This window comes from Eptesicus fuscus, chromosome 15 (genome assembly GCF_027574615.1).
Source record: "Eptesicus fuscus isolate TK198812 chromosome 15, DD_ASM_mEF_20220401, whole genome shotgun sequence".
Lineage (NCBI taxonomy): Eukaryota > Metazoa > Chordata > Mammalia > Chiroptera > Vespertilionidae > Eptesicus > Eptesicus fuscus.
This window is the reverse complement of record NC_072487.1, coordinates 24,199,797-24,271,885: the sequence shown is the minus strand read 5'-3', so window position 1 is coordinate 24,271,885 and position 72,089 is coordinate 24,199,797. Positions and strand designations below refer to the sequence as shown.

At 38.5% G+C, this 72,089-nt stretch overlaps 2 protein-coding genes and 1 non-coding gene across 3 annotated transcripts in view; 1 reads left to right on the top strand and 2 right to left on the bottom strand.

The window, feature by feature from the left end:
- The window catches only part of LOC129151740 (uncharacterized), a 12,488-nt gene extending 5,835 nt beyond the window's left edge, over positions 1-6,653 (bottom strand). Inside the window, exon 1 of the mRNA XM_054727637.1 lies at positions 6,603-6,653. Coding sequence (XP_054583612.1) covers positions 6,603-6,636 — 34 coding nt within the window. The 5' untranslated portion in view covers positions 6,637-6,653. The remainder of the gene's footprint in view (positions 1-6,602) is intronic.
- A 19,155-nt stretch (positions 6,654-25,808) lies between these two features.
- On the bottom strand, positions 25,809-25,916 carry LOC114232783 (small nucleolar RNA SNORA16B/SNORA16A family). Its single transcript, XR_003618882.2, has one exon. It is a non-coding gene; the product is annotated as a small nucleolar RNA SNORA16B/SNORA16A family (small nucleolar RNA).
- Positions 25,917-46,136: 20,220 nt separating this feature from the next.
- Positions 46,137-67,288, top strand: TYRP1 (tyrosinase related protein 1). Its single transcript, XM_008145011.3, has 7 exons — positions 46,137-46,521; positions 47,796-48,118; positions 50,796-51,000; positions 57,609-57,776; positions 61,486-61,665; positions 65,034-65,180; positions 66,505-67,288. The coding sequence occupies exons 1-7, from the start codon at positions 46,137-46,139 to the stop codon at positions 66,708-66,710; spliced, it is 1,614 nt and encodes a 537-aa protein (XP_008143233.2). The 3' UTR covers positions 66,711-67,288.
- The last annotated feature ends 4,801 nt before the right edge of the window (positions 67,289-72,089 follow it).

The window sequence follows — 72,089 nt, the reverse complement described above, 5'->3', positions numbered from 1 at the left end:
GCTACCAAAATATTCTATAAGGCCATAGCAATCAAAAGAGCATGGTACTGGCATAAAAACAGACATATAGATCAATGGAACGTAATAGAGAGCCAAGAAGTAAACCCATGCGTTTATAGTCGATTAATATTTGACAAAGGAGGCAAAAACATACAATGGGGTAAAGATAGTGTAGTCATTCAATGGTTTTGAGAAGATTGAAAATGTGCAAAAAATAAATAAGTCTAGATCAGCATCTTACACCATACACAAGAATAAACTCAAAATGGATGAAAGACTTAATTGTTGGACTCAAAACCATAAAAATCCTAGAAGAAAATAGACAGTAACATCTCGAACATTTCTCATACCAATATTTTTTTTTTCTGATAGATTGCCTTGGAATCTATCAAGGGAAACAAACGAAAAAATAAAGAAATGAGACTACATCAAACTAAAAAAGTTTTTGTGCAGCAAAGAAAACTATCAATAAAATGAAAAGACAACCCACTGAATAGGAGAGCATATTCCCTAATGATACATCTGATAAGGTGATAATATCCAAAATTTATAAAAAAAACTTACACAACTGAACACATACACACACACTCCAATAAAAATGTGCAAAGGATCTGAATAGATGCTTTTCCAAAGAGCGCATATAGATGGCCAATAGACAGATGAAAGGATGCTCAACATCATGTCACTAATCATCAGAGAACTGCAAACCATAGAAAGGCTATCATCCACAAATCAACAAACAAGTGTTGGAGAAGATGTAGAGAAAAGGGAACCCTTTTGCACTGCTGGTGGGAATGCAAATTGGTGCAGCCACCGTGGAGTTATCTAAAAAGTTAAAAATGAAACTTCCTTATGACCCAGTGATTCCACTTCTGGAAATGTATCAAAAGAAACCCGAAACACTAATTTCAAAGAATACATACCCCTCTATTTTCATTGCAGTATTATTTACAATAGCCAAGACTTGTAAGCAACCCAAGTGCCCATCAGTAGATGAGAGAATTAAAAAAGCTGTAGTACACAATGGAATACTACTCAGCTGTAAAAAAAAAAAAAAGGAAATCTTACCTTTGCAACAGAATGGATGGACATGGAGAGTATTTTCCTAAATTAAATAAGATAAAGACAAGTACCATATGATCTCACGTATATGTGGAATCTAATGAACAAAAAAAAGAAAGTGAAAAACGACTCAAGGATACAGAGGAAAGAGTGACAGCTATCAGCTATCAGAGGGGGTGGGGGATGGGATTGGGTGAGAAGGGTGAAGGGATTAAGCAAAGAAAAAAAAGAAAGACTCATGGACACAGACAACAGTATGGTAATTGCCAGAGGAAAGGCAGGTAGGGGGGAGGTAGAAGAAGGAAAAGGAGGGATAAATGGTGATAGAAGGAGACTTGACTTGGAATGGTAAACACACGACACAATATACAGATAATGTATTATAGAATTATACACCTGAAACCTATATAATTTTATTAACCAATGTCACCCCCATAATTTTAATAAAAAAATAAAATATAAATACGATTATGTCACTTGCTCAAAATCCTCCAGAGGTTTTCCATCCCAATTGGAAAAAAAAATTCCAAGGTTTGATCATCGCATACCAGACCGTACATAATCATAGCCCCAGGCAAATTCTCAAACACAATTTCCCACAGTCACTTCCTCAAACCTTACTGTTCCAACTTGAACAATACCAAGCATACCCTGACTGTTTCCTCATTTCACAGGGTTAGCTTCCTCTGCTCAACCAAGTCACTGCTTACAATCACCTCCTCAAAGAGTCCTTCCCAAACCACCCCATCAAGAGGACTCACCTGTCCTTAGCTGTTTCCTATTATGCTGTTAACTCCTCTTCATCCCTACCTAATATTACATACCTATGTTTCTTATTATATATCTTCCCTAATGAATAATAACACCCATGATATAGGAACTATATCTTTTGTTTGCTACCCCAAGGCTAATCGTGGTGCCTTACATGTAGTAAGTTGTTTGTAAATGTTTACTTAATATTTAAAACTAGAGGCCCGATGCACGAAATTCGTACAAGGGGCTTGGCCCTTGCAGCACCAGCTTTATCTGGAAGGTCATCTGGAATGTTATCCAGAAGGTAGTTCGGCCATCCAGTCTAATTAGCATATTATGCTTTCATTATTATAGATGTTCTCTCAATTGTTCCTAAATAATCCCTCCAGAGACCCATTTTTGTGTATTCTGGGGTGTAGTGTCCATTGTAACCAGCACATCTTTTTCTCCCTAGCACTTCTGATGCACCTGTTTCCTTTTCTAGATTCATCACCAGCTCATATGCTCTTCATTGTCAGAAGAGCATGTCTGACTTATTCACTATTATATGTCCAGTGTCTATCTCAAGGCTATCTCAAAATCTAGTGAACAACAAATGCTCAATAAATATTGTTGAATAAAATAGTGGTTAATCATAGTGTCCAGGACCTGTTCAGTACTAAATAAATGAAAACCATGATAGTAATAACACCTATTCTTATTTAATACAACTGGAAATTTCTTAAGTACTGCCTGCCTAAGGAAAGGAAGAAGCTGATTAAGAAGGTGTGAAAGACAAGCCATTTGTCATATCTATTTTAATTTTAGAAGACACAATCAACTTAATTTAGATTTATTATCCATAGGGCAGGTAAAAGGAAGATGCCTGCAGTTTATTTTCAGCATGCTAGGAAGCATTTTCCCAGCCTAAGAAAATAACAGGCATTAACAGCATTGTATTCATTTCTCTTCTCTATACCACTGGGCACAAAAAGGAACATACTTTTACTGTAGGGCTATTGTAATATACTTGCAGTCAATAACAGGGCTGAATTTAAGCATATGTTTATAGAAAACTTTCGCCAAATAGAAAAAAAAAGAGGTAAATTACTTTGTGGTTGAAAAGCAGTTGCTAACCTATCAGGAAAATTGTCAAGAGATTACACCATTATTTTCAAGAGTAAAACAGGAGATGATCTTAATCTCTACAAAGAGCTGAGTTAAAAGTGATGGAGTAAAATCCGACCTGTGAGTGCCTCCAACACTGTATCATTTTGAATTCTATTCTGGGTATTTATTGAAAACAATAATGTATTCCTTAAAAAGCTATGTGAGTTTTACATTAGGATATGCAAAATTCAGGGGGGTTAATTTTTGTTCTCTCATAGAAATTTCTAGTAATATAAATTGTTAGAATTATAGACTCTAATATAAGGCTATGCTCTTGGACAATGCAAGTATTATTTGTAACAGTTTGGGGGAAAAATATGGCAATTTGCTATGTCATTAAAGTATATGTCAACAAACCTTTTAAAGGAAAAAATAATTTCGATTGAAACCAAGGTAACAGGCATTACGTTTGGTTATGATAATACACTGAACTGATGGATAATTTCAGATCCAACACTCTCCATTTATAATACATTTTCTTTACTATGTAAACACCATCAGAACATTTCACTCTCTGGCCTCAGACTTTAGTGAATCCTTAGTCGCTATCTTTAATCATTCAAGAAATCTTAAAGAAAAATTGGTTTCAGCTTTGTCAGGAAGGACGTCTGGAATGACGTCCAGAAGACGTCTGGTCTAATTAGCATATTACCCTTTTATTATTATAGATTCACAGACATACTTGCCTATAAAAACAAACCATAAAGCCCAACTTTTTAAAAACTGCAAAAACCCCTCAAATGGCACAATGGTACAGTAATGAAATTATGAAAGTAGGCATACTTGTTTAGTTGTTTTCATTTTTTTATTTCCTGACATTATTAAAAATTTTGTTTTAAAATATTCTTAAAAGACCTAAAGAGGACAAGAAAAATGTAAATCCTACATATAAAATCTAGTTACCCACAGTTACTACTTTAAAAATATATTTCTTAGCCTATTGTTCTGAATAATTGTAAAGCTTTGATTCCTACATTAATTGCTCTCATTCTATCTTCCTCTCTCTTTCATTACCAAAGGTACTTGGAAATAAGTTAAAATTCCCAGTGAATAGGAACCGTTATTTTTAAATAATTTCAGACACCTGACATGACCAAATATGTCTTAAATTTATACTTTCCATGCTCAGATATAAGTTCCGATCCAAGTTCAAATCTCTAAACTAGCAGCTGTAGCATCTTTATAGATTCTAAGGGCACAGCTATGAAATTTTTACATTTAGATGTATTTTTTTACTGTTCGTAAAAGTCGGATCTCATAAATCTGCTAGTTTCTAAAATCTCCAGCCTTTTGAATAGTGGTCCTAGTATTTCTATTTAAATCAAATGGGACCAAACTTATTACTTCTGTTCTGAAAGGTCATTTTTCATCAAGATTGTATTAGAAAATAAATCATTTAAAGCCATCTTTTGGATGGCTTCTTACATGGATGTCTTAAGAAGAACATGTATTAAGAGTGGCTCTACAAGGCAAAGCTGATTTGTTAATACAATGTGGTCTGAAGCTGCCACCTTCTGGTACTCGGGCAATATTTCTCTAAATTTCGTATTCTGCTGAGGTAGCACAACATAATTAGAACAACCTCCATCAATATTAGAGAAGTCTGTTAAACACAACAAAGGCAAAATGCCACATCGTGTATCCGTGTGTGTGTGTGCGTGTGTGTGTGTGTGTGTGTGTGTGTATGTATGTATGTATGTGTGTGAAATATTAAAACACTATTAATAGAAACAGTTTGCATTGGTGGAACCCTAGGAATCAAGGAAGTTACTACTAAAATGAGACAAGCTCTAGTACTGAGACAGGGCAATCATATAAAGCTGAGGAAACAGAAAGCTTATGTGGGACAGAGGTTCTGATTACAGTTTTTTCAGTGTTCTCTCACTCCACCTGAATAATGCATAACTTGGTACTTTCTAAGTATCCTGCTTTAAGGGTAGTTAAATGAATTCCTTAATGAAGAGGGAAATTTTAAACTTGGAAACTACTTAGAAATATGAACCAAAATATATCTCTACTTGCTAAATATTCAAATATGCAAATTCATAATGTTGAAAGGCTTTAAGTGTATTTATTATTTTTTTCTATCAAAGAGAAAATGAGATCCGATTAATTATATTTATAATTCATGGCAAATGATAGATGTTTCTCTTTGAAACCAATTGTTGAGGTCATTCAGGGGCAAAGCCCAGAGCCTGAGTAAGGGGTCAGCTGCGAACACTCACTGAGTTCCATGAATGACCACTTTCTTGTATTTCTGAGAAGGCCGTTTTCTTTTTGCAATAGCCAACAGAATAAAGGAAGACTTTTACTGTGTTGTGTGTTTTTTTTCCCTACTTGCGTGTATTTCATATAATGTTCTCCTTCAAGTGAAGGGCATCAGGGTTAGATATTTAGAATGAATAAAATAGTTCCAAGAAAAGAAGCTGGCAACCTGTTCGGTGGTGCTGAGCAATGAAACAGACCTGCAGAGCCTGCTGGAATTACAGCACATAAGCGAAGATTAATGAGGCCTGAAAATGTAGGGCCCCGCGGTCTCCAAGCCACGTGCGAGGCGTCTCACCTCAGCCCTCTGCACGTTGAACAGCTGCCCATTCTCAAGGCAAGCATAACTGGGTTCATTCCTGCTTTGATTCGGAAACAGTTTAGTAAAATCTAGAACAAAAGATTTCATTTTTAAAAACCACTGTTTTGGTCCCTACCCAATAGCGGTTGGCCTGGTCATCTGTCCTGGACTACAGGGTGCCCCTGGGTGGGGATGGGTGCTCTGAGGCTGTTTCCTTCCAGGTCTGGGTGACTCAGGGCCAAGACCTGACACGGAGCCCCATTTCTTAGGGCACAACAGTCCAAACAGGAAACGTGGCACAGCTTCACCTGTCTCCTGTCACTGCTCCGTCAGGCCGGCGGCAGAGAGCTCCTGGTAGCCAGGGAGCTTTGAAAGCTTGTAATATCTTTGATGAAGGAAACAGTGACCGTAATGAAAAATCACTTTCTCACATTGATTCTAGATCCCTGATTGTTGCTAGTGCCACATAGTTATCCCAAGTAGACATGAAAATAAAAGAGGTTTGTTCTTAAACTTAGATGGTTATAGGGTAAGGTGACCAGATTTTAACATTGGTAAAGCGGGACACCATTGACCGGGAGGGGGGGGGGGTTCTTATTAAAAATTTGGTCTATATTGTAATCGCTTTTGGTATTTTTAATAAAAGGAAATTCACTCCTTAGATCATCATTGAATTTGCATCCTCTTTTCTTACTCATTATGTTAAAAATCTAAAATAAATAATTTAAAATTATATTATAAATTATTATATACATATTGCTTAAAAACACAGTAAGTAGGTACATAATTACATGAACATATTTTATTGTTAGTTTATAAATTAAATTAATTTGATTGTTATAAAGTAACTATATTTTAAAAATTATTTTAATCCTATATTTCTTTCTAAATAATAACAATACTAACTTGTATTATTTTTCCTCTGAATTTGCCGTAATGTAAGTCGTAAGTGTCACTTTCAAGGCCGGCGCTAGACTTTTTGCTGCCACTATAAAATATAAATAATACGAGTACTATCTGCTAAATTCAAGAAAATTTATGTATTTATGAAATAAATAAATAAATTACTTACCTAAATTATCTGAATAGCTGATTTGTAATGACATCACTTGTTTAACTAGCTTACTAGCACGCATTATGATGTGTATCGTCTGAGAGACAGTTACAAAATGTTTTCGTCGTTGCCAATCCCAAAAAATGCCATTGTTCATTAAGTCCAAACAATGGTGGTCGAATTCTAACAATTGATCAACAATGCGAACTTTGATGAGCAGTTCTCAATAATCAGTTCTCAACAATTATTTGTTATTATTAAAGTTTAACATTATAAAATTAACAAAAATAATATAAAACTCATATCCTGGCTAAATAGCCACATGGCCGCCGAAACCCGTATATTCCCTTCCCATTCTCCTGCCCTTCCCTAGCTTGTCGCGCATTCTTCCCTTCCCTTCCCTTCCCCTCCCCTCCCCTCCCCTCTCCTCCCCTCTCCTCTCCTCTTCTCTCTCCCTCCCTCCCTCCCTCCCTCCCTCCCTCTCATATCTACTAAAGATGAAACTAGCCAACAAGATTATTTCATGAAACTTTTAACTCTCACATAGTCTGTTGACTTAGTGCATACTATGTGCTATGTACATTTAATGATACTCATTATAAACATTGTTGATCATTATACTTCTAAAGCGTGTATATATAGGCTTATATAGGGGCAAGAATATTGCTTCAGAAATATGGTAATTTCATCATCAAATGTGAGAGGATGTGTTCATGAAAATAAATATTCTCCAAATAATTCTTAGTAAGAAATGTTGAGAGACTGTTAGGAATTCTAGTACCATTCCTTCTCCTACAATTATAATAATATATTTCCTCTATTTTCAAGAAAAGTCCTTTTCATTATTTGAGTTTGTATAAATATGTGAAAATAAAAAGGCTGACAATTCTACATGGTATTCTAAATCAGTCTCTTTAGGGATATATTTGTTTCATTAGGAGAGACAACAAAAATGTGTGTGTTTATAATTCTATTTAATTTAGATATTTAAAATTTATTTGAATACACACATGATAAACTTACTTAAGATAATTCAAATAAACATAGTCTTAGTCCTTACATTCTTTGTTTTATTTTCCAAATACCATTTAGCACACTATACATTTTCTTCAGCTAATTTGTTAAACACTCTTCTTCAATTTTCACATTTAGGATCTGAGTCTAAGAAAAGTTTATTTGATTCAGGTTTTGACAACCCTCATAGCTAGAAAAGTTATACAAACCCAAATAGAAAAAAAAAGTGATCATTGGTTGCTCTTACTTAAGACATTCATTTTTCAATTTCAGCTACAAACTATTCAAAGAAAGTTGCTGGAATATGGCTAGTAGGTAGGCCTCTTTCTTGATATATTTTATATTTTTTGTGTTGGGTGAACTTAACTGTGCTATATGACCACAGGATATACTGGCAAATGGAAGAAGCAATGCCAATACATGAAGTAATGCTGAATTACTTTCATTTAATAAAAACATATGCAATTTTAAAATCTAATATTTTCTTAAATACCCCAATAGAACATTTTACCTACCCTGTAGAGAAAATCGTACCCCCATAAACAACAAATCTGTATGTTCTAAAAGTTTAAATATTCAACTAATACATTGTTTATGCATGATATCCCTTGGGATAAGTTCTATGCCTTTAGAGATCAATGATTTACTTCCCAGGACAAACAGACTGCCTTTATAGATCCTAAATCTTTCTGACGAACACTGTGACTTGTTTTAAATGCATGGTGTCAGTTCCCTTTCAGGTAGCCTTTTTGGATTTTGTTCATTTAGAAGTCTAAATAAAGTGGGGGTTTTTCTCCTTTACTCGTGGAAATAGTGCCAAAATCTCACACCCCCTGTCCTCCACTGCTAACCACAGGCACATTTTAGAGGGCATCCTAGGTGCAATTGGGAAAACAGCCTGAAATTATAATCCGTTAAGGAACTGTGGAGCGGAGGTTCCAGCTCAGACTGCAGCACAGTTTTATAAACAGCCTAGCCTTGCATCTAAATGATGAGCCTGGGCTATTTTCTCTGGTGGCAACACTATTGTGGGGGGGAGGGGTGGGGAACAGCTGGGAGAGGATTTCCTCCCTTATTTTGGGTTTGATTGTCTAAAAATGGTTAGTTTAAAAGAAAAGTTTAAAAATAGTATGTCCATTTGTTTTTAAAGAATAGCAAAATTATTCATTCTCATTAGCTACGTTACAAGAAAGCTCTTTTAAATAAATAAAATTTAAATGCTAACGCATGGTTCTGAAATCCTAGCCCTGTTTAGTAATTTTGCTGTGTGCCTTTTTCCATCATAAATGGTGAAAAGGTCACATCTGACTGAAAAACCCATCAGGGCAAATATGAGATTCAACAATACAATAACAAGAAGATAAAGATATATAATTCAGCTGACAGCCATGCTTGGTTATTTGATGCTTGTCAGCTCCAAGAAACCTTATCTTTATTTGGAAGCACCTACTAAAAGATTCTTCAATGACTTCCTATCACAATACAAGCATGATTGCACACTTAATGCGATTTCCTGCTGTCCCTGGGAAAAAATGAAAATGAGTTCAAATCAAGATATGAAATGATGTGAAAGGCATATCAAAAGGCAATGGCCACGCTTTAAACACTGTTTTCATTGCACCACTAAAATGATGAGGAATTTTAAAGCACCATCTACAAAATAGACACAACAGACTCTATAAAATAATTACGTATTTCAAAACAGGGCAAATGGAAGTTCCTAGACTTTTTTATATTGATAGAAAAAATGAAAATCTTGGTTGAATGAATTCCATATGCACAGCAGACTTGTTCTCCATCACCCAGAATGTGAATCAAGATTGCACGATAAATCACTGCTTATTCAATCTTTTTCATGCAAGCATAAACAGGAACACAACAAACAGCTAAGAAACTATTGCCAGACTACATCTCCAGGCCTCTTGAAAATTATTTCACACAGTATGCTCCACATATCAAATCCCACAGCGAATAGGAATTGAAGAAATGAGATGATTGTCCAGATAACTTGGTTTCAAATCTCATAGAAATTCAGAAGAGTTAATAGATGATGAGCTTGGGTCTCAGAAGAGCACTATCTATAGGAATATAGTCTGACTAAGTTTTATTTCCTCATACCACAGTATACCTCTCTTGTTGAGGGGTTCCCAGACTGGGCCAGATATAACCTAAAGTAGCCTCAGGTGATTGGCTAGGAACTAATTGGCCCAAGTCCCAAGAACACTATGGATGGGAATGTTTCTTTATATCTAGGCCCTCAAAGATATATTTTTGGAATAACATATAAAATTTAAGTCACAAAGAATAGTTAATAAGGCATGTTTGCTTGTTTTTGTTGTTTTGATTATAAATTCATGTCTTATAGTAACAAATTAATAGATTAATATTCTAAAAATTTTCAAATAAAATCTGTTTTCATATATATATTAAAACACACATATATATACATACATATATATAATCATACAGTAAATTTTTTTAATTTACTGTCCATTGTGGGACCAGGTTTATGTAGATAGTGGAATTACAGTGAGCAACACCTCATCCCTGACCCTGGGAAGTTTTGTTCTATTCAAGCAGGTAGTCCTGGCCAGTGTGACTCAGTGGTTGAGCATTGACCTACGAACTAGGAGATCATGGTTCGATTCCAGGGCACATGCCCAGGTTGCTGGCTCGATCCCTAGTGTGGGGCATACAGGAGGCAGCTGATCAATGATTCTTTTTCGTCACTGATGTTTCTATCCCTCTCTCCCTCTCTCTTCCTCTCTAAAGTCAATAAAAATACCTATATTTTTAAAGTAGGCAGGATATTAAGTACCATAAAATGTATAATAAAGAACAAAAGGAGAAATTTTTTAAAAAATTAAGTTCAGTTTAGTTTGGGAATGAGACTAGTAAGGATAGACTTTCTAGTTTAAGTGATGCTCAGAAAACCTTATTAAAGAGAATAGAAAAGAGGGTGAGAGTAAGAGAAGGTTCCAGATGATGTAAATTGTTTATAATGCATCAAGTGTAGAGCACTGAGCAGATGGGAATGCTGAAAGTATTTCAATATGGCTAGAACAGAGATATTGAGAGGGGAAGTTGGCAATAGATAAAACTGAAGAAGTAAGCACAGACCATGAATTGATGTTGTCAAGTTTGAATTCTACCGTGAGAATAGACATGAGCCATCTCAACAATGCTCAGTGATGGGCATTAGTATGTGCATTGTAAAAGAAAATTTTGAAATTCAAAGATATAATAGGATTTTCCAAGGTAATTTAGTGTAGCGGTCTTAGTTCTGGCAGAAAACAGATGACACACTCGAACTAGATAACCGAAGAGAGTTGGGTAAAGGTAGTATTTATAAAGGTGAATTCAGGGTATAAAGAAATCAACAAGGAGCAGGTCTAAGTAAGAAGTGCTTACTGCCTCTAGGCTTGAAGGACCACACAGAGAGGGTATTGCCAGGATCAAAAGAGTAAAGAGTGTGGAGGGGCCGTCTGACAGTCAGTAAAGACAAGACCCTTACCCGCTGTGACCAGTGGGACGGGAGCAGGGGAAATTAAAACTCTGGCCACTTTGCATTGGTTGCACTCAACTGGAAGCCAAAGACTAAGAGAGCCTTTTGGTGCAGTCATGTTGGAGAAAGGTGGAAAGAGGATATAAAGAGACAAGACAAGAAGGAAGTCAATAACAGAGCTCAAACTTAAGCTCAGTTCTCTGTCTTCAATTTCAAAATCATTCTATATAGTGTAAAAGAAAATCATTAAATTATCAAGAACAAAAACTTCCTTTACAGGCCACTATTTCTCTTCCATTTCTATATAAATAATAAAGTCTGTTAACAAGATATTCAATGAGTGGAATTGTTCTTTAAAAAATACTTGAAACTCCTGATAATACTTGAGACTTTTGTGTCATAGAATTTGGGCAGTAGGATGTGCCTTTATGTTCCCACAAGGAGTGCAGTGGTCTTGGTACTGTAGTAATAATAGAGAAGAATAAATGTATATTTAATTTAAATGGAAATGACTATTAAAATATCTTGAATTTCATGATAGAATTTCCAAAATAATTGGAATTCATGTCATTTCAAATTCATTTACTTTACTGATAAGCTAATTTACTAGTGTAAAGTGCCTTAAGGAATGAAGAAAATTTGCTTTATTATTTCTTTTTTTCTTTAAAATACTAAACTATGATTTTCCATTTTCAATAAATTAGACAAGATTAATTCATCATATTGAATTTTAGATAAATTTAAAGTTATAATTGCATACTTTATTTCCAAAAGACAATACTTAGCCCAATGCCACATACTGACATACTGTAATAAAACCTATGGATATTAATAAATTCTTTTAATAATAAAAAGAATTATACTTCTTGAAGAATACTCTATCATAGCTTCTAGGAGGAATTTCAAAATCCAGGTACAGGATAGAGCACAGCAGCATTTTACTGAGAGACCAGAAATGACCATTATATTTCTACAAAGGCATAAACTGGCTTCTTAACATGCTCAATCCACCCAACTTCCCTGGGTCTCAGACTCTTCCTTTGGAAATTGAGGGAGTTAAATGACCACTGAGGTTCACTTCAGTGATACCTGGATAGTTAAGACAGCCATACCTGCGATGAGATATGCTACACCAGTAATACAGCATCAAAGAGCTGTGGGTTTTGATTCCTCCACTTAAGTGTCATTAACAAAACTTAAAACTCTAAGCCTCAGTCTGTTGGCATGTAAAACAGGCCCCATAATAAAAATCAATTCCTCATTGAATTGTTGGGAGAATTAAATTTTTAAAATGCATATGAAGCGAATCTAAAAGATAGCTAGTGTTTCTATATAAGGAAACTAATAGACATCACTGCCACTCTATGAATATGAAAGATTGAAATAAACACTCCCTACCCTATTTGTATAGCCCCTTGATGATAACAGTTTTTTTTTATCTCACTGAATATTGCTCCCAGCCCCTCAGGGACCACGATTGCTTAACAAGTTACATGTGTTTATTGTTTCCTTATATTTGGTCAGAGCCATCCTGTTCACTAGAACAAGAATGGAAAGTGTAAACATGGAAATGCTCCTGAGGATAAATTGTGACTAACAGGAGCTGGGTTCCTGTTTAATCCCCCAACCCCAACCTCATTCCAATGATGTCTTCAAAATGCGATGAACATTTACAAATTGAAAAAGCTAGAGAAAACCTGTAAGAATTTTCCAGGAGACAAAATGTATGTGGGTCCCATTCTGGGGCAGAGCCCACCCAGAGTGGAAGAGGGGAAGCTAGTGCTGGGAAACTTCCCCTGGAGGAGGTATTTTTGGTTGCACTTTTTTTCTTTTACACACATTTTCCCTGAGAGGATCATCATGTGCCCCTTGCGACAGAAAAGGCTGAAAACAGCTGCTGTAGACATGCTCGGTGGTGGGTCGGGGGATACTAATTCCTGCGGGATGGTGAGTAAATAAGCGGTCAAGGTATTTCTGATGTCCCTCAAGAGCTCCACCCACCAGCTCTACTCCAATACACTAACCCGGGTTCTCAGTAAACTCATGAAAAAGGGGCATTATGTGAGGCCAGGGTCTTTGAAGAGGAAGCACACAGAGAAAGATAATCTTAGATCACACCTGCAGAAACACTGCACTCTGAATTCAACTCTTTCCCACTCTAATGTCTCCAGATTTCCAGCAATGCTAGGGCCTAGCCTTTAGTCCTTTGGGAGGAAATACTATGTAACTGAGACCACAGAGAAATAAGAGCTCTTGGGGGGGTGGGGGGGAAAGAACCTAACAAGACTTCCAACGTCCATCAAGCACAAATATTGCAAAAGAAAAAATATAAATTAGCCAAGCTGGTGTGGCTCAGTGGTTGACCATGAACCAAGGGGTCACTCCTATTTGTGAATTGTTAGAATTGATTTGAGTCTTATTATCCCTAGCAATTCCTTAAAAATAGTCAGATTTCACAGTATAAAGAGTATGCATTTTACTCTTTTAATTTAATGTAAAGAGATTTAGATTTCAAAAATCAGAATTATTAGATATGTCTCAAAAAGAATTCACACTCAGCGGTGATAAGAAAGAATCACTGAAAAAAATCCTAAGCCACTTATCTGAATCAATTGATTTTTCTTTGCCAATCCCACTGAGTTTGAAAATTCACAGGCTAGAAAGAAGAGTAACTTCTACTACTACTGGAGACAAAGCATCATGATATGACATTTTAAATTAAGAGCATAGAAAATATTTTCTCTCAATCACTTATAATATTTAAATTATTTCATGTTCTCTTTTTAAAATTATCCATTTACCACTAGCATTTTTGTTTTTAAAGCATATGGTCATATCTGGGATAGTCAGATGATCTAGATCTGTTCTTAGGACTATAAATCCCATGTGTTCTTATTCAAAGTAAATAAATACAACTTTTAATTCAGAAGTAATTTGAAACTTAGAGGGAAAATTCAAGAACAGTATAAAGAGCCCCCATATACTCTCTCCTGAGTCACCCAGTGTTAACATTTGACCCCATTTACTTTACAATTTGCTCTCCTTCACTCATATCAAGGAGATAAGTCAGACAGGCATCTGGATGCTCACAGGAGTATTGTTTTCTGTTGAATTCTCATTATAAATGGTATGAGTCAAGCACATCCTTTGACTTTGGGCTGGGCTAGATGCTCTGCTCTAATGCCACTCTAGGGTCTATTCCATGTTTGTAAACTGAACTTAATAATCTCCTTTAGAGCAGTTTTTCCGCAATACAGGACAAGGCTTAAAATCAGGTGTCATATGTGTTCAGTTCCCTTAATCAGAATAGTTGCTTAGGTTTTCTTCATCTTACATGACATTGAAAGTTTCTGCTGAATAATCTCTACCCCTTCCTTTTTAAATAGAAGGTTACTCATGTTGTTTGTTGGATATTTCTTCGTGACTAGATTCAGGTTATACCTTTCCAGCTGGAATACAATGTAAGTGATGTGTGCTCTTCTCAAATATCACTTTCCGGGGTACATTCAGTCAATCTGTCCCTATTTTTAAAGTGAATTTTAATTAACTACTCGAGATGCTGTCCTGGTCTCCTACTGTAGTTTTCCCCTTGCTACTAATGGGGATCTGCAGGGAGATTCTTTAAGATCCAACGAATACCCTGCTCTTCATCAAAATGTCCATCTCAGGTTGAGCATTTACTATGATTCTTGCCAGGCCCAATCTTTACTGTGATGGTTACAAAAGGGATTTTCCACCTCCAACACTTTCGCCTTATTTCATAGTCAGCATGTGGCATTTTCCTGTAAACAAACTCCCCATTTTCCCTAACCCCACATTTATTTTTACTCTATTTATTAGTGAAATGAATTCCTAATTTTCCCAATAGTTATAATTCGTTACTCTCCTTAGTTATTGGATGCTCATATTGCTCTTGATTTGGCAGAAGGGAGCCCCTTTAAGCTGACTCCTATGTGTGTGACAGGCCTCATCGTTGTTTTTATGACTTTCTTACTTGTCAGCATAACAAGATGTTCCAGGCTTGTCTCCTCTGCCTCAGCTCTGTGCTCGGCATCTCTTGATGGAGCCCTGACCCCTTTTACTAGAGTGTGGGATTAGGACCTGAGATCTGGGTGCTATGTGTGCTCATTAATACCTGGGGGTGTGTTTCTAGGCCTTTTCTGTGGACAGAGTTAGGAAACATATGCATGTTTTAAAGCCATAAATATACCAACATACACAAATATATAATCACATTCAAATATACAGATACCTAAATATGTAGACATATACCTAAATATACATGTGGACAATTTAGAAATCAAGAGTCCATTCCAATCCCTCAAATGCTATCCATCCTCACCTGGTTCATCATTCTCTTCTCCCATTTTTATATCATTATCTCCCTTTCTCCCAACATTGTTGGCACCCTTACCTATTTGCTCAATCAGGATCACGTCACACGTACTGTTACAAAAACAACCCACGTTTAATTTGTGCTATTTGTTTGCTGCTAAAGACTATGGGTGTATACTTGAATGTTTTGCTCACAGTCTTCTCAGTCCCAGATATCCATATAATTTGCTACTCTCTTCTACTGTTCATAATCACATACCTTACACAAGGATCTGAACTTCTCTGAGCTTCGGCCTCCTCATCTGTGAAGCAGGCATGATGATATTTCTTACTTCATAGGATTGGCGTGAGAGTAAATGGGACAAAGAGCTTCACACAATGCTTGATGCTGGAAGAACACAATAATTGACCTGCAGTCCGATAAGCAAGGAAAGAAGCTGTAGACTCGATTGTCTTAGTGGTAAAAGTAGTGGTGGTGATAATAGAATTAAAGTTTGATTTATAGAAAATGCAGCCTATTCTATGGATTATTATTGAAATATGTATAAACTTAGGCCTGGTTTTAAAGAATGACAATCCATTACAAGTGTGTCAAATAAGTTTATTCAAAAAAATATTGTGGCCGCTATTTTCTAGGTGTTGGGTTTAAAAATATAAATAAGCCCTAGACGGTTTGGCTCAGTGGCTAGAGCATCTGCCTGTGGAATGAAGGGTCCCGGGTTCAATTCTGGTCAAGGGCATATGCCTAGGTTGCAGGCTTGACCCCCTGTAGGGGGTGTGCAGAAGGCAGCTGATCCATGATTCTCTCTCATTATTGATGTTCCTAACTCTCTCTCCCTCTCCCTTCCTCTCTCTGTAATCAATAAAAACATTTAAAAAAAGAAATCCTATATAATAAAGAGGTAATATGCAAATTGACTTTCACTCCAACACACAAGATGGCCACCCCCATGTGGACACAAGATGGCCACCACAAGATGGCCAGCAGGGAAGGGCAGTTAGGGGCAACCAGGACTGCAGGGGAGGGCAGTTGAGGAGGGGGAGGACCAGGCCTGCAGGGGAGGACAGTTGGGGGGGACCAGGACTGCAGGAGAGGGGAGTTGTGGGGGACCAGGCCTGCAGGGGAGGGCAGTTGGGGGGAACCAGGCCTGTAGTGGAGGACAATTGGGGGCAACCAGGCCAGCAGGGGAGAGCAGTTGGGGGGACCAGGACAGTAGGGGAGGGCAGTTAGGGGTGACCAGGCCTGCAGGGGAGAGCAGTTGGGGAGGGGGGACGCAGGTCTGCAGGGTAGGGCAGTTGGGGGAAACCAGGCCTGTAGTGGAGGACAATTGGGGGCACCCAGGCCTGCAGGGAAGGGCAGTTGGGGGGACCAGGACAGTAGGGGAGGGCAGTTAGGGGTGACCAGGCCTGCAGGGGAGAGCAGTTGGGGAGGGAGGACGCAGGTCTGCAGGGTAGGGCAGTTGGGGGCAACCAGGCTGGCAGGGGAGGGCAGTTAGGGGCAATCGGGCCAGCAGGGGAGCAGTTAGGTGTTGATCAGGCTGGCAGGGGAGTGGTTAGGGGGTGATCAGACTTGCAGGCAAAAGCGGTTAGGGGCAATCAGGCAGGCAAGCAGGTGAGTGGTTGGGAGCCAGCAGTCCCAGATTCTGAGAGTGATCGGGCTTAAACGGACAGTCGGACATTCCTCAAGGAGTCCCAGATTGGAGAGGGTGCAGGCTGGGCTGAGGGACACCCCTCCCCCCGTGCATGAATTTCATGCACCGGGCCTCTAGTAACATATAAATAAGACATGTCTTTGAGTTTATAATAGAATATGCAGATGTAGACAGGCAAAATAATTGTGAACACAAAATACTATAAAAGATAGATGCTGCTAAAAGGGGTTGAGATTAGGGAGAAGGTACTAAAACTAGAAATAAAGTATCTGTAATTACATATGGAATCCAGATTGTTTTTACTGGTATAATACTTAGAGTATTTACCCAAATGTTGACATGGGAAATTTTAGGTTTTTTTTTTAATAATAAAATAGTATTTTCCCTTAATTTTTGAATTCTACTGAAATTATTTCTAGTAATTGTTCTATATTAAAAATGAGGTTTCTGCCCTAGCCAGTTTTCCTCAGTGGTTAGAGCACTAGCCCACAGACTGAAGAGTTATGAATTTGATTCTAGTCAACAGTACATACCTTGGTAGCAAGCTCATTCTCAGCCCCAGTTGGGGTTAATTAAAAATTTTAATTCCAGAGAATATGGATGGATTTGACCAATTGATGTGTCTCTCTCACATTGATGTTTCTCTCTCTCTGTCTCTTCCCCTCCCATCCACTCTCTCTAAATATATATATATTTTTAAAAATCCTTGGGTAAGAATTAATCCAAAAACAAACAAACAAAAAAATGTTTCTGAGACAATTTCTACCATATTTAATTAAAATACAATCTCCCATGTTGGGGGGGGGGGGCAATGGTAAGATATGTACAAATATAATACCTCAATAAATATATATATAAATAATAAAATAAAATAAAAATACAATCTTCCACCCCAGTTAGCTATGACTTAAAATTCAATTCATAAAGGATACAACATTTTATGAAATTCTCTACTTACCCATGATTTACATTATCAAGCAAGTCTTGAGAGACTACAATATCTCGATCCAGATGGTTTCTCTCATTGGCTGGCCCAGAGATTCAAGAAACTCAGCAAATCCTAGGTAGAAAAAAACACACATAGGCATATTATAACGGAGAATCAAAGACCTAAAAAAAAAAAAAAAAAAAGACTTAACAATTGCCACAGAAAATAAAAAGGGGGTAGGGGGGAAGGACATAGTACATTCAAAAGTAGAACAATAAACAAACAACTAATTTTTTCATAGAAACCATAGAAGTAAAAGATAATGGAATTACATATGTAAAGTGATGGAAGAAAATAACTGTTAACCTAGAATTTTATGTTATATTCAATAAAATTCTACTCAAAAGTGAAGTTATAATAGGCATAAAAAGAAAATATAAGACAATAAAAGCAAAATATGTGAGAAGGGGAAAAATTTAAATTATTGTTTCTAACATAGTTTGAAAGTGGTTAAAAAAAAGTCAGAAAGAATATAGATTTGAATATTATTTTCCAACTTTACTTAAATCATATTTATCAGACATTCCACTGAAAAACGTGAAATTTACTGAAAGCAAACATATTCTGAGTTACAAATTAGGCCCAAACAAATTTTATAGGAACTGAAATTACCCATAGTATGTCTTATGATCAGAAGGATAGAAAATATTTTAATTTAGGTGAACTGGAAAAAATGAAAAACACAACTTAAAAAAGTGACAAAGAATAAATAGAAATCTGAATGATACTATAACTGTTAAAGAAACTCAGTCTATAACTTAAAATGTTCCCAGGAGAAAAATTCAAACTCTAGTTTGTTTAACCAGTTAATTTTAAATAACATTTAATTAATATATGTTAATTAATTAACATATTCCAGAAACTCCTCCAGACAACAGAAAGAGAAGGGACTCTTTGCAAGCCCATTTTATAATGCCAGTATAGTAACACAAACTTCTGACAAAGATATTAAAAGAAGATAACAGGTAAACATGTCTTATGAACACAGATGAAAAAAAAATTCTGAAACAAAATATTAGCAGGAAAAACCCAACAATACATAATAAGTATAATACATAATGAGTTTATCCCATAAATGCAAAGTTGGTTTAGCATTACAAAATAAATCAATGTAATTCACCACATTAACAGAATGAAGGTGAATATTGATAATTTTAAGAGATTCAAAAAGATTCATTTCCATTTGTGATTGTTAAAAAGTCTCAGTAAATTAGTAATAAAAGAGAAGGCTCTTTTTGTTTTTAAGTCAATTAATTAATTAATTAATTAAAAATTTTAAGTCCCACCTGAGAATATGGAATGTAGATTGATTTGAGAGAGAGAGAGAGAGAGAGAGAGAGAGAGAAAGAAACAAGGCTGTAAGAGAGGAACATATGCACCCCAAACCGGGATCAAACCTGAAACCTAAGTATGTACCCTGCCTGGGAATTGAACCCAAAACCTTCTGGTGTATGGAATAATGCTTTAACCAACTGAACTACAGCAACAAGGGCAAAGATAATACTCTTAATCTGATTTAGGATATCCAGTAAAAAATATATAAGCAATATTATAATCATCAGTGAAATGTTGAATACTTCCTCCTACATTCAAGAATAAGACTAAGATGCCTTATATCACCACTTCTAGTCAACATTGTGTTGGGGGCCTTATTTATGCAGAAAGTCTGGAAAGATAAATAAAAAGTAAGGAGATTGAAAGGAAAAACTAAAGTTGACCTTTTTTTTGCATAGAATATTTGAAAAGGATCTGTGAAAAAACACTATTAGAGAATTAACAAGGGAATTTAGTAAGGTGACTGAATTCAAGGTCAACACATATAAAATAAATTGCATTTCTATATACTACACACACAAAACATAAAAAAGAAAATTTTAAATGCCATTCAAAATCCCATTATTGAATGTAAAATATCAATAAATAAAAGTAATGAAAGATATATAAGGCCATTAAACTAATATTCACATATATAGCTGATAAAATAAAGACCTAATAAATGGAAGGTGTGTAGTAAATGATAAATCCTCTCCATTGAATCCAAATTTGAACAATCTCCTAGGGAAGCAGTTTGGCAATAACTACTAACACTGTATATGAGCATAATTCATGACCAAGCAATTCCACTTTGAAGTATATACCCAAGAGAAATTCATAATTTTGTGCATCAAATGATATATAAAGTGTTCATTCATAGTAGTATATTTGTAATAGCCCCAAGCTAAAAACAATATAAATGCCTATTTAAAGTTGAATAACAAGTTGCAATATGTATATACAATTGTTTATTATATAGAAACTAGAGGCCCAGTGCATGAAATTCATGCATGGGAGGGGGTCCCTCAGCCTGGCCTGCACCCTCTCCAATCCAGGACCCATCAGAGGATGTCTGACTGCCGGTTTAGAACCGATCCCGCAGTCGGACATCCCTCTTGAAATTTGGGACCACTGACTTCTAACCTCTTGCCTGCCTGTCTGCCTGATCACCCCTAACTGCTCTCCCCTGCTGGCCTGATCCCCCAACTGCTCTCCCCTGTCAGTCTGATCCCCCTAACTGCCGGCTTGATCACCCCTAACTGCCTCTGCCTCAGCACCGCCACCATGGTTTTGTCCAGAAGAACGTCTGGAAGGTTGACTGGAAGATGTCTGGTCTAATTAGCATATTACCCTTTTATGAGTATAGATAACAAAGAATACAACATCTCTGACATAAAATAATACAGATGAATCAAAGACATGCTGAGTGAATGAGTTTAGAAGAGTCTATATCTGGAGAGGCATATTAACTGGAAGGAGGCATGTGGGACCCTCAGCATCTGCTGGAAATGTTCTATATATGGCTCTAAGTAGTTGTTACATAGGTGGGATACATATGAAAAATGTATCGCCCGACTGGCATGGCTTGGTGGTTGAGCATCTACCTATGAACCAGGAGGTCACTGGGGTTCAATTTCCTGTCAGGGCACATGCATAAAAGGCTTGAGCTTTCATTTAAAGGTGAGCCAGGACCGCGCCCAGCTAGCTCAGTTGGTAGAGCATGAGACTCTTAAAGGTGAGCCAGGGTGATCTCCTGTATTATTGCAAAGCAATTAGATCTAGGGTTTAAAACATGATTTTTCACTCTGGTTTTAGATAAATGTGGTTAAACAACAACTAAAATATATACAAGAAAATATTTCCAAACAGGAGTGATGAAGGTCTAATTCCACATCTCAATCATTTTAAATAAATTGTAAGACTAATGTTCTCGAGCCATTGCTAACATTCTGTTTCTATTGTAATTACTTTTAGGTTATGTGGCATAAAAAATATTTTCTTTGCATGGAGTTGGGGCAAGGGAAGGTTATACCTAAAAGACATAGGCAATTAGCATTCAAAGTAGCTGAAACTGAGAAAAAGGAGAGGCCTTTATATTTCCTAATCAGAAGTAAGTGGCATGATTCCAATATGAGCCTTAACTTGTAATTCACAGGGACAGACACAAAATTACTAGCATTGATTTGTGATTAAACTGCTGTTCACATGAGCAACTCTATGAAGTATATTTCTCAGGTGAGTAGCATCAGGAATATATTCATTTTATGATGAGAAATTATTTTCCTCTGGAATGACCAGAGAGGTCAACTAATCAAACATAAATTCATATGACTGATACAAGAGTTGAGGGAGGGCTGAAACCGGTTTGGCTCAGTGGATAGAGCATCTGTCTGCGGACTGAAGGGTCCCAGGTTCGATTCCAGTCAAGGGCATGTACATTGGTTGCGGGCACATCCCCAGTAGGTCGATGTTTCTCTCTCATCGATGTTTCTAGCTCTCTGTCCCTCTCCCTTCCTCTCTGTGGAAAATCAATAAAATATATTTAGAAAAAAAAAAAAAGAGTTGAGAGCGTTTGTCATTGTGCTATGAGATAAAGAGCTATTCCCAAGGATGTAGCTATCTAGAACATGATACCTTATTTTTTTTTTTTGGTCACTTTTTCATACTATACAATAACTGTTCTTTTAAAAAAATATTTTCAAAGTTGACTTTTAATAATATCCAGCAGAGAGATCTTATGACAACCACAACTTGCCTGGATTATCCACAAAATTTTACTAATACTCCAGTTCACATTGAGCAATAGCGCATGAGAGACAGATTATAGAGATAGAGATAGAGATAGAGATAGAGATAGAGATAGAGATAGAGAGAGATAGAGATAGAGAGAGAGAGAGAGAGAGAGAGAATCTTCCAGTCAAAGACACTTACTGTATCTATGTCATATGAAAATGCAGAGGTGACTGATCCCTCTGTTTGACACATCGCCACAAACTTTTCTTTTATTGAAACTTTATACAGTATATTTTTTATTTGTTTTAAAAATAAACCAAACATAAATTAGCCAATAAAAAAATCTGGGCAAGTTATTGCTACTGCCCATAGTAGCATATTTCAACTATAGTTGCTTAAAAAAAAAAGAGTTTTCACATTGATATATTTATCTCAGTGTTTTCTCACTTGCAATGGTTAGTACATCCCACCTGTAGAAGAATCTATGGAAGCAGTAAATACCTTAAAAGCATTTTCAAAGGTATATTGCCTCTCTAGCCAGCTACAACGCAAAGGCGGAAGGAGTGGGGACCTTCTCAGCAGATGGGATAGTGTAATGTGTCTGGGGCTGGGGATTTGCATGAATATGAATTACAAATAGCACAGATAACATGGCGTTCAAAAGCTGTTAGGAATCTTGAATGTCAAAGTCATTTAGCTGACATTTGGAGGGACATAATTACCTTAAGAACATGGAAATGGGTTGGTCTAAATTGCATGGGCAGAGAATCACAGAACAAACAATGGCATTGCTTTGGCAATAATTGTGACAAGCGGGCACAGCCAAGGATGCCAAGAATGGCACACATTAATGCAGTGACATTTTTTCAATGTGTGCTGCCCTTTTAGAAATATGCATATGAGGCCTAAATAACCTCTAACCCATTATAAAATAGCAGGAGACAAAAACATAAAACCTACCATAAGTCCTATTATTGACAGTCCAAAGAAAAGAGTTCATTCACATATCATCCACACAGCTTTACATATTTCAAACATTTTAAATGTATTTAACATTACCAGACTTCAAAGTTTCATCATTTGCACTAGGTTTACTTGCAAGTCACTAGTGGTACCTAGAGTATTTGCACTGAAAAGACTGACAGTTCCTGATTGTAGAATATGATGCTGTTAACAGAAGTAATTTCTTACAGTAACATAAATTATCAATCAAAAATTAAAACTGCAGGTATAAAGGTAAAAAATGTTTTCCATCAGGTCCTCATTTACTCAAGTGTATATAAAAAAAGATATTTGAAATATGAGACGTGTGAGATTCTGAGGAAGAATACCAGACATGGTTTACACAATAATAGGTAAGTTCATGGATCCCTGGAGGAGGTAATTTACAAACATGTGGTAGGGCACTGCAAGAGAGCATATTTTGCTACCTCATTTTTGTATGGGTGCTAGACCTTCAGTACAAACGATGGTATGAAAGTAATGCTTCATTAACATTTCATCAGATAATTCACATACAGTTTCTGGAATATTGATTAAAATTCAACACTACTGATGCAATGAACACTTTAATATCTATCCACTAAAAGGAAATTTGTGAACCCTAATTAATATTTAATTTTCAAAAGTGAAATGAGATATTTGATTTTTTCAACTCATCAGTATCCCTAACTGTCATAACTTTTGGAGCCCAGCAAGTAGAAAGCAATTTACACTTATTTCCCCCTCTATTCTGATGCCAGCCCTGTTAGACTCCAAATTCATTGATCACCATTTTCCCTAACTTCAATAGCACTTGGTGTCTTTCCCACACCATTTAACACCTATTCACTCCTGTATTGCTTGCTAATCTTTCGTATGCATCAGTATTTCCTCTGCAGTGGAATTGCATAAATTACTTATGAAATTATTAATATTATATTAAGGCTGTAACATGTACAGAGATGGAATTTGTTGATAGATTAGCAAAACACTGGTTGTGTGGTGATTAAAAAAACACAAATATGATTTTCACTTACATGTGGAATTTAAAAAACAAGAAAATAAAATAGAAAAAGACTCATAGATACAGAGAACAGACTGATGGTTGTCAGAGGGGAGGGGGATTGTGAGATGGTGAAAAAAGGTGAAGGGATTAAGAAATACAAATTTGTAGTTATGGATAGTCACAGAGATATAAATTACAGCATAGGGGATATAGTTAATAATATTGTAATAGCTATGTATGGGGCCAGGTGGGTACTTGAAATATTGGGGGGACCACTTTGTAAAGTATATTATTGTCTAACCACTATGTAGTTCACCTGAAACTAATACAGAATAATAGTGAATGTAAACTGTAATTGAAAAATAAAATTAAACAAACACAAATTGCCTATTGAATGCTCAGAACTGTGTTAAAATGTGGAAGAAGAAGACAAATAACATGTAGTCCCTTCTATAATGGATATTGCAGGCTGTGAAAAAGTCAGAAAGCAGATAGATGTACACACAGAAGTCAATGATTGACAGACAGACATGATAATTATCACAACGGAAAAACATTGTTATATCCAGCAATGGGGAAGACCCAAGGAGTTTCTGTTAATGAAAGGAATAAAACCACTCATTATTGAGAAGCCTATTTCTCAATCATAAAATATTTCAAGGTCAAATTTGAAGAATAATTCAAGATTAGGAAAAATTCAATTGATATAACCTTTGACAGAATGATGGAAATAAAATCAATATTAGATTATCTCTAATTCAATCTGAGTTGAACAAAAAACTGAAGCCAGTATAAGATATTTGTAAAGTATTCTGGTCTAAAGAACTGATTCTGAAATATAGCAATCAGAACCCAAGTGGGTTTATTCATTCAATGTATGACTAGTGATCCAGAACTCTGAGCCAGACAACATGCTAAGGTGTTGAGAAAGAAAAGTGAACAAGACAGTCCTCATAGCGCTAATAGTACAGTCAAACCTTGGTTCTTGAAGGTCTCCCATCTCAGACAATTTGGTTCTCGACCAAATTGTTCATGAAAAAAAATGTCTGTTTTTTAACAAAACCTGACAACCCTTTGACACTGATACATCAGCATGACAAAAAGTGTCTCTCAGGCCATAAAGGAGAGAATGGGAGTCAGTTTGCCTCTAAACTTCGCATTAGCACCTCTGGGAATTGTGCTGAAGCACCAAAACTTATGGTTTTATTTCACATATATAATAGTATTTTCAATTTCATGTCTCATTGCTCTGAAAGAAATTCTAAAACAATATTCATAATAATGCTGATAGTAACTACACTGATTTCATCTTTATTTTAATAAAAATTGCTAAATGTTTTCCTTTTAATTGCAATGTTAGCTATTAACTTATATAGAGCTAGAGGCCCGATGCACAAAGATTCGTTCAAGAATGGGCCTTCCTTCCCCTGGCTGCCGGCACCACCTTCGCTCCAGCCAGAGCCGCCTTTCCCCCTTCCCATGCTGCCCAGAGGCCTAGAGAGGCTGGGGTGGTGTGGAATGCCTGCATTGTCGCCACGGCAATGACGCAAGTGTCCAGCCCCACCCCCAGCCACTCGGCGCCTGCATATGCAAATTAATCCACCATCTTTGTTGGATTAATTTGAATACTCACTCCTGATTAGCTGGTGGGCATCGTGAAGGTATGGTCAATTTGCATCTTACTTTTTTTTTTTTTCATTGTCTTTTCCTGAAATGTTGCAGATCGGTTACAGCAAACAGAATGGCTGACCATCAAGGAAAACTGTCACTCTGGGCTCCGCATCTTACTTTTATTAGTGTAGATGTTTAATGAAGTTAAAAGATATTCTTGTTATTAGGTCACCAAGATTTTATTTTTATCAGAAACAGGCACTAGATTGTCTAAATGTATTTTTAGCATTCACTAAAAATTCCATTATATTACTTCCTTTTATTTATTGATAGACTATAGTATTCAATAAAATTAAGTTTCCATTTGTATATCCTAAATAAATTCTTGATTAAACACATTATATTTTAATTGATACTGGAATTTATTTACTGGTATTTTATTTTACATTTTTGCATGTATATTCCTACATCTTATTGTCTGTGGTTTTGTTTATATGTGCTATCTTTATGAGGTTTGGGGATTAAGGTTTTTAGAGCTTCATGCAATACATTTGAAAAAGTTCAACATTTTTCTATTTTCTTGTACAATTTAAATGCTAATGGTTTTCTCTGGTATTAAATCACTGTCTAAACTTAAGTAAATCTTGCCATTTATAGATGGGACATTTTATCAAAAGTGGGAAAATGTCTGAACATATTTAGTGGATAAGTGAATACCCATTTGTATGACAGATAGAAAACCACTGGGGCTAGGAGTATCCTAACTTTTCTTACAAGTTTCTAAAGATCATAAAGATTAAGTTTTTTAGGGTATCCAAATTTCTCATCAAACATTGAGGTATATACACATGGACTCCAAAGATATCCTCTATGCTTAGTAAACCAAGAATTGTTGTTACTTAAAAATATGTAAAATATTATTATGTATGGCCCAAACTTTAGTTTCAGGAAATTAACAACCATAAATACAATCATATATTAACATAAAAAATTTTGTTTGCATTGACTCAGGTTTCTCTTTAATGCAGACCCAGACATCAAATAAGGCACAGCACAGATTTTACAGCTGCCTTTCCATACTAACATAATATTTTGTTTTGTTTCTTATGTGTTGTGTGTGTTTTTTAATCACTATACTCAAAAGTGTAACACTTCCAGTCTGAAGTTACATGGAATGGGTTTGTTTTTCAGTTTAAAAATTAATAGTTTTTCCATATTCGTTTTAAATAATTAATGTGATTTGTACATCTTATAGTTGTTTCTTGGCATTAATTATTCTTCAGAAGGTAATTTCTGTTCATGTATAATTAATGAACAAATATATAGGTGAGGTGTCAGTTGAGTGGTTGACAGATTATCTTTAAAACAAATAATGTTTCTCCCAACTACTGCACTTTCTTTTTAATGCTTTAAACCTCAGATGACTGTATAGGATAGGCTCCGACTGGGCGCCTAACTGCGGCATGACAAACTTAATTAGAAAATAAAATATAGGGTGCTGCTGAACTTATGAGAAAGCATTTTCAAAGTTTAAACCGATGACTTTCAAGCTTGTGAAGGAAACAATATTGCATTCTTTGTTTTGCAGATCATGGGTTATGCTTGCACATATGCGTGCGTAGATAACTGACGTCACTTGGCTCAAAGAACAATGCCAAGTTATCAAGACACCCATGAGAACTGCACTTATGGAATTCATTCAGTTATTTCCTTTTGTAAATATCCCCTTAAAATTTCCTTCTATTTTAAAAAAGTAGATGGGTTTAATTTTCTTACTTTGGAATCTCTCCAATTTGACTTGGTCAATTTAATTAACTCCATTGTGTTCTTTGAGTTTTACTTCCTTCATATAAAATAGGTTCCATTGTATTTGATGATTTCCAAGATCTGATACCCGTGTAACACAATATAATTTGTAGTTGATACAAGATATTGGCAATTCAAATCACATTAAACACCTAAAGGTGAATTCAGGTGTTGTTTTTTTTTTGTTTGTTTGTTTACTTGCATTTATTCATAGCTAATTTATATAAATCCTCTAGCTCTGAATATCTGCATATGGAAAACAATGCTAACAATAAACCCTACCTTATATGATTGTGGGAAAATTTAAAAAGATACGTCTATAAATGCTTTTATAGTACCTAGCATAATGGGTGCTCAATAACTGTTATTATTATAACCATATTATTTTTCATTCATCCTTATGGGGATGATTTTAATCAAGTACTAATATCAATGAAGGCATGGTATCCCATAAAATATATTTTTTAAAAAGAAGGTACAATCATCTGTATCATTTTAGTTAAATTTTATTGAACTCTCATAAAATTTCTCATGTGATATTTATCTTTCTCTGACTGGCTTATTTCACTTAGTATAATATTCTCCAGGTACCTCCATGCTGTATCAAAGGGTAAGAGATCCTTCTTTTTCACAGCTGCATAGTATTCCATTGTGTAATTATACCACAGCTTTTTAATCCACTCATCTACTGATGGGTACTTGGGCTGTTTCCAGATCTAGCTATTATAAATAATGCTGCTATGAACATAGCAGTGCATTTATTCTTTCTGGTTGGTGTTTCTGGCTTCTTAGAATATATTCCTAGAAGTGGGATCACAGGTCAAATGGCAGTTTCATTTTTAAGATTTTGAGGAAACTCCACACTGTTTTCCAGAGTGGCTGCACTAGTCTGCATTCCCACTAGCAGTGTATTAAGGTTCCTTTTTCAAAACAACAACAAACTATTTCTCTCTGAAAGTATGGTCTTATTCTAAAGGTCATACGGAAATTCTGGCAGCAAGTCACTGACAAATCACAACTATTGCTTTCTGAGTTTTTTTAAATTTCAAATTCATCTCATGATAAATGTCATTTAGTTAAGAAAAAGCATAGTGAATCCTGATGTTCGTGAACTTTAGAGAAAATTTGCTGCAGCTCTGTAAATTCTGCCTTCAGTATATAATTATATTTATTTTTTATTTTCAAATCTTTATTATTGAAAGTCTTACATAGCCTTGACTGGTTTGGCTCAGTGGATAGTGTCGGCCTGTGGACTGAAGGGTCCCGGGTTCAGTTCCAGTCAAGGGCACATGCCTGGGTTGCAGGCTCGATCCCCAGTAGGGGGCATGTAGGAGGCAGCTGATCAATGATTCTCTCTCATCACTGATGTTTCTATCTCTCTCTCTCTCCCTTCCTCTCTGAAATCAATAAAAAAATATATAAAAACAAAAGAACAACAACTCACTTATAAAAAAAAAAAAAAAAAGGAAAGTATGCCCCCTTCTTCTCCCCATTGACTCCTTCTAGCTGTCCCCTCCCCTCAGCCCAGGCCTTCATCACCATATTGTCTGTGTCCATGGGTTATGCATATATGCATACAAGTTCTTTGGTTTATCTCTTCCCACATAATTATATTTATTTTATGATTATATAACCAATATCTGCGGCTCTTTGAATATTCCTCATTTTAGAACCTTCCAGGGGCCTTTTAGATATGGGTCAACCATAGTAGCCCATTACAGATTGATTATTTTTTATAACCATTAGATGAAACCAATAATAATGTTCAGAATATTTAACAGCAGTAAGAAAGAGGATTACTTGGACAGACGTAAGAGCTGAGTCCTGAAAGTCCCTGGTAACACTTGGCTTGAACCTTGTAGTTGCTGGTCCATGAGAATGTACAAAGAGTCCTAATAAAGAAGTTTTGATAGAAATGGGCTATAGGAAGCTATTTTCCTACTGATGGCAAAGTATTTCAATAATAGGACTCTACTCCTATGTAGCAGCTCTGTATGTATGTAACCCCTAAGTATCATTCTGTGAACTAATAGAGTTGGGTTAAGTCAAGTATTTCTTCTCTATATAGTAGAAATGAAAAGATATTAATTACCTATATTAAAGATAATAATTCAATATAAGTGTGCATATTAAGCAGTATTTTTAAATATATATCTTTATGATTTCAGAGAGGAAGGAAGAGGAAGGGAGAGGGAGAGTGGGAGATAGAAACATCAATGATGAGAGAAACATTGATCGGCTGCCTCCTGCTGCCTCCTGCACGCTCCCCATGGGAAATTGAGCCCGCAACCCAGGCATATGCCCCTGACCTGAATCAACCCTGGGACCCCCTTCAGTCCACAGGTTGACACTCTATCCACTGAGCCAAATCAGCTAGGGCTTAAGCAGTATTTTAACTGCCCTCCTCCTTGCCAACCCTCCCTTGCTAGCCTCTTTCCCACTCGGTGTCTATTTCCATCACATATGACAATTTTACTTACAATGTTGTTTATTTAAATATGTATTTAACTATTAGTGTGTGTGTGTGTGTGTGTGTGTGTGTGTGTGTGTGTGTGTGTGTTTACTCAGGTTCTTCAACTACAATTCAAGCTTTTTGAGACCGGGACCACTTTTTCATTGTACATATCTGTATTCTCTTTGTACTCACAGTGCCTGGTACATAGATGATCCATCATTATTTGTTGAATAAAATAATGATCCTATGTCATTAACCAAAATGGATCACTTCATGTTCTATAGTCCCACATCTTTGCTTGTTTACCACCATTTTATAAATTAATACTGTGGGTCTTTTTTTAATGACTTAAGCTCTGTGAGAGTAGGGGGCACATCTGATTTGTCTTGGTGTGCTATTCAATTATCCAGTGCCAAGCCCATCGATAGTTATTAGGCGGTGGCTGAAATGAGGATGGAGGACAGAGAAAGCTGCTCTATTACCTTCTTGCAACAAAGACATGCTTATTTGGCTGGAGATTTTAAGATGCTGAATCACTCAAAGGCTGGATCTCAATCTCAAAACACTGGGTTTCTTCCAGGATCATATGAGTTACAATAAAAAAAAAGAAAAATGCCAACTATTTCTGCCTGCAAGCCTATAATTACACAAAAAGTCATATGACAAACCCAGCAGCAAGTCACTGTCAAATCACCAACATTGCTGTAGAAGTTTCCCTAATTCTATATTTCAGATAGGTTGTGTTAGGAAACTAAGAAATAATATCATGACCTAATTCTGCGGTCTCTTCCCACTTCTGGGAAACTGTGTAATGGATTCATCTGAGGATATTGCAAATAGCTTACATCTTTCTCCCCCTCAGAGACACAAAAGGGAGACTGGACTTTCTCCTTTAAGGCTTTACATGTAAGACACATCGGAGGGTTGTGCTTATTTTTTTAAACAGTTGGACACAATGCAGCATCCACAGAATGAACGTGATGAATTGGTGCAAGTCCTACCTGAGGAGAATGCTGGCAGGGAAAGGGCCCTGCGGTTTGCCGACTGCTGTCACCACCTGCTGGCTTAGACCAAGCGGTGGCAGCTGGTTCTTCGCACTTCAGTTGAGGAGCAAAGATTATATCAGTTTTATTCATATCAAATTATGCACATTCTTTGAGAATTATCTAGGAGATAATAAGCAACGCCTTTTTCACCTTTTGGTTTAAAAAAATTACATTACTCTTTAGAATATAGGATATGCTGTGATTATGGAATCATAGACACACTGTATGCCTTAATGACTCTAAATTAAGGTTGCCAGATTTAGCAAATAAAAGTATAAGGTTTCCAGCAAATTTGTGTATCAATAAACAATGGTTTATTTTTTGTTAGGGAAATTATGTTCCAAGCAACATACTTACACTAAAAAAATTACTTGTTCATCTGAAATTCAAATTTATCTGGGAGTCCTATATTTTATCTGGCAACCCTACCCCAAGTTCGAATTCCAATTTTTCTACCAGTTGCTTCTTGCTAGCTATTTAACTCTCTGAGCCTTACATATTTGGAAAATTAAAGTGAACATATCTATCTTGAATGACTTTTGAGATAACCAAATAAGACATTTTTGTCTTTCCTGACATGAATGCCAAGTCAGAAGTAAGCTGAGCACACCTTTAAGTCTAAAGGCATATTAATAGTCAAGATAGGATTAAACATAATAAACATATATTGTACTAACAATGTCCAAATCTCAGTCTCCTAACATGAGAAGTTTATTTCTCATGCGTGCAGGATTCCATGTGGCCTCTCAGTAACCCAGACGGCCTGGATCTGGTAGCCCCCCCTTTGTCCGGCACAAGTAACAAACACATAAAACCTGGGCCAGCAATTACATGCTTCAGCCTAGAAGTGTTATACTTCCCTTTTGCACACAGTTCATAAACAAAACTCATCACATAGGCCTGCCTAGCTATAAAGGGGCAGCAACATGTAACCCACATATGCCTGGAAGGAGAAGGGAACCAGTGTGGGTGAGTACTACAAGCATTTACCACAATCCTACATAATAAAAAGGTAATATGCAAATTGCATCACTCCGCTACGCCCACGATTGGGCCGGCTGGAGGCGCGGGGGGCGGGACTCAGGGTGGCCGATTGGCTGGTGGTAGGAGTGCGGGGGGGGGGGGGGGGGGGGGGGGCATGCTGCGGGAGGACCCATGGGGCTGGTGGAAGACCCAGTGGCGGAACTCGGGGTGGCCGATTGCGTGGCTGCTGGCACCAGTTTTCCACCAGCACCAGTTTTCCTCTGGCCACCCCCAATCGGAGCGCCTCCCGAGTCCCGCCCTCAGCCTTCGGGAGGCGCTCCGATCAGCGGGTGGCCAGATGAAAACTGGTGCTGGCGGAAAACTGGTGCTGGCAGTCAGGTGAAGGAAAGTCTATTGCACGAAACTTTGTGCAACGGGCTTCTAGTACTTATCATATCAGAAGCAGTAACAGAATCTGAGAGTTAGATAAGTACTCAGTGGTCCAAACTTGTTCCTACTGGGGAAATCTCTTCCAGGATGTCACCAGTGCCTCAGTTCTTGAATGTCTCCAATGATATGGGGCTCATGGCTCATTATTAAAAATCTTCTTCGTCGTTGAACTTATTAAAATAACGTCTACTTCCTTATAATTCCTAAAATAATTTGCTCCACTCTGTGGCTGTCACTGCCAATGTTTGCACTTTATTAAAATAAAGAAAAGAAAAGGAAAGGAAAGGAAAGGAAAGGAAAGGAAAGGAAAGGAAAGGAAAGGAAAGGAAAGAAAAGAAAAGAAAAGAAAAGAAAAGAAAAGGAAAGAAAAGAAAAGGAAAGGAAAGGAAAGACAACAGCTATAGACATAAGATAAAAATTAAGAAGGTATGATTATTTTAAGAATGAAGAATAAACAGGCACTTAAAAAATAGAAAAGAATAGATCACTTTTGAAGGCTAAGAATGCTTAGTGAACATTAAAATATATAATCAGTCAATTAGAGTTTCCTTTTCTTAGACATTCCTCTTCAGAAGGTGGAGATAGAGTGTATGCAGGGGGTAGTTTTCCCCTTCCTTTTTGCTTTGTGTTCTGGTTGTGTGTTTGTACTACTTTTATTCTGAAAGAATAATTAATATGGAGAATTTGTAACTGCAAACAAAGAAACCTTACTTGTTTTGGTCAATTTTAGGCTAAACTTTTAAATCTATTAGCCAGGTAAAAGTCCTTAATGTGCCACATATGATAAAATAAATAAACAACAACAACAACAAATACTACATTGATGGCATTGCCTACTGTTTAAGGACCTGACTTTTTTTATTCATGAATGAAAATAAAGATAGGAATACATATTTAATATATACATTCTATAAATAGAGAACATAAAGTATTTTGTAACTAGATCACTATACTTTCTCTATTCAAAAGAAAGTTTTATTCGCTTCCCATCTGATTTTTCCTACCGATTAGTATCTGGGCTTAATTTTCTTTCTCATCAGTTTCCTGTTTTGTTTGTTTAGACCTTTCATGCATGTTGGAGGGAAATCATTGAGCACTTCAGGAAAAACTCAGAGCTCTCTTTCTACTGGACCGACTTTTAATTCTGCACGAGAAAGTAACCTACTGCTAGAGTTCATTTCCACTTGTGGGAAAAGACTCAATAATGACCGCTGACTAAAAGGGGACTCAACAGTTCAATATTGAAAGGTTATAGTCGGTAATTGTTAAGACATGACATTAACACAGCTCGTAAATGAAACATTCTGATTCTATCAACCGATTTCTCAGTCCCTTAGACATCAGTTGACCACTTATTTATACTTCCCTCTGTGTCCCCTCCATCTCTATACCCTGCTTACCATTGTCCTGTTTATTTCAAACTGTCTGATAACAGAACCACAGTTAGTTGTAGTGTTGTGAAAATATTGCTAGAAATGGGACTGAGAAAACAATTATTTACTGGTTTACAAACTAGAGTAAATCATTTTAGTTTTATAAACCTCTATGAGTAAGGATCTCTACCCTATAGAGTTAGTGTGATGATTAAATAAAAAATGCATTGCAAATTTATAACTTAAGTTATTGCCCCCAGGACTATAAGTACTCCTTACACTTTTTAATGTACACAAAGACAAAAAGTTTCATAATAATTGATTAGCTATCAATAGACTAGACAAAAAGTTAAATTATGAAACAAGCAAAAACCAAATATAGAAATTAAAACATAGAAATTAATGTTTCCTTGAATGATATAAAACATAAAATAAGCAGTGTTAAAGTTAATTCCATAACAAAAGCAAAAGACTTTCTCAATAGAGTCTAAATAAGCACTATTTCTAGAATCATGCTTAAGAATTTCATAAATATTGCACAAAGGTAAGAAGTCACTGTTGACATTAACAAAGCCTTTTTTTTTTTGTAGATCTCAAGAATTTCTAGATGCCCAGAGAAAAGACATGAATAAATAAATAGGCACAACATTTGTAATGAGCAGCATTACAGATTATACTAAGACCCATAAGGAAGCCTACACATTTTTCCTGCTACTCTTCTCTGCGGATATGCATTTCTGCCTGAGGACTACCACTCCCTACCTCCCCCTCATACTGAACATTCCAGGAAAACAATCGAGAGCAGAAATCCTTCTCTGTCACTGCTAGTGCCTGTGACCCTCGGCTGTGACTCCCATGTGAAAGGGCAGGGTGGTAGTGACTACCCAATAAAAGCCTTAACTGATAAGACGACTCAAAGACAGAACTTACGTTAATCATCTGCTTACTTTATATTTACAGTGTTTCTCAACCATGCAGAGCTCACGGAGGACCAGCGATTGAGAGCTTGAGGGTGCCTTCTCTAGTCTATCACATGTGCTGGGTGAGCACCACTGCTGGAGTGGGCACACCCTCCCGACTACCTTCTCCACAGTCACTTTTCAGCAACCCCTCTACACCCTTCCCCTGCTGCATGCCTCTCTCTCCTCCAGCACTGCAATGCTGCCAACTTTTTCATCCCCTCCCCCTGTGGCATCACTTCTGATGCCCAGTCCCCATGGTGCATTACTAAATGGAGAAGGGAGAAAGAAGGTAAATTTGGTTCTGGTGAAGAGGTGGAAAAGGCATGGGGTCTCTATCATTGTCTGCTTTCTGAAAGGTTATTTCCAAAATAACAAGACACCATTAATGGGAGTATTAGCAAATGTTGGTTGTCTCTCCAAACTTCTTATGGAAGAAAGGAAGAGAAGGAAGAGAAGGAAGAGAAGGAAGGAAGGAAGGAAGGAAGGAAGGAAGGAAGGAAGGAAGGAAGGAAGGAAGGAAGGAAGGAAGGAAGGAAGGAAGGAGAAAAGAAAATAAACAACAAAAAGCTGTCTTTTTACCTAAATTTGATTTATATTACCAAAGTCCCCTCAGGCGTGTGTGTGTGTGTGTGTGTGTGTGTGTGTGTGTGTGTGTGTAAAAAGGGAGAAAAGGGAGGAATGATGACACTTCTAAACATGTCAAAACTAGTTGTAAAGAACAATAGCAATAATTATACATGCACACAAAGTCTCTCAATATTGATCATGCTTTTTCATTTATCATTTTGGATTCCCTATTTTTTGTTGTTGCTGTTAATCCTCACCCGAGGATATTTTTTTTCCATTGTTTTCAGAGAGAATAGAATGGGGGGGGGGGGAGAGGGAGAGAGAAAAAGGGAGAGAGAGAGAGAGAGAGAGAGAGAGAGAGAGAGAGAGAGAGAGGAGAGAGAGAGTGAGAGAGAGAGGTGAGAGAGAGACACATTGACAGATTGCCTCATGCATGAGTGGAGGAGAGCGAACAAGTGACCCTTGACTGGGAATAGAACTCATGACCCTTTAGTGTTCTGGTGCATGCTCTGATCACTGAGAAACACCGGCCAGGGCTTCCTAATTTTAATTTCTTAAATGTCTCACTTTACCCCTCTATAAATTGACAATATATTATAAGTTAATTCAGTGAAAAAAATATTAGAAATGTAGACAAATAATTAGTTTGATCAAACTAAATCAAAACTAATATTCCTCAATTCATCTAACCTAATAATACCCAAACATGCAAATTGACCGCACCTTCGCTACGCCCACAGCCAATCAGAACGAACAAGATGGCGGTTAATTTGCATATGCGGGTGCTGAGCAGCCTGAGTCCTGTAACCGTCCTCCGGACCCAGGCCGCTCAGAGCCTGTAGGCCTGCGCTTAGGTCCTGAGCAGCCTGGGTCCCATAAACATCCTCCGGACCCAGGCGGGATCGCTTAGGTCCTGAGCCGCGGGGACCCCAGAACTCCCCCTGGCCACTGGGAGCCTTGGTGGGGTGGGAACATTCCCGTGTCGCCATAGCGACGCGGGAATGTTTCCGCCCCCAAACACGTGCAGCAGTCTGGGGTCTGGGACCTAAAGCTGCTCAGAGCCTGTAGGCGCTTAGGTCCTGAGTGGCAGGGGCCCCAGAACGCCCCCTGGCCACTGGGAGCCTTGGCGGGCCGGAACATTCCTGTGTCGCCATAGCCATAGCAACACGGGAATGTTTCCGCCCCCAAACACGTGCAGCAGTCTGGGGTCTGGGACCTAAAGCTGCTCAGAGCCTGTAGGCGCTTAGGTCCTGAGTGGCAGGGTTCCCAGAACACCCCCTGGCCACTTTGAGCCTATAGGTGCAGGAGCCAAGGGGCTGGGGGCGGGGTGGGGTGGAAACATCCCCTGTCACCATTGTGCCCCCAGCCGCTTGGGAATGCTCCAGCACCAAGAGGCAGTTTGGGTCCACGCCCCCAGCCTGGCGCATATGATGGGGGGCTGGCTGCTGGCCTCTGGGGTGTGTGGAGACCCTTGGGGGCCACCACTGCGTGCGGCCCAGGGGTCCCTGCATGCCCCCCAGCCTGGTGCCCATGGTCAGGGCTCATACAGGAGGCAACCAATCAAAGTGTCCCTCTCACATTGATGTTTCTCTCTGTCTCTCCCTCTCTCTTCCACACTCTAAAAATCAATGGGAACATACCCTCAGGTGAGGATTAAAAAAAAAAAAAAAAAGCATATCCTATGAAAGACACATCTTGAAAATGCCTAAAGAAAGTTGTCATTTTTTCTTGGTGAAGGGACTGGAGTCCGTGTTGATGAAAACACCTTCGTGGCTGTGGTGACTGGTAGTGGCTGCAGCAGTAGGGTGATGGGGCCGGTGCCTTCCCCTGATCAGCCCAGTTGCCTCCCACAAAGGAGAGTGGGGAGCGGGCCTAAGCCATCAGTAGGACATCCCCTGAGGGCACCCAGTATGTGAGAGGGGGCAGGTTGGGCTGAGGGACCCCCAACCCCAGTGCACGAATTTCGTGCACTGGGCCTCTAGTTATACATATAGATTTCATTCTATTTTAATAATAAATTTGACACTGATTATGATAAATCTTTCTAGAGTCTCACTTTATCTGCATATTTCAAGATTTAATTTTAATTTTAACAAGATTTTCAAGCTCTTAAAGGACTTTAAAGACCTTTTTTCAAAATGTTTAATGTGATCATTCTTATACGTAACATTTTCATACTTTTAAACTAGATATAACGTAATTTAAATGTAACCTGACTTACAAAAAGATTTCGGTTATTTAGGCTTTGCATTCTCTTTTATACAGGAAGCTACTTTTGCAACCAAAATGCTGGGTCAGGGAGTTCCTAACGAGGAGGAGTTGAACCCAAAACTTAGGTGGTCTCCTTTGGTTAGCAGTATTTCATTTCTGGGAGCACCCGTTTTATTTATTTTAGTGAAGACACGTCTAAACATCAATGGAGGATTCTGGTTAATGGTCCCAATGGGACAGTCATGACCCTTTGTAAATCTTCTAATGTTTTTCACTGCATCACATGTTCCTAAATAGAAACTGTTATTTTTGCCAACGTTTAGAAGTCTCATCAATCTCTGGGCTTCCTGTTTAGTAATGAGTTACTAAGACATAAGCACTGATTTCTCACAATTGGAAATATCCCCGGTTTCTCTAGCCCATGTAACTCCCCAACATTTTATAAACTATGCTGGGGATTTTAATTTTACTTGTGTTTTTCTATTCGTCTGCTGAGCCGCTGAGCTCCTACTTCCTCCTGTGCTACTTTCTCAATGTAGGCAGCTGTCATAGTATCATCAATGCAATGTGCTACCTTGCCCTTAACGATACTACAAACACAAGATATCACTCCAATGCAGTAGCACAAGATAAGCATGGAATATTATCTTGGCACCATAGCAGCACTACAATCCCCAAGCATCAATACTACAGTTCTCCCTGGCCTGGTGTGGCTCAGTTGGTTAGGCATCATCCCATGCACAGAGAGGTTGGCGGTTTTGATTCTTGATGAGGGCACATGCCTGGGTTTTGGGCTCAATGCCCAGTAGGGGTTGTGCAGGAGGCAGCTGATCAATGTTTCCCTCTCATTTGGATGTTTCTCTCCCTTTCCATCTCTCTCTAAAAATCAATAAAAATATTTTTAAATCCTGCATTTTCTTCATACTGTAGTCTAAAAAAGAACCCTGATCATGCATCAATCTATAATGATCTCTTTACCAATTTCAACATCCCCTGTACTATTTATCAGGCATTTCAGCAAATATATTGTGGGGATCATAATTTTGTCTCCCTAGCTAGATGTGAGCTTACTGAGGAAGAAGGTCAGTTCCTATTCTTCTTTTACAGTGGAGGCATTTACCCTTCAGATATATATTTAGGAATTCTGTCAGAACACTTCTCATGAGTGGCATGAGCATAGGTCAGAGAAAAAGAATCAGGTGAGATCACAGAATCACTAATGATATCTACATCTCTAAAATATCATGTATCCTCCACCTGCCACATTAAAAAATACACATATTTATGATTATTATGCTGGCTATTTTGGAGGCTTCAAAAATAGCTAATGGTTGGTCATTGGAATAAGACTATTAAGTGATCACCAAACTGATCTCTTCCTTGGAAAATATGTGGACTACCATTTCCCAGGCCCCTTGTAGTAGGGTGGGGACAGTGGAACTTTGTAGGCAGTGATGAAACTACATTCAGGTTTAGCCTTTAAAAAAAAAAATCTTCCACATAACAGTATGCCATACTACTTCCCGTATATTTCACTGTGATGCAAGTATGCATGGTGACCTTAGAAGTTGTGTGTTGAAGATGCAAGATTTTCAAAATGAAAGCAATATAAATTCTCTCACTTTAAGAAGAACCACTCTGTCTAGGAACATCTATTTTACAATTCACATGAAGAGGAAATGAACAATTATTGTATGACTAGAGGCCCGAAGCACGAAATTCCTGCAAGGGGCTTGGCCCCCACCCACTGCGGCAGCCGCCTCTCCCCTGGTGCTGCAGCTTCATGTGGAAGGTCTGTCTAATTAGCATATTACGCTTTTATTGTTATAGATAAGCTTCTGAGTGTCTGATATTTGCTTACAACTGCAACTAGAGTTACAAAAATATATAGGCAGGCATCCTTCCTTTTTTTACGAGGCATCATGTTGAAAGAAGAAAAGGAAGAAATGTTGCTACACAACCTCCCTTACCTCACCCAAGATGCTAGACCAGTGGTCGGTAAACCTCGGCTCGCGAGCCACATGCGGCTCTTTGGCCCCTTGAGTGTGGCTCTTCTACAAAATACCACGGCCTGGGTGAGTCTATTTTGAAGAAGTGGCATTAGAAGAAGTTTAAGTTTTAAAAAATTTGGCTCTCAAAAGAAATTTCAATCGTTGTACTGTTGATATTTGGCTCTGTTGACTAATGAGTTTGCCGATCACTGTGCTAGACCATTAGTGCATCACAGAACTTATAAGGCTCTCTTATGTATTTAAGTAAGGCAAATCTTAGAAATAAGCCTCAGTGTCTATTTTACATACACATCAAATTAGATACAAGGACAAAGTACTGAAGTCTAATTAAAACAATGAGTAAAGCAGTCACTTCCGCAAATTATATTATTTATATATAGATACATGTTTACACATACAGATACATAGGAGTGTGTGTGTGTGTATATATACACATGTACACTGAGTGGCCAGATTATTATGACCACCCCATCAGTACTTCATTGGGCCACCTTTTGCCTTCAATACTGTGGCGATTCTTTTTGGCATTGACTCCACAAGATGTTGAAAGGTGATGCAAGGAATCCGACACCATGCCTGATGAATAGCACTGTCCAGTTCTGTGAGATTTGATGGTTGTGGAACCAGCTGCCTGATGGCTCTTTTAACTTCGTCCCACAAATGCTCAATTGGATTGAGATCTGGTGATTGAGGGGGCCACCTAAGCAAGGTGAAGTCTCCCTCATGTTGTTGAAACCACTCCTGCACAATATGAGCACCGTGGCATGGCGCATTGTCTTGTTGGAAGAAGCCAACAAGAGCATCAGCCTGAGCAGCAGAGAGTTGCAGGTTTGATTCTAGGTCAAGGGCAACTGCACCTGGGTTGCAGGTTCAATCCCCACCTCAGTCAGGGTGTGTGTGGGAGACAACCAATCCATGTGTCTCTCTCAGATAAATACTTCTCTCTCCTCTCCCCCTTTCTGCTTGCTTCCACTCTAAAAAATCAATGGAAAAAATATCCTCACTCTTCCAGTGAGGATTAAAAACAAAACGAAACAGAAATACTTTAAATGTTTTAATATTACCTTATCAAGAGAAGATTTCAATAAACAGAAATCAAATATTGTTAACTGGCCCTACACCAGTATTTGCAATATATTATAGAGTTTCAAAAATGCAATAAGGAAATTAATGGCACATTTTATTGGAGACCACATTATCTGAGACCTCAACTTCAAATATTACGCCTGGAAATAGCAATGGTATGTTTGACTGCATCTCTGCTCATTGACACAAAAACACAGGCCTGACATTCTTCCCTTTGCTTCTACTGGATTTAAGCTCCTCCATGAAGTATGAACACATGACTGGCCTAACAGATGACTCTGAGTTGCCTTAATGCCTTTGGAATTCTAACCATTAATCTAAGCTGAGAACAACTAAGCATATAATTGAACAACATGCAATGCAAAAAGGCAATGAATATAGTCACTATCATTTGCCACACATATTACTAAAGATATTAATATTCATTAATAATTTTTCTAGAAAAAGAAGGGTATTCCTGAAAATTTTTCTCCTCAACTAAATTCCTGGTCCTTTATCATTAGGTTTTTTCCTAACTTCTTTTATAAATGACAATCATGAGACTTCAAAGGAAAATATAGGGAGAGAGGATCAGTCCCTTTGCCTGAGATATGATCTTCATTCACATCAGCTATAAACGTCTGACACGCACACTAATGGTGTTTACAGTACAATTCTTAGTACTCCTTCTGTGCTTAGTACTCCTTCTTTGAAGACTCCCTATGTCTTCAAAGCTATTTCTTTGGTTTAATAATGCTTTAACACTAAGACACAATTTATGGAATTCAGCAGTATCATTCATCTAAAGGTCATTGAGCATTTGCTATTATTTAACTGTTAATAATAACTATTCATTTTTTACTAATGCATGTATTGTTAGATTCATGTGTAGACAGATACATGTAGGTAAAGTTTCAGACTTAGCCCATTTGTAAGGCAAAATTACTGTATAAAAATTAATTTCCACCAAAGAAATCTTAGAAATAATATTTGCAGTGGACCGAGGAGTGTTACACATGTAGTTTGACATTCATTTCTGACCTATGCTGTGAATAACTCAGAAGGATCCTGACACTGCACATTTCACAATATCCAGGCAAAATAGAAAGACATAAGTGCATTTTCTTCTTTTTACACTTTGCTCCAGCCTCTCGCATAGGAAAACACCAGTAAACTGAGGAATAATGTCAGTGTATGTGTGTGGAATACACTAGTGGGGGGGGGGGGTCTATTTCCAGGTTTTCACAATTAATAGAGAGTGTTGTTTCAGCTTTCCTCTCTCTTCAATGTTTGACACTCTTATTTCACAGGACTATTTGTAACATCGATTTGGCATTTGTCAATAATGAGGGCATTGTATAAAATACATTTGAGTATTGTAAGGTAGTTATAAATATAGTATTAACTTTATTATTTTTCATCTATTTCAAAATTTCTACCTTTGATTCATTTACTTGTTAAATTAGTATTGATTGATTGTCTGCACTCTACTGATTATTTTTATCTGAGCTTATTTGCTTCAACAATATAGACTTGTCACACATAGTTGACAGATCAGAGCTGAGACTTAGGGAAACAAAGGCAGTTGCTCACTCAGTCAAAGCTGGTCTATTTTATGACTTGAAATACCGCATCTGTCCATTTCCCAGCCTTCCTCTTTTAGAATGTGAGCAATACTTGCAAACCACAAACATTGTGGAGCCCAACGAAGTTGGTTTCAAAACCTGAGATTTCTAATTACAAATTGCATAATTTTAAAAAGGTTTAAACTCCATAAACTTCTGTTTGCCCATTTGCAACACAAGAATAAAAGTAATATTTTAATAACATTTTGAAAGAATGAGAGGTAATGTATGTACAGTACTTAGGGAAATAATAGATGCTCATTCATAGTAGCTAATGAAAATACATTCCTTTCAGCAAGAGCACTGTTTACCAATAGACTGGGAGTAAATACAGCAAATGTCTGCTTCTCGCTCATTTTTAAACATGGCTATATGGCTCTCTAAGAGTGCTTAGGTCAATACTGAAAAAGGACAAAAGGTTATCTTCTGCTAAGTGAAAAACTACAAGAAAACTGAGTAAGTAATAAATATTTCAGGTAGTGCTTAGTATTATGAAAAAGACTAAATCCTAAGAAGCAAGTGATGAATGATGGTATTGGGCATGGAGAGGTCTACCTCAAGTGGGGCGCTTAGGCAAGGCCTCTCTGAAGAGGTAACAGTGGAACAGAGACCTGAATGAAGTGACAGAGTAAGTCATAAAAGACCTGGGGGATGGCTGAGGGAGAAGTAGACATAAGGCACAGAAGCTGTAATAAGCTTGCTCTTAAGCAAAGAACAAGAGGGAGGGCAGTGAGAGGATGGTAGGAGGTCATCAGACATACGAGGGTCCCGATCATATAGGCTTCTATAAGCACTTGGATTTATTCTAAGTGAGTTCAGATGCCATTGAAGGGATTTGTTGAGAGCAGTGGCAATCAGGGATCGGCAATAAAAAGCTCTCTCAGACTGCCGAATGGAGAATAAAACCTTATGTGGAGAATAAATTCCTATGTGCTGGTTAAGCATGGAAAGTGAGGAGATAAACTAGGTTATTGTCATAGGCCAGGTGAGTGATAATGATGGCTCAAAGTTAGGCTGTTAGAACAAGTGATGAACGCAGTTTGCATGAAACGAAGAGAAAGAAACAGTGGCTTTTGCAGGTATGCCCCCCTGTCCCCTGCCCGCCCCCGCCCCCGCCAAGCAACGGGATAAACAATAATTTCATTCACTGAGATGGGAAAGACTGAGGAACATGTTTTAAAAATGTGTGACCAATTAGACATCTAAGTGGACTTAGTAAATAAGAAGTTAGAATATAAGTTAGATCTTCTGGAGAAAGATTGTTACTAGTTATCAACAGGATTCACCTGCTCATGGATGAATTCCATGTGGCCAAATAAGATCGCTCTTGGTAGTGATACCTACGGTGGTGTTCCCACAATCTCCTAGAAGTGCACAAATCCATTAGGGTCCAGAAAGAAAATATCAGAGCATAATTTTATATTTATTCTTACACTTAATTAAATGCTGTGATTCGATACTGATGCCCTTGCCTGCCCCATATCAGTCATTTATGTAACACACTGCACTCGGGGTGTCCTGGGGTAACTGTGAGAATTGTATAACAAAGAGGTGTGATGGACAAAGCTTCATTTTTGTTTTTGTTTCTGTTTTGCTTTCAACATAATACAGCACCTTGTAGTTTACTTATATCTGCACACATAAGCATATAGGAATAGGTTACCTAATTTTTAAAATAGCTTTTTACTATGAACATTTTATTTTGGGATAACTTTAGATATACAGAGAAGTTACACAGTTTCCATACACTCTTCACCCATACATGATTTTAGTATCTTTGTCAGAAGTAAGAAACCCACCTTGGTACATTGCTACTAGATTCAATCAAGAGAGAAAAATGATAATCTACTTCAATCCAGCAACGAGTTGAATTCAAAAAAAATCAAAACAAGCAAAAAAGACTATACACATATTATTTTATATGCATTATGTTTTACAATTAATTTTGCCCTGAATGGATATGAAACCTTAAGATATTGGTTACTGATGGTATAAGGCCATTAAAATTAGCAAGGCATTTAATTAATTTAAAATTAGTACCATTGGCTTAATCCTTGAACAGAAAGTAGGAAAGAAGCGGTTAGTGATCAACTTCTAAACCACAGAAACAGCAGTGAACCTGTGATACTTTGATGAAGAGATGGACACCCCCCAATGCAGGTGAAAGGTACCCAAGGTCAACACCAGCAGGCACCAGGAGGACCAATGGCATGTGACTTGGTGTAATTGTATTTGATGCTTTTCTTTTATATATATTTTTTCTTTTATATTTCTAATAGGAAGGGAGAGGGAGAGAAAGAGATTAGAAACATCAGTGATGAGAGAGAATCATTGATAGGCTGCCTCCTTCACTCCCCACAGTGGGGATCGAGCCTGCATGTGCCCTGACCAGGAATCGAACTGTAACCTCCTGGTTCATAGATCGATGCTCCATCACTGAGCCACACCAGCCAGGCAATTTCATGTCTTTTCTAAAACAATTATTCTCTCTAGAAATGGTAAGAATGGCAGCATTGGTTTTCAAGACCAAACACAATCAAAAGCTACCATCAGGGCCAAGCATTGGCCTAACCTGGTATCACCAGGAAAGAGCCAGTATTCTGATTTCATCCTCTAAAGCAGTGGTTCTCAACCTTCCTAATGCCTCGACCCTTTAATACAGTTTCTCCTGTTGTGGTGACCCCCAACCATAAAACTATTTTCGTTGCTACCTCATAACTGTAATTTTGCTACTGTTAATGAATTATAATGTAAATATCTGTGTTTTCCGATGGTCTTAGGCTCTACAGCATCAGTTCTCAATCTGTGGGTCGCAACTCACAGGTTGAGAACCACTAGCAGGGTCGCCTAAGACCATCAGAAAACACAGATATTTACATTATGATTCATAACAGTAGCAAAATTACAGTTATGAAGTAGCAACAAAAATAATTTTATGGTTGGGGGTCACCACAACATGAGGGACTGTATTAAAGGGTCGCGGCATTAGGAAGGTGGAGAACCACTGCTCTAAAGGTATACATGTCAAAAACAAAAACTCTACACTGGAGACAGACGTTCCCTAGTCTCTCCGATTTGTTGTATTCCAAATGAGTGCCGCTGGCCTTTCAAGCATCACAAGGAAATCAGTGGGGAGGGAATCATGTGCTCACCAAGTACTAAAGGGCAGAAAAACTCACTGATGTGAAAGAGGATTAGTAAAGGGTGCAGAAGAGCACCGGCCCCTCCCAGTTTGGGTGAGCAGATTTGTGATTAGTTATGAGGCAGAAACCCACATGCAATTAACAGCTCTGACATCAGGGGACTGGCCAATATAAAACACTCAGCTCTAAGAGAGCTTCAGCAGAGAATCCCCTCAGGAGTCGAAGGTACTGGAGAGAAGCTCCATGGGAAGTGGGTGGACTCCAGCCAGGCCTCCATTAGGCTGGGGGGATTTTAAATCATGAAAATTAACTTGCTGGAAACCTGCTCCCAATTCCTCTTGCAGCCCCATGGTTAAGTGTAATTAGTGGTGGTGACCTGCTAATGACTGCTTTTGATAAATGGCATCCAGGATGAGTATTTTTTTATAAATAGAAATTAAGACGGAAGAAAACTAAATGACTAGGTTTGGGGATTTAATTACGTGGGTATTATACATGTCAAAATTTTTAAGGTAAATAACTGTTTTTCTGACTTGAATTGTCATGGGACAGATGTGAAAAGCATTTTTAAGGTGGGTTGGAAAGGGCTCATGCCATTTATAACATGCCAAAGGGGGAGGGGAGGGGAAGCCTTGTATAATTCCATTTTGCTTTCTCCTTTTCAGCTTGATTTTTACCTGTGTGCCTCAGTCTCTGCACAAAGGACTGCAGAACCAGAGCCTGGCTTCCATCGGAATGGAAGTTCACAAACTCCTCCCTCTAGGATACATCTTCTTGCCCCTGCTTTTCCCTCAGCAGGCCGGGGCTCAGTTCCCAAGGGAGTGTGCCACCACTGAGGCTTTGAGGAATGGTGTGTGCTGCCCAGACCTGTCCCCCGTGTCCGGGCCTGGGACTGACCCCTGCGGCTCCTCATCAGGGAGGGGCAGGTGTGAGGCAGTGACTGCAGACTCCCGACCCCACAGCCCCCAGTACCCGCACGATGGCCGAGATGACCGGGAGGGCTGGCCCACACGGTTCTTCAATAGGACGTGTCACTGCAATGGCAACTTCTCGGGACACAACTGCGGGACTTGCCGTCCTGGATGGAGAGGAACCGCCTGTGACCAGAGGGTTCTCACAGGTAAGCGGGGGGATGGAATGGCTAGACAGTCCTCCACGAGACCCAAATCATTTGAGCTGGAAGAACATCTGGAAAAATCATACAGCTCAATCCTCTCTGCACAGTTGAGGAAAGAGGCTTACAGAGATTAAGAAATGTATTTAATTTAAAGGAATGAGCTTGGAGCTCAGGTCATCTGAGTAATATTTCCTTCCAGAACATGTGTTGAGCCACCACTGCTGGGAACTGTGCTAGAGGTTTATGACTATACTTTCAGTAACTCCTCAAGGTAGTTATGTAAATTAGCATAGGTGTGGTCCCGAAAGGACACATCCACACCGCTGGTACTCGGAAAACCTGGAATTCATGCTGAGGTCTGTCTACCTCTAATACATGGGCCTCTTCTACTCCCCTTCCTCACCCCACAGTAAATTTTCCCCTGTGATGAGCAAGTTTAGCCATTTTCGATGATGAGCCCAGCCAGCAGCCTAAATAGCAATTAATAACAAGGCATGAAATAGTAGCAGCCAGCAAAACGCGATTGTTTTCTGTGTGCCAGACCAAGGGCTGAACAGAATGTTTATTGAGTCTTTATTATGAGCCAGGCTCCGGTCTAACTGCTTTTTATGTGTAAACCCTTTAAAATGTACAACTCTGCAAAGATATATTATCCTATATAATAAAAGCCTAATATGCAAATTGTCCCCTCAACCGGGAGTTCAAAGCGGAGTTTGACCAGGGGGCAGGGCAGGCCAACCGCCTGCGGGCCCTCCCCACCCCCACCCCCCGCTGGACCCCACCCGTGCACGAATTCATGCACTGGGCTTCTAGTGTTTTATATACACTTTGCAGATGAAAATTGGGGCTTAGAGAAATGTGTGGTCATTGAAAGAGTCTCTGGTCTTCACCACCATGCTACACCACATCTCTTGTTTTTGCAAGATTTATGACATTAAAAACGTAGAAAAGTTTAAGAAAAATGTCAATAGAGAGCAGAAATAAACAGAACACAATCATAAAGTCCACAAGTAAGATGACAGAAAGCTCACAGAATTCTATATTAAATTGGAGAGGGAGGGAGAGAGCAACTGAGGGAGAGACAGAAGGAGGGAGCCAGAGAGATGGGGAGGGAGGGATATATAGTAAGAGGTATTTTTTAAAGTATAAATTTTTTAAACATGCATGCAAATTATCATTACCGGTAAACAGAACATGGTGTGTTAGATTATTATGCTCATTCTCTACCCGTCCCCACAAGGCAGAAGTTTTCATGTTTGCATTTTGTATCCCTAAAGTCAGGAGAAACCTTCTGGATTTAAGTACAGAAGAAAAGAACTACTTTGTCCGGGCCCTGGATATGGCGAAGCGCACAACTCACCCCCGGTTTGTCATTGCCACCAGGAGGTCAGAAGAAATACTGGGGCCAGATGGCAACACCCCACAATTCGAGAACATTTCCATTTACAACTACTTTGTGTGGACACACTATTATTCAGTCAAAAAGACTTTCCTTGGGGCAGGCCAGGAAAGCTTCGGCGAAGTGGACTTCTCCCATGAAGGGCCAGCTTTCCTCACGTGGCACAGGTACCACCTGCTGCAGCTGGAGAGAGACATGCAGGTACGCAGGCAACGTTTCCATGTTCAGAGCCTTTACACACAGGGCGCCTTGTTTGCAAGTCGTTTGAGCCACTGTGTTCCAAAGCGTGGCATAACAAAGCAATCAAAGTTATTGCTCTGCCTTAGGCATTCTAAGTTCCTCCCTGTGCTAATTGCTTATTAACTGATCTTGACCGTTTGTGAAGTGAAAAGAAAGTAATCTCAATGATGAGGAAGGCAAGTGAGACATTTGTAGGTGCGAATGAAAGCACTGGACATGGTCCACGGCTCTGTAATTAAAACAATGACTCATAGTTTGCAATGGAAGAATCTCATTTGATAGGCCCTTCTTCTCAAATGTAAGCCCCTTACTGGTTTGGGTGAAGCAAGTGTGTATGAACTTGCCAGTCTTCCAAGTCCCAAATACATAACTCTTCATACCAGTGGACAATACTAATGTGGTATAGGGTTTAAATGACGTAAAAAGCCCCTTTCCATTTATATTGTCATATTTTCATTGAGCACCATTGTTTTCTGTGCCTCTTATCACTTTGAGGCTTACAGAAGAAATCTATTAAAAATATCCCATTAGTTAGATATCAGTTTTATTTAAGAGGCATTGGCATAAAGTGAACTTCAACCCAAACAGTTATTTCCTGCTTATTTTTAAATGTTTTATTGATTTTCAAGAGAGAGAGTAAAGGAGAAGGGGAGGGAGATAGAAACATCAATGATGAGAATCATCAATTGGCTGCTTCCTGCATGCCCCCTACTGGGGTCAAGCCCACAACCCAGGCCTGTGCCCTGACCAGGAATCAAACCCTTACCTCCTGGTTCATGGATCGATGCTCAGCCACTGAGCCACAGTGACCAGGCTTCCTCTCCATTTTTAAGCACATAAGTGCAAATCACATTAAATTATCTGTTAACAAAGATACTTTATTATTGTGTCTTTTACTAATTGCTCCTTCTCAAGAAAAGTATTGTAATTTTAAAATAAAATTTTAAATTACTAGATCTAGGAAATCAACAAATTAAACCAGTTTTCTATGTGAAACAACTGTAATAAATCCCTCTCCCTAAGTTAAAATCTAAAAATTAACCTAAAAATATATGAAGGCAGAAAAGGTGTTTATTTATCAATGTGTAGTATCCCTGTGCCCAGCATTATTCCAAGAACATAAATGGTTAGAAGAGTGAAAAAAATAATGCATGGCAATACAGAATAAGATATTTGTATGAATGTAGTCTATCCATATGCAGTTCGAGGGTGATTAAATGAATTCATCTGGTATTCTGCACTTCATATTTTATAGCTCTGAATACAAGACATTTAGTAGATTACGAGTAGATAAATCTGTCATTTGTAATCGACTCTAGAGCTTCATGCCTTCAAGTTATTTTCCCATGAGCACACCAAAATGAAAGGGCAGATGGAAAGTATCTAAAAGCTTCAAATTTCGCCTGTGTAAACTTCAACCTCTAGGACTACTTACATTTTTAAAACCCAACAGCACAAGGGATCCAACAAATTACAGTCTATATGTAATGCGCCGTGGAAATGCCACATGAATACGCTCGGGCTCCCAAATGTCAGTTACTGAACCACAAATGACTCTTAATAATCCCTTGGAAGCTGTCACTAATATCTGTGAACCAGAACAATGGCTTCCAAATGAGGACTCTACGTCCCTGGAGACCCATAGCTGGCGATGCCTGGGAAAGCTCTTGGCCCTCTATCACACCCTGAGGGCCAGGGGATGCTTCCTAGAAAGGCTGGAAGTGAAAAAGCAGTAATGTCCCAAATGCATGGAGGCGGAATAAAACAATGGCAATTCCTGCATTTAAATCTGACACTCTCAATGTAACCCCCTGAAGACCAAAAGGAATGGGAAATAACAGGTACCATAAATGTATCTTTTAAGGATCACCCATGTGATCTTGAGTCCGGCATTTTTTAAATCGTTGAGATCAGCCCTAAATGGAAACCAGGCCCCTGTTCTACAGAGCAGCATGCACAAAGAAATACTCTGTTTCCCTTCAGCATGTCCTGGTGGTATGAGCTTTGGGCAGGAGCCTGAATCTTCATAGTTTAGACTCTGAAGCAGAGGTCTCTAAGTAAAACTTCTTTACAGCCCAGGCAGATAAGGTAAGTAAGATAGAGTCTGTGTAGCCTGTGGCCTAAGCAGAATCTAAATGCCTCAAGGCATTCAAGTTAAACTAAAAATAAACAGAAACAAAACAAAAGGTACTGCTCCACAGAACACATTTCAAGGCTGGGTCTGGCTCCAGACCAAGAGTTAGCAGTGCTTGAATTTCAGAAAGGAAAATGAAAGGAGGTGCAAATGTCAAGGAGTAGAAGTGATTATTGATAACTTTTGGCATAATCAATAGAAATATAATTACCTATCTAAAAAAGAAAAGGAAGACCTTTCCCCTGCCCCCTAAAAAAATCAATGGCAGGAACTTCTGTATAATGAGTTGAGTTTAAATCACTCCTGAGCCTAAAGTGACTCCTTTTAGTAAATGAAAAGCTTTGTTAATAAAGTAGTTGAGTCCTCCAGCCCCTCAGACCCACTAACTGGCTTCTAAGTGGCTGAAATGAACTAATAGAAATAGACTGCCAGGGAGGAAACCCGGCAGAGAGAGAGAATTTTAAACAAAAACCAGAGAATGCTAACTGAGTTTCTGTGATCTAGGAAATGTTGCAGAATCCTTCCTTCTCCCTTCCTTACTGGAATTTTGCAACTGGGAAGAACGTCTGTGACATCTGCACCGATGACATGATGGGCTCCAGAAGCAACTTTGATCCCAACCTTATAAGCCCGAACTCTGTCTTTTCTCAATGGCGAGTGGTGTGTGAATCCTTGGAAGATTATGATACCCTAGGAACCCTCTGTAACAGTAAGTTCCAAATGACATCTAGGATTCAGAATTCCCTTTAGGGAGAGAGATCAAATGTGCTGCCTGAAGGCCATTCGTTCTATTAAGGATGTCAGACTAAAATCTATTATTGCAGAGAATTGATGTAATAAAATCAATTCATGAAACAACTAAGATACTCAAGGCAATCTATAAGGTGCAGCAAGGAGAACAGAGTGTCTGTACATTATTATATTTCTTTTCTTGAGCAATCTGGTAAGTGCATTGCTCACTTTCTTATTTTGGAAAGGTCTAATTGTATAACTTAATCCTCTTAGTGCACTCAGCACTGCTTACTGATCATGTGTCTTGTGTTGGAATTTCACAGAAAATGTTTCCCTAGGAAATCTGAAGTACACAGAAAGACTTGGAAGTGCCAAAGGAGTAAATAATAATAATAATAATAATAATAATAAAATAATAAATTATTACATTATGTTATTATTATGTTAATTTAGTCAGAGGGTTAAAAATAAAAATGATATAGAGAATGCTTAACCAGTTCATGCATCCTTGTTCCAGGGATCTGAACACCAGCTCTGCCACAGGTCATTTCTGTCATATATGGATCTGCAACTGAGCTTTCTATTCTCTTCCTTGGATCTTATTATCTGTCCCTGTGCTGCAAACACAAGGTTTTCATTATTAGAGTCTCCTTATCCCCCCTTATTTTTCCTCTTTAGGCATGTCTGGCTATTCTATATAATAAGAGGCTAATATGGAAATTGACCAAACCGAGGAAAGACTGGTCGCTATGAAGCGCACTGACCACCAGGGGGCAGATGCTCAACATAGGAGCTGCCCCCTGGTGGTCAGTGCACTCCCACAGGGGGAGCGCCATTCAGCCAGAAGCTGGGCTCATGGCTGGCAAGCACAGCGCCAGGACCCTCAGGGGATGTCCGCCTGCTGGGGGGAGCAGGCCTAAGTCAGCAGGCCGACATCCTCTAAGGGGTCCCAGACAGCAAGATGGTGCAGGTGGGGCTGAGGGACCCCCACCCCCAGTGCACGAATGTCATGCACCGGGCCTCTAGTTTTCAACTAATGTTCTTCCATATAAAAGTTAGAATTATGGGAATTTATTCTATTATTCTATTCATAACATTTATTCTGCATATATTCTTTAAAGCATCAATTATTTAAATTATTTTCTAAACTTAAAGAGAGACTATTATAAATGGAACAAAGGAATTAGGTGGATTTTCATCATTAGGAGATTATTTAGCTGTGTTTAGGAACAAGAGAAGTGATATGCATGAAATTTTCTTCCATAGAAACTTAAGAATTAAAATAAATGTTTATTTGTTTGGCATGTTTAATAAGTGGTAGCACTTGAGGTAGGGAGATGAAATCGAGGATCAAGATCTCTTTAGATAGTAAAACATTAATCTCTTTCTGACAGGCTATTATATTTTGGCCTGGAAGTTTTTCAGACATTTTCTAATCACCCTCTTGACTGAGTAACAAAATACAGCACAAATTAAATGGGTAAATTAAATTATAGCATAGGAGATTTTTTCATCACAGTTTTTTTTTAATGTAATATAACTCATAATTCTGACACATAGTTTCTTAAAATATTGAACGTATTTTAGGTGGAACAATTTTTAAGTTTACCCCTTGTCTTAGTTCAAGATATAGTAAATGGTAAAAATTGTATTAAGCCAGTGAAAGAAAAAAAAGGAAAGAATATTTTATTGAGCACATTGTGCCTGATATGGTGTTAAATGCTTTAATATCTTATTTACTAGTCATCATAACAATGCTTTTCTCCTACTTTTTTTCCTGAATGAAATTTCCATTCCTGTGGTTTCAATGATCATCTTTTACAGGACAGCCATACTATACATCTTTATATCAAATTGTCCTTAGACTCTCCACACCTATGTTTTCATATGCTTGTTGCACAGTACCTTTCCACTATCTCATTAATGCCCCAAACATGTTGTGTAAATTAACAAAGTGAATTACTGACCCCTAACATTCTTCCTGCCACTAAAATATAGTCTTCAATTTATCAGATGAAAAACATTATTCTTTCTTCACAATACTTCTCAAATCTACTTTCTCCTTCAGAACCCAGAACTTTCCATTCATTTTTGCATGGAAATTGTACAGGACTCAATCCATAGGAAGTTAATATGGAAAGGGATGTAAAGTGCAGCAAAGGAAATATAGTCGATAATATATATAATCACTATGTATAGGGTCAGATAGGTTCTATGCTCAATGGGAAGATCACCTCATCCTATATAATAAAGAGATAATATGCAAATTGACTGTCACACCCTCACACAAGATAGCCACCCCCATGTGGTCACAAGATGGCTGCCACTAGATGGCCAGCAGGGGAGGGCAGTTGTGGGCAATCAGGCCAGCAGGGGAGGGAAGTTAGGGGCAACAAGGCCAGCAGGGGAGGGCAGTTGGGGGCAACTGGGCCTGCAGGGGACAGGGGGTAGTTAGGGGGGACCAGGCCTGCAGGGGAAGGCAGCTGGGGGTGACTGGGCCTGCAAGGGATGGAGAGAAGTTGGGGGGGACCAGGCCTGCAGGGGAAGACAGTTGGGGGGGACCAGAGCTGCAGGGGAAGGCAGTTGGGGGTGACCAGGCCTGCAGGGGAGGGCATTTGGGGGCAACCAGGCCTGCAGGGGAGGGCAGTTAGGGGTGACCAGGCCAGCAGGGGAGAGCAGTTGGGGGCAAATGGGCTGGCAGGGGAGGGCAATTAGGGGAGACCAGGATGCCAGGGGAGGGCAGTTGGGAGCAATCAGACTGGCAGGGGAGCAGTTAGGCATCAATCAGGCTGGCAGGGGAGTGGTTAGGGGGTGATCAGTCTGGCAGGCAGAAGCGGTTAGAGACAATCAGGCAGGCAGGCAGGCAGGCTGGTGAGTGGTTGGGAGCCAGCAGTCCCAGATTGTGAGGGATGTCTGACTGCCTGTGGGATCGCATGTAAAGTGGCAGTCGAACATCCCCTGAGGGGTCCCAGATTGGAGAGGTTGCAGGCTGGGCTGAGGGAACCCCACCCCACCCCCAGTGCACAAATTTCATGCACCGGGCTTCTAGTAAGTTATATAAATGTCTAACCACTATGTTGTACACTTGAAACTAATATATTGTCAACTGTAATTAAATTGTTTTAATTTAAAAATAGATGCAATGGCAGAAGTTGTACATGTACAGATTTTAAAGTCACTACATTAAAATTAAATTGGTTTAACTAGTTTCTTCACTATCAAAATCCTGCTCTACAAAGCTCTATGAGAGCACATTTGAATATAGTGTTTTTGAAACCCATGTAACCAACACTTTCTTTCTTGGGATGTAGTGATCGCTCCCTGAATAGTAATCTTCAAAATATCAGCTTAAATTGATGGGTTAGCTAGTACAGTCTCAAAGTTTTTATAATAATGTATACCTAAAAAATACATGTGCACTTTCCAGTCTCAATATAATCATGTTTTATTTTTATACTAGAGGCCTGGTGCACGAAATTCGTGCACGGGGAGCGGGGGTCCCTCAGCCCAGCCTGCACCCTCTCCAATTTGGAGCATCCCTCTCACAATCCAGGACTGCTGGCTCCCAACTGCTCGCCTGCCTGCCTTCCTGATTGCCCCTAACCACTTCTGCCTGCTAGCCTGATCACCCCCTAACCACTCTCCTGCCAGCCTGATTGATGCCTAACTGCTCCCCGGCCAGCCTGTTTGCCCCCAACTTCCCTCTTCTGCCAGCCTTGTCACCCCTAACTGCCCTCCCCTGCAGGGTTGATCACCCCCAACTGCCCTCCCTTGCAGGCCTGGTCCCTCTCAACTGCCCTCCCTTGCAGGCCTGGTCCTTCCCAACTGCCCTCCCCTGCTGGCCATCTTGTGGTGGCCATGTCTTGTCCACAAGGGGGCAGGATCTTTGACCACATGGGGGCAGCCATCTTGTGTGTTGGAGTGATGGTCAATCTGCATATTACTCTTTTATTAGATAGGATAGAGGCCTGGTGCAGGGGTGGGGGCCAGCTGGTTTGCCCTAAAGGGTGTCCTGGATCAGGGTGGGGGTTCCCTTGGGGTGTGGGGCGGCCTGGGTGAGGGGCCTGTGGTGGTTTGCAGGCCAGCCACACCCCCCAGCGACCCAAGCAGAGGCCCTGGTATCTGGAATTTATTTATCTTCTACAATTGAAATTTTGTAGTCTGGAGTGGAGCCAAGCCTCCTGCTCGCTCCGTGGCAGCAGCCATTTCTGTTGGAATTTACGTATCTTCTATAATTGAAACTTTGTAGCCTGGAGTGAAGGCCTGAGCCGGCCAGGGCTGCAGAAGCTTGGCTTCCTCCATTGCCCGGGCAACCCTAGCCTCCTCCTCTTCCAGCTCTGTGGCTGCCACCATTTCTGTTGGAATTTATTTACCTTCTATAATTGAAACTTTGTACCCTTGAATGGACGCAAGGTCCCACCAGGGTGTGTGGAAAACTTGGCTTCCTTCATTGCCAGGGAAACCCAAGCCTCCCTCCTGCTCTCTGTGGCCACAGCCATCTTGGTTGGGGTTAATTTGCATACTCGCTCTGATCGGCTGGTGGGTGTAGCAGAGTGATGGTTAATTTGTATATTACTCATTTATTAGATAGGATTATATAAAGTTATTTTTATATTATATAAAGCTATTTATGATAATCATTATGTTAATTATAAAGCATACAATTAGGATTTCTATGAATGAGGTAAAGTGAAAATGGGTAGACGTTGAAATATTATCTCTTTCACCCAGTAACTTATTCTCTAAGGCATGAGCACTCCTCTCTGGAGACCACTGAGGCAGACTAACAAAAACTGCTCCTAATCAAACTCTTCTCCTCCTACCCACCTAAGGCCTCTCCCACTTCATGAATTAAACATAACTTTCTCATCTTGCTGTTTGATTTCTTCACATTATGGTTCTTATCTAATTTTTCATCTTTCCCACCATCCAATAATCTTACATTGCCACGTAGCCCAGGCAAGCTATCCCCCAAAACAGGCCCTCTTTTACAAAAACATGATCTATCCCATATAACAACATGTACCAAACAACTATTTAGCAACTATTAATGCCAGGCACTGTACCAAAACTGGGGCACATACTAGTGAGTAAGAACAGATAGAGTTCTTGCTCCAATGGGGCTTATCCTATATCAGTGATGGCGAACCTATGACACGCGTGTCAGCACTGACACGCGTAGCCATTTCTGATGACACACGGCCGCTGAGGCGGCCGCATGCCGAGGATGAAACATTTGCTGCTCCTGAGGATGAAACATTTTCGAAATAATGTTTTTTCCTCAATGTGACACACTACCTGAGTTATGCTCAGTTTTTTGGCGAAGTTTGACACACCAAGCTCAAAAGGTTGCCCATCACTGTCCTATATAATAAAAGGGTAATATGCAAATTGACAACGGCACAATGACCGGGAACTACTGGTTGCTATGATGCGCACTAACCACCAGGGGGCAGACGCTCTATGCAGGAGCTGCCCCCTGGTGGTCAGGGCACTCCCACAGGGAGAGCTCCACTCAACCACAAGCCGGGCTGATGGCTGCGAATGCAGCGGAGGTGGCGGGAGCCTCTCCCACCTCCTTGGCAGTGCTAGGGATGTCCATGGGGAGCAGGCCTAAGCCATCAGTCAGACATCCGCCAAGGGCTCCCGGACTTCCAGAGGGACGTGTGATTACCAGCTTAGGCCCGATCCCTTGGGGAGTGAGCCTTAGCCAGCAGGTGGACATCCCCCAAGGAGTCCCAGACTGTGAGAGGGTGCAGGCTGGGCTCTGGCCTTCCCCCCCGCCCCCTGAGTGCATGAATTTTCATGCCCTGGGCCTCTAGTTTATATTTGGAAGAAAGCTTATCATCTCCTGTTATTATCCCTGCCTAAAATAACTCCTATTTCACATGTGGAAATTCTCCTCAGTACTTCAGGGCACTTTCTGGATCCACCCAACTGGGAAAGATATTTCCTTCCCTCCCTTAAGAGGCATCTATCATATGATCCCTAGTATCACAGCTCTTTGCTCAGTTGTTAGTCTTACTGCCCTTCAAAAGACTTTAATTATTTCTGACATAACTTCCTGAAAAATATGTTCATTGAAATTAAAGATTGTTTTTCTTTCTTTCTCTGAGGACTGAAAGAGAAAGCATTCAAGTACAAAACTCCATATATATATATATATATATATATATATATATATATATATATATATATATATATATATATGAAATATAGATTTCAGTGTAGAATTTAGGTTTATGAGATTATTTGGACAAAATTCAATTTTCCATGGAATGTTTATTTTAATATATTCTCATGAAAGAAGCATATGTTGATTTAAGAAACACTGGGACCTCTATCTGTTATTGTGATCACTTCTTTCGGATGATTTTACGTGTCACTTATCTATTCTTCTCAGAGAAGTTGACATGATAACTTAGATTTTCTTACTTTATGCCACTGAAAAGCATTTTAAAAAATTATCTTCTCTACCAAGAAGAACCTATTATTCAGGGTCCATGCTATATATAAAATGTTAAAGGGCAATAATAAGATCTCTAACCATTCTCTAAATGTTTGCATACCCCATCTTCTTCCCAGGCACTGAGGGAGCGCCAATTAGGAGGAATCCAGCTGGAAACGTGGCTAGACCAATGGTGCAACGGCTTCCTGAAGCGCAGGATGTCGCTCAGTGCTTAGAAGTTGGTTTATTTGACACACCACCTTTCTATTCCAACTCTTCAAACAGTTTCCGAAACACAGTGGAAGGCAAGTAAACAAAATTGGTGCTTTGAATTGATTTAGTTATCACAGTAAACTGAAGTACTCACATTCAGATCTCTTTGAAAAAAAATTTAAATGCCATATTGATCCAATTAGTTTATCTGAATGGTGCTGCCAATATGATATATTACAATTTTCTGCTCAGAAAAGGACTTCCTCAAGTAAAAGTGTCAAACCACGAAAGTCCCTTTTATCTAAATTCTCACCCGAGGATATATTTTTATTGATTTTAGAGAGAGAGGAAGGGGAAGAGAGAGAGAGAAAAAAACATCGATGTGAGAGAGAAACATTAATCAACTGCCTCCCATATGCGCTCCAACTAGGGACCTGCAACCTAGGTATGTGCCCTGACCCTGGAATCAAATCCACAACTTTTTGCCTTTTGGTGTATGACACAATGCTCCAACTAACTGAGCCATCCAGCCAGGGTCCACAAAACTCTCTTAAGCATAAGAGAAGCTCTTGGAAATTGTTTGCAAATCTCTTAAATACTTAAAAAGTATTTAAACTCAAATTTATGGCAGGTGACTGGCCAATATGTGTATAACTATATCAAATTCTAGTATAGACAAATAACATTGAACCTTTCAGAGCTTACTGAAGTTTTTCTTAAAAATTTGAAAATCTGAACAATTTATTCACATTCTGTAAAGCCTGGTTTTGGCACATGTTTATTCAGGTTAGTATTACCCTGTACCTTTTTAAATAAAGGTCTATAAAAATTCAATCTAGCATATAGTGACATTTAGTTTAAATTTCCTTAGTTAATTCCAAGTATTTTAAAATTGAGTAAACTGAGGTCCAAACAAGTGAAATTAATTTCCCAAGATATTCAGCTAGCTAGTAACAGCACAGATTCAAACCCAAACTCTCTAAGTTCGGTGTCTTTATTCAATAAATTTTGAAATCCATAAATCATGCTTGATATATACAGGAAGGGGCAAAAGTAGGTTTACAGTTGTGAGTATGCAAAATAGTTTATTCTTATATTCTTATTTATGAATTGTATATTTTCCATATGAAAAACTGTAAACCTACTTTTGCCCAACCCTGTATTTAATATATTAAAATAGAAAAACTTTTAACTTTATTATAAACTTGTTATTGTCCAATATTACCTTAAATATAGCATTGCCCATGTTAGACACACACACACACACACACACACACACACACACACACACAAATGGGCACTGATCTCTCTGTCCCATAATTTAAGATATTTGATGTATAAATCTGATAATTATTTTCAACTCTCTCCCTTTTATTATCAAAATTATATGCCATCTGCTCTCTTTATGTTGATTTTGATAACTATATGTGAATCACTTATTTGTAGATAATTCAATAAATTATCACTATTAAATTGACTAAACATATACTGTATATAAAAAATGAGTTTATAAGTACTGATTTATAAGTGAACTAGAGGCCTGGTGCATGAATTCGTGCACAGATAGGGTCCGGCCAGCCCGCCCCAATGGAGGCCCATTGGGCCAGCGTGGGGGAGGGGCCATGGGTGGTTGGCTGGCCATTGCCCCTCCCCTGACCGGGATGTTGGGGTCAATCTGGGGCTGGGCTGGCCAGGGGATGGGGTGATTGGGGCCCAGAGCAGGCTGGTTGGCTGCTGCAGTGCGCGTCATAGCCACTGGTCATTCCAGTCATTCTGGTCATTCCCCCATTCTGGTTGCTTGGCTTTTATATATATCAGTGGTTCTCAACCTTTCTAATGCCACTAATATCTTCTGATGGTCTTAAGCTCTATAGCAGCAGTGGTTTTGCTACTGTTATGAATCATAATGTAAATATCTGTGTTTTCCGATGGTCTTAGGTGTGACCCACAGGTTGAGAACTGCTGCTGTAGAGCCTAAGACCATCGGAAAACATAGATATTTACATTACAATTCATAACAGTAGCAAAATTACAGTTATGAAGTAGCAACGAAAATAATTTTATGGTTGGGGGTCACCACAACATGAGGAACTATATTAAATGGTCGCAGCATTAGAAAGGTTGAGAACCACTATTGATGCCTATTAATTAGGCATCAATAAGCTATATGCAGATTATATCTTATTGATGCCTAATTAAGTACAACATATACTGATTTCTTTTTTTTCCTGTTTTTTATTATCTTTATTGTTGAAAGTATTACAGATGTCTCCTTTTATATTCCCCCCATTGACTCCCTCCATCCACCATGTGCCCCTCCCAGACCTTCACTACTCTATTGTCAGTGTCCCTGGGCTATGCACATATGCATATAAGTTCCCCAGTTAGACTGAGTTCTTGGCAGAATTTATAAAAAGACTAGTGCTAGCCACATGCCACATACACTGCAGACAATCATTAAACATTTGAATAAAAAAATAATGGAACTGATGTATGAACATGAATGAATAAATAAATGTGTAATTACACAAGTAAGTTAATGTATTTTAAATTTGAATTTTGTTTTATAATATATAACCTTTCCCTGATCTCCCACCTCTGGTCCTTCAAGCCAATAAGAAGACACACATATAACTCCATCCCACATCACAGACACTCTGTTTTTGTTTGTGATCTATTCTCAATATCACCATATAACATGGGAATATATATGGGAAATATGTAAGTTATATTATACTAGAGGCCTGGTGCATGAATTCATGCACCAGTGGGGTCCCTCACCCTGGCCTGTGCCCTCTTACAATCCAGGACCCCTCAGGGGATGTCAGACTGCTGGTTTCAGCCTGATTCCTGCAGGCCAGGCTGAGGGACCCCTCCAGTGCATGAATCCGTGCACCGGGCCAGTTTCTGCCTGATCCCCACAGGCCAGGCTGAAGAACCCCACCAGTACAAAAATCTGTATACCAGGCCTTTAGTATGCATATAAGATCTTTGGTTAATCTCTTCCCGCCCACCGCCCCTTTCCCTCTGAGATTCATCAGTCTGTTCCATGTTTCCATGCCTGTTCATTGAGCTTCTTCCCCCTGGTGGTCAGTGCACGTCATAGCTACTGGTTGAACAAATGGTCGAACATTGGACAGTCATTTAGGCTTTTATATATATAGATAATACATATGTTTATTATATGTAAAATGGAGATATATGTGGAAATATGAATATGGAATAGACATCATTATCAAAAGTTCTATAAATGTTTTGAGGGCAGGCTCTCCAGATGTTTAAAACTAATACAGAGATGTTAAAAAAGCCCTGAGAAATTGTAACTTCTCCACAACAGTAAGTTTCTAAAAATAAATATGCTGACAGTCATTTAAAGGGAATAATATAGGAAACTAAAGTAATATCTGGCAATTTAAGTTCCAGGACAATCAGAGTGGTCTCCCAATTGTGTCAGCAGTTTTCAGTAGAAGCTAGAGATTTCCACTGTTATATAGAACGATGTTTGCCTTGTGGAAATAGAGTATTCTATGTATTTTGATTGGTATCCTTTGCAGGTCATTATTTTTAACCTGGAGGCTACATTTAGAATGCCATGCCACTAGTTTAAAACCAAGCTAGTTCTGGGTATAGCAAACAAATGTCGCTAACCAAAGGTACAGAGAAATAATGCTATTATGTTAAGGTAAAAACTGTCCAGGCAAGCTTAGGAAAAACTGTTGCTCAGTATAATCACTGCTGTTGACCTGACAAGTAGAATATTTGTAATGATTTTTACTATTCTCATTCTATTTTTATATCTAGGTTACAGTGATCCCATGGGAAGGTATGACCCTGCTGTTCGAACCCTTCACAATTTGGCTCATCTATTCCTGAATGGAACAGGGGGACAAACCCATCTATCTCCAAATGATCCTATTTTTGTCCTCCTGCATACTTTCACTGATGCAATCTTTGATGAATGGCTGAGGAGATATAATGCTGGTGAGACATTTTTATATGCTTTTCGCGGGCTCAGCAAAAAAAGATTGTTCGGATGGCATAGCTATCACTTCAGGCTAAGCCCTTGACACACATAAACTACATTTCAAAATAAGGCAAAAATAGCTCTATTATCTAGCCATTTCCAAATACTCCAAACCATTTTGACAAGGCAGACAAGAAGTCTATCAGAATTGCTATAGTAAGATGATATTTACTAGCATTCAATAGAACTAAGCAGTTAATCCCTTCTCATTTTTACTGTTTCCCAAATTTTTCTTCCTCATATCTTCCAATGACCATTCTAATTGCTTTTTAATATAGACAGGAAATTCTTACAGAGCTCTTCTTTGATACTCCAAAAGAGAAAAAATATTACACTCATAACCGATAGTTTTGATTTTATTACTTTATGAACTCTCACAAATGGAAATTTTGCTCAACTTGAAGAGATGGTGTTGGTTTTTATATCACGCCATAGAAAATCTCTTTTTAAGTTCATTTTAACATATTTTTAAACTCTTATTTACAAGGTCACTTTCTCTTAGTTTCTACTCAGCTGAGAGATTTATATTACTTTTATTTATTTTTTTCACATTACTTTTCAATTTGTTCCTCTGGTTAAAACATTGTAAATTTTTATATTTTAAAAGTGTCCTAAATGTTGACTTCTGTGCCTTTATCTCATCATGCATATAAACATAATATTTGAGATTAACTACCTATTCATTTATCCACCCAATTCAGCCAGTCCCTTATTTTCTTGTATGTGTTTGTGTGTGTACAGTAGTAGTTCTTAATTCAACCTGGTTAAGACCATTAATTGATGAGTTGGTCAAAATAGTATGTTCCATTATTTTTAACCTGGAGGCTACATTTAGAATGCCATGCCATTAGCTTAAATCCAACCTAATTACAGATATAGCAAACAAATATCACTAACCATAGGTGCAGAGAAACAATTCAATTATATTAAGGGAAAAACTGTCCTGGCAAGCTTAGGAAAAATTGTTGCTCAGTATAATCACTGCTGTTGACTTGACAAGAGAAATATTTTTAATGAGTTTTACTATTCATCAGAAAAATCATTTAACAAGCGAATAACTTACATACAAATATTGGTTCATTTATCAATCTGCTATGAATTCACTGGTTGGAGTTCCACCTCATTTTCATGTGTATTTACGTACATACATATGACTATAATGCATTATCTATAATAAAGAGAGATGGGAGCCATAGAAAGGTTATGTTAAAATCCAATTGCTATTGTTTGTTACTTTTACTATTATTTCTCCCTTCATTTTAATGGCTATAACTTAATCACACAGCTGAAGCTGACCTGGATAATGCTGATTAAGTGAAGGTGAAATGGAAGTTTACAAATCCAACTTATTAATTTTAATATCTAACTTGAATAAATAATGTTCTGCAATATACCAACATGTGAGTTTCTTGAAGACAGGAATTTTGTCTGTTCAAAGCTATAGCCCCATGCCTAGATCAGGAGCTCAACAGGTGTTACTAGATAAATACTTAAGCATCAAAAATATAAACACTACCTGCCATTTCTAGAATCAATTGTTCTTCAAACTAGATTCTAAAATTCTCTTCTGTGCTTCATGGAAACACATGGACTGTCCAGATAATGTACTTCCTACAAACACAATCTGACACTTCACTAGCTTTCTCACATATCCCAGCTCTTCTCAATATATTTCCACTCATGTAGTGCCCAAGCCCACTTGCATCTCTGGCTTTGTAACATTCCAGCTGGTAATTAATTGTAACAACATATAGAACAATCAACAAACTACAACTTTTGCCACAAAGGACATTTCAGTACTTTTAACCCTTATGACAAAAACTCACCAATGATATAAATACCTGCAACTTGTATTTAAATAGAACAGTCGCCCTTTGTCTACAGGGGAAATGTTCTGAGAGCTCCAGTGGATGCCTGAGACTGCGGATAGGAGTGAACCCTAGAACAGCATGCATTATGTTTTTTTCCTTTAGGTACATACCTAGGGTAAAGTTTCATTTATAAATTACACACAGTATAGATTCACAATAATAACTAGCAGTAATATAGAACAAATATAACAATATCTATATATATAAAAGCCAAGTGACCAAAACAACGGAACCACCAGAACAACTGGAATGACTGATCACTATGAGGTCCACCACAGTGAGAAACTGGCCAGATCAGGGCCCCAATTGGCACCCCCAACCTCTTATTGCCCCTTCCCCCCCCCACTAGCCTGGCCCCTGATCGCCCTCCCACACCCCGATCAGGGGGTACCCACTGGCCAACTGCCTGCAGCCCCTCCCCCAGCCGACCTCCCACCTGATTGGGAGTGGGGCTGGCTGGCCAACCTCCTGCATCCCCTCCCCCCCGCCGACCCGGCCCCGATCGGACCCCACCCATGCACGAATTCATGCACTGGGCCTCTAGTATTTTAATAAGTTATATGAATGGCTTTGGGGCAGTTACCTGAACACAAGCACTGCAATAGCACAACACTAATGTGATAACTGAGAGGATGCTAAGTGACTAACGAGCTGGTGGCATATACTGAGTGGATATGCTGGGCAAAGGGATAATGCACTTTGTGGGCAGGACAGAGCAGGAGGGTTAAAATTTCATCATGCTACTCAGAACTGAGCACCATTTAAAACTTATAACTTTTTATTTCTGAAATTTTCCATGTAATATTTTCAGACCACAGTTGACTGTGGGTAACTGAACCGTGGACAACAAAACCATGGGTCAGGGGAGACTACTGTAGAAAGAGGAGAGGTAGCAGGAAGCAAGTACAATTCCAACACCGTGATTCGAAATTTTAAGTGTTTTTTGTTAACAGAGTAAAACCCGAGGAACAAGTTAATATTTATTTCTTTAAAAGTAAACAGAAAAAAAGAAAATATACCAAAGAGAAACATTCACAGTCAAGGAGAAACCTCCATTAGAAACTATCTCTCAAATTTAAATCATAGATGATGTTACAGCAAACTATAGACCCATCTTTTCTTTACCTTTGAAAAAATAAATTTAATTGATTTTATTAAAATCTGTTTCTGTAATTTAAAAGTAAAACAATTAATGAGCATCAAAGATGACAAAATACTAAAACACGCCAGCTTTTGAACTTGCTTTTTCTATGGGATAATACATTAATTAGTGCTATAATCAAGGCATTTGAAATCTGCTTTATGCAATTCCCTGTTCTGCTGTAGTAAAACTTATGTCTTTATTCATTGTAAAATACGAAAGAATGTTTTTAATGTTATGCTTGAATATTTCAGGACACCTTTAGAAAATAACTATATACTAATATTAATAATGTGTTTTTGGCATATTTTAGATATATCCACATTTCCATTGGAAAATGCCCCTATTGGACATAATAGACAATACAATATGGTGCCATTCTGGCCTCCAATAACCAACACTGAAATGTTTGTTACTGCTCCAGATAACCTGGGATATACTTATGAAGTTCAATGGCCAGGTGAGTATTAAAAATGTATTTTTATTGTGGAAATTTTCAAAAGCAATATGTTACCTTTAAAAGTAAACTAATCACAGTATTCTTGAGGCTGATATTTCCCACTTGCATTTAGAAACATTCATTTAGATTTTCCTTTGGGGATAAAGAGAGTGAACGTAACATTTGTTGCCAGCCCACTCTGACCTGGTATTGCGCTGATTATATAGCACACTATCTCATTCAATCCTTACACCCCTCCGTGAGAGGGTCATAATCCTGATTTTACAAATATAGAAGACAAGGCTTAGCGAGGGTAACTGTCAAAGGTCACATGCTTAGTAAGCAGAGAAAATGAGTTTTGAGCTTAGCCCCCTAATTTTTCTACATTATAATGTGCTTCTGTTTATCCTTAAAATTTTTTTTTAATGGCATGAGGTACTCTGAGCTGTCCTTTCTGAGATTTTGAAATGCAAAACTTTGTTTAAATTTAAATTTATTTTTCAAGAAAGGCAGTAGGATTCAGTGGAAAAACACAGGGTTTGGATTCCGAAAGACCTGTACTCCAAAACCAATTCTATTATCTACTAATCAAATGACCTTGGGCAAGTGACATAGACTCTTAGCCATTATTTCCTCATGTTTAGAATGAAAATAACTACCCTAATGGAATCTACTCATTATGAGAAACTAGAGGCCCAGTGCATGAAATTCGTGCATGGGGGGGGAAGTGTCCTTCAGCCCAGCCTGCACCCTCTCCAATCTGGGACCCCTCGAGGGATGTCCGACTGCCCGTTTAGGCCCGATCCTACCAGGATCGAGCCTAAACGGGCAGTCGGACATCCCTCTCACAATCCAGAACTGCTGGCTCCCAACTGCTTGCCTGCCTGCCTTCCTGATTGCCCATAACCACTTCTACCTGCCAGCCTGATCACCCCCTAACCACTCCCCTGCTAGCCTGATTGATGCTTAACTGCTCCCCTGCCAGTCTGATTGCCCTTAACTACCCTCCCCTGCAGGTCTGGTCACCTCCAACTGCCCTCCCTTGCAGGCCTGATCCCTTCCAACTGCCCTCCCCTGCTGGCCATCTTGTGGCAGCTATCTTGTGTCCACATGGGGGCAGCCATCTTTGACCACATGGGGGCAGCCATCTTGTGTGTTGGAGTGACGGTCAATTTGAATATTACTCTTTTATTAGATAGGATTAGAAAGTGCCACCAAGATGACAAGTGCTATACAATAAAAATTAAGTATGAGGATTTCAGTAAAGTGTCTAAATTTAGTATCCAATTTTTGATGGCAACTATTAGCAGATTTATTTTTTGCTCTTGTTTTATTTTTCAAATAGGTCGGAGTTTTCATATTTCTGAGATTATTACCATAGCAGTGGTTGCTGCTTTATTGCTGGTTGCAGTCATTTTTGTGGGCGCTTCTTGTCTGATTCGTGCTAGAAGCAACATGGATGAAGCCAATCAGCCTCTCCTCACTGACCAGTATCGACACTATGCTGAAGAATATGAAAAAATCCCGAATCCTAATCAATCCATGGTCTAACTATAAAAGACCGATTGTCTTACACAATAGTATTACAAAAGCCCTATGCTGAACAATAATAGATTGAGTTACTAACTGTATTTTCTTTCACTCTGTTCCTTTCTTCCTATGCCTGCACATGTTGGAATTAAAGCTCCAGAAATCACTTTCCAGAGCTGGGAAGAATCACAACATTTTCCTTTTTATTTCAAACAGTAGGTTGCACCCACTCCGTGTGTTTAAGCAGAAAGGTCAAGAATTTGGGCATGTTTTAAAGGTCAATTATATGACAATGTAAATAAGCTGCTTTTGCTTTGTTTAAAAATCATAAAGAAAAATCATGATTGATAGGAAATTCCTGATTAAAATACATGAGTAAGTGTTTCAACAGTATTAAGATGTAAATATATTTCCATTCTTTGACACTGACCAACCGATGTAAAGGAAGCCACATTTATTAGTTAAAGTAATTTACGTGGAATTATAAATGGGACTCTAATTAACTTCTTCAAAATGGTCTTCCCCTTTTGGTACCAGCATATTTAGTGTAAGGTTCAAGACCAAAACAAAATCACAATCTTTGTCACATTTTAGACAAATAAAAGCATCACTTTGTTTAAGAGAGAATTGATATTGCCTGTCTGCCACTGTGTTCTCCGACCTCTCAATTTGCTGAAAAAGGAACTACCCATCCATACATTTCCTCTTCTAGTAGCTCAGAGATCCACAGGAAGGCACGAAGGTGAAGAACCTGCATCACAGTGCTCTACAAATAGCATTCAGTTAGTTGTGTTTTATTCAAATAGCTCTCTCTTATCACTTATCACACTTTCCTGTGTTTTCAATTAAAATATTATTTCACTGGTCCTCTTTATTTTTATCTTTTTAATTTTTAAAAATGTTTATATTAAATTGAGAGAGAAAAAAAACATTGATCTGAGAAACATCTATCTGCTGCCTCCTGCATGTCCCCTACTGGGGATCGAGCCCACAACTCAGGCATGTGCCCTGACCAGGAATCAAACTGGTGAGCCACACGGCCTAAGGCTGGTCCTCTTTCTTATGCAGTTCTGCAAGAATGTCATTCTTTATCTTTCTAGCTGTTATACATTTTTCTCTTTTTGACCTGATATTGAAACAATATTCCCAATGAAGAACTCTCTAGGTTGGTTGCAGTAGACAAATATTTTAGTTAAAATTGGTAAAAAGTAAATAATAACAATAGTATTCATACACTACTGAAAATGGCTAGTCTGATATTCCCAACTCAATAAACAAAGCAAGATTAAAGTACTGTATACCTGAGTGGTTACTAGTTTTCTCTACATTAATAATCTTAAGGCTATGTTTTAAAGATAGACAAAACGTGTTAATAAAATAGAATGCATATAGGAATAGCCTATTTTTAACTTTCAAATAGCAGCACTCATTTTATTCTCTTATAATCATTTTGATTTACATACTCATGGCTTTTCAGAAAAATTACTGTATACGATGTTTTTATATAAGCATCGATGAAACTAAGTCCCACACTTTATATTTTTGAAGTTAATAGTTATTTATATAAATAATTATCCATTTCATAAATATTTATTAAGTGCATATAGGTTTCAAACACAGTTCAAGGTAATGTTGATTTGAGGAAGGGAAAGTCAGAAATATAAAATAGAGAAGGTCACATTTGACTTGGGCCTCAAGGAATGCTAACGAATTTACCAAATACAAGGTTTGGGAAGGGCTTTCCATGCAAGAGTGACAGCATTAGCAAAGTCAAAGAAATTTGAAAAAGCATGAAACATTTAAAAATATAAAGTAGGTCAGTGTGCTTAGAACACAGTTTTTATGGAGGAGAGTAGAAACATAAATTAGGAATAAAATCAGTGTCTTATATACAATCCTAAGAAATTTAGAACTTGTCCTATAGGTAAAAGGGAATAGGGGCGAGTCACAATTAGAGTGTGTTTAATAAAGATAATGCTGATGGTGATATTTGTAAATAATGTTGGTTAATGGTAAGAGTAGAGACTAAAAGACTAGTTAATACTGAGTAAGTCATGAGAGAAAGATGACCAGTCTCAAAACATAAACATTAATTCTAAGAAATTCTACGTATAAGAGAAAGCTACACCCATTATCTTATAAATATAGCTTTGATAATTTATTCCTAAATGTGTTGCTTTATTTTTCTTTCATTCAATACCTTTTTTCCTATTTATTTTACAGTTCTGTAAGATCTTGATCAGGTGACCATTACTTTTTCTATAATATTCTTCATTATTCATTGCAAATAATACTCATTTGCGATCTTGGATATTTCCCACTGTTCTCAGTCTTCCAGTTCTCTTATAAAACACTAGAGGCCCAGTGCACGAAATTCATGCACAGGTAGGGTCCCTAGGCCTGGCCGGCTATCAGGGCCGATTGGGGCCTTCCAGCTGCCAGCAGGAGCCTCCCTTCATTCTGCACCGCCCTCTGGTGGTCAGCACACGTCATAGTGAGTGATAGAACTCCCGGCCTCCCAGTCTAACTCCTGAGGGGACACTTTGCACATTAGCCATTTATATATATAGATAGTAAATAAAACTGTTAATATAAAGTGCTCATTGGAAAGCACATTCCACACCACTTAAACCTATTCTTTCCTATTGTATAAGCACCCACTGAATGCCAATGCCACCAATTGAGCTAAGCTTAATAGTCTAAACAGAGTGAGTAAAAATGCCTGACTGCACCTGCCTGTACTGTCCTCTGAAGTTATATTCTGTCTTCATTCCTAGAAGCAGATTTCCGAGATAGTGCTCATTTATAGTCCCACGTGATCTTTAAAATTTAATGCAGGGAAAAAGAAGCTTTGGGTTATTAAAATAAGTGTTCCAATATTTGGTTATGAGATATTTGTTCAGAGAGAACTCCTTGAATATCCAATAATATCAAGTATTTTGGTCTTTGCCATTTACTAGTCAAAATTTTTATTAACCAAACAACCAATGAGACATCCAGTTGACAGAGCTAATGTGAAGCAGAAAAAAAAAATTAAGTATATTAACAACAACAACAACAAAAAAAAAAACAGAGCCTGATACGAAATAGATTAAGTTTAAAAGAAAAAAATGTCAGAAACTGGCCCCTTCCAAATCACAACTGCAAAATTAAAGGGAAAAGGAAAACAAGAATTAGCAGGATTCTTTACAAAACAGCCAAGGAGATTTTAGTGGATTTCATGTTCAATGTAAGCCAATAGTTCAATGACACCAATAATGAGGGGAAATGCTAAGCAATCAAATAAGGGGGTGGGGAGAACTATGCAGGAGCTAATACAATGTTTTTCATTAATACAGAAACAAAAATCTATAGAGTTTGAGTCACAGGTGGAGCATTCATTCAACGTTAAGGCCACAGTTTAAGGGGAACACTGATAAATTGGAATGTGCCTCTTCATCTTTTAAATGATACAATGTTACAATTACTAGCCCAAGAGAGAAACTTGAAAGTCACCTTGACTTCTACCACCCCTGTCAGTCCTCACATCCAACTAGTTAATAACTTTGTTAATACAGTCAACATCTATTGACCCCTGTATCCTGAGCACTGAGCCCCAGCATCTAAGGCCATGATCCTCAATTGGAGGATAATTTACCCCCAGGAGAATCTTGAAGGTGGGACTGCTACTGGCATCTATTGGGCAAAGGCCAGGGGTGCTGCTAAAGATCTTATAATGGACTAAACAGCCCAGTTCTCATAAAAAAAAAAAAAAATTATCCAACCCAAATGTCAATAATACTGAGGTTAAGAAGACCTGATGCAATGCTATGAGCAATTTCATAGTGCTCCTGGCCTCACAGAGCTTCATATCAAATGAGAGTGAATAAAAATACCATAGTACTTTATTGGATGTGCATTATTTTCTCAAAAACTAGAGAGTTTGAAAGGTAGAGAGTCCAAGGTAGGTAAGGCAGAATAATGATGCCTTCAAGGACTCAGTCTCTTTCTACCTTTTCTCCATCACCACTCTTTTTATTTATACTGTCAGGGATGTAAAAACGGTTGCCGCATCTCCAGAGTTATATCTATGCCGGGCAGAAAATTTCCTTTTATTCAGAAATACATATCCTCCCAAGAATTCTGCCTATATCTCATTAGAAGTTTATCACATGGCAAATGAATATTAAAAACTGAAGGGTTTTTGTTGTTGATGATGATGATTGCTTGGTTACTAATCTGAATAAAATCAAAATCTAACAGTAAGGAATAGAAGAGAATTAATTTGAGATTAGCTTGGAGACTGCCACACAAATGAACAAGCCATCAAGATACGTAATAATTATAGTGGTATGAAAGAAACACAGCGTGTTCCCCTTAAATATGACAGAAGGTATCTAATTTAGATGGGTGACTAGAGAAGATTAGCTGAAGAAGTGAAAATTAAGTTGAAACCTGGAAGGATAGGTAAACTGCTGGAAAAGGTAATAAAAAGGGCTATGATAAAAGCCAAGACCTCATCATCCACAACAGAATGTTAAAAGATGCTACTTCTGATTTTTGAAGATAAGAAATAGAAGTTGAAATATAAAATTTAGAAATAAAGAGGCAAAATTAGAAGAATCAACTTGAAGAGCTGAAAATTATTGTATCTGGAAGTGTGATTTGTGTGTGGGGAGGACTGGGGCAGAGGATCCCTATAGTTCTTCATGAACCTTGGCTTTTGGGAAGGAAGTTTTAAAGAAGAGAGTGACTCTTCTGACAATTTCAGTAAAGAATGATTGATTTCAGAATTTAGGTCACTAAGCAGAAGTTTATTCTTAAAACTAGTGTTCCCGTTGCAGGAAAAATCCTGCACTAGGGTTTCCTGCTGCACTCTACCCTGCCTCGCCTCCGCTCCTCCCTTGTCCCCTGGCCCGCCTTCGCCACCAGCCCGCCCCGCTCTCCTTCCTTTGCCCCCGGCCCCGCCTCCGCTCCTCCCTTCTCCTCCCCACAGCTTGCTTGCTTCGCAGCTTTGCTCCCTTCTGCAGCTCTTGGCTTCTTTCTACGCTGTCTTGATATGCAAATTAGCCACCATCTTTGTTGGGTAATTTGCATACTCATCCTGGTGGGCGTGGCTTGGGCATAGCGAAGGTGCGGTCAATTTGCATATTTGTCTATTATTAGGTAGGATTTTCTGCTAGAAAATAGGAATCTTTAGCCCAGGAATCTTTGGCTCAGTGATTGAGCATCTACCTATGAACCAGGAAGTTATGGTTGGATTCCCAGTCAGGGCATATGCCCAGGTTGTGGACTCCAGTGCAGGGCATGCAAGAGGCAGCTGATCAATGATTCTCATCACTGATGTTTCTATCTCTCTCATCCTCTCCCTTCCCTCTGAAATCAATAAAAAATATTTAACAGAAATAGGAATCTTTAGAC

Excerpts from the sequence above, each read along its gene's own strand:
- TYRP1 (XM_008145011.3), top strand. The coding sequence starts at position 46,137 with ATGGAAGTTCACAAACTCCTCCCTCTAGGATACATCTTCTTGCCCCTG. Across the intron at positions 48,119-50,795 it reads AGCTGGAGAGAGACATGCAG|GAAATGTTGCAGAATCCTTC; the intron begins GTACGCAGGCAA and ends TCTGTGATCTAG. Across the intron at positions 65,181-66,504 it reads TTATGAAGTTCAATGGCCAG|GTCGGAGTTTTCATATTTCT; the intron begins GTGAGTATTAAA and ends TTTTTCAAATAG.